The 71,365-nt window shown below is 40.9% G+C and overlaps 3 protein-coding genes across 7 annotated transcripts in view; 1 reads left to right on the top strand and 2 right to left on the bottom strand.

Moving 5' to 3' along the window:
- The window catches only part of TENT4A (terminal nucleotidyltransferase 4A), a 59,954-nt gene extending 55,860 nt beyond the window's left edge, over positions 1-4,094 (bottom strand). For 4 of the 5 annotated variants that reach the window (XM_027643956.1, XM_027643957.1, XM_027643959.1 and 1 more), the window contains exon 1: positions 2,945-4,094. In XM_027643956.1, the coding sequence (XP_027499757.1) occupies positions 2,945-3,765 (821 nt within the window). In that variant the 5' untranslated portion in view covers positions 3,766-4,094. The remainder of the gene's footprint in view (positions 1-2,944) is intronic. The other variant, XM_027643958.1, reaches the window with a different exon arrangement.
- A 22,277-nt stretch (positions 4,095-26,371) lies between these two features.
- Positions 26,372-39,916, bottom strand: SRD5A1 (steroid 5 alpha-reductase 1). Its single transcript, XM_027644010.1, has 5 exons — positions 39,530-39,916; positions 37,313-37,479; positions 31,519-31,620; positions 29,808-29,958; positions 26,372-27,579 (listed from the first exon to the last, which is right to left on the bottom strand). The coding sequence occupies exons 1-5, from the start codon at positions 39,907-39,909 to the stop codon at positions 27,513-27,515; spliced, it is 867 nt and encodes a 288-aa protein (XP_027499811.1). The 5' UTR covers positions 39,910-39,916; the 3' UTR covers positions 26,372-27,512.
- A 284-nt stretch (positions 39,917-40,200) lies between these two features.
- NSUN2 (NOP2/Sun RNA methyltransferase family member 2) lies at positions 40,201-59,326 on the top strand. Its single transcript, XM_027643965.1, has 19 exons — positions 40,201-40,341; positions 40,423-40,580; positions 40,803-40,907; positions 41,011-41,116; positions 41,726-41,797; positions 44,366-44,450; positions 45,197-45,389; positions 45,783-45,857; positions 46,956-47,086; positions 49,544-49,617; positions 52,269-52,399; positions 53,003-53,099; positions 54,215-54,390; positions 54,903-54,995; positions 55,389-55,524; positions 56,806-56,886; positions 57,114-57,252; positions 58,180-58,219; positions 58,769-59,326. Exons 1-19 carry the CDS (start codon positions 40,258-40,260, stop codon positions 59,172-59,174), a joined length of 2,382 nt encoding a protein of 793 aa, XP_027499766.1. The 5' UTR covers positions 40,201-40,257; the 3' UTR covers positions 59,175-59,326.
- Positions 59,327-71,365: the final 12,039 nt, after the last annotated feature.

The following is a 71,365-nucleotide window of genomic DNA, read 5'->3' as shown; positions in this document are numbered from 1 at the left end:
TGCTGAAAGCACGAGTCCACTGGAAGAAAAGGAATGCTGTATAAAAACAGAGCAAAACGCAGACTTTATTGCATACAAAGTTCCTAAACATCACCACACCTACCATCACAAAGCCACTGACTATGAGCAACTTGAGAAAAAACTACAATGACTTGTACTGCTACAGACCATCTCCAGCTCTGAATGCAAAAGCAGAGAGAGCACAGTACTGTTTCAAAGCACGCAAACAATTCATCAAAAGTACTGCTGCAGCCTGGGAGAGGGCAAACAGAGATTATCCTTCTTAGGCTGTTACCAAAAGACAACACAGTAACACCGTGAGCTACTGTATATTACTTGGAAATTCCAGCACGTTGCAGAAAAACATTTCTTTTGATAGCAATATTCACAGCAGAATAAGCTCTACCATTCATGTACAGTGTAAGCATAATAGCATCTATGATCAAGTCTTTCTTCCTATAATTGATGCCCAAATCAGACTGCAACTGAAGATTTTAAGGATCACATTTGTCAAGAGTTGAATACACCAGTCTGGCACTACCGAAGATGCTCTATCAATAGGTCATGAGATATCGAAGTGATACTTCAGGACCAGGCTGACAGTTCCCAGGAACAGCAGGCAGCTAAACAGGAATATAAAGGACCCACAAGAAAGTCCTGCAGGGATCTGTTCCCACTCCAGCCTTTTCACTGTAATTTTTATTTGCATCACCTACACCAGTCAGGCTTTAGGAAAATTATGTTAAACTCAGCAGTAGTTATGACTTACTACAGAAGATAGATACCTAAATCCACCCTATCAGTGACAGTATTCTCATTTAAATCATATAAGTAATTCATAAAAAATTACTAGCACCAAACAGAAAATTATTCTAGAATACACACTTGTCCAAGATTCACCTTGGGTAACAGAACTCTAAGGCAGAAACTGCTTCTCATATTAGGTCTATGGTTTCAGCATTGATGCTCTCTTTCAGCACTACCTCCCTGCTACTTCAAGGAAAGCTCTGGAACTACAGGATCACATATGCTGTAGGTTACTGATACCCCACTCCTACAATCAGGTCCCACTGTAGTAACACAGATCCTTGACAGAAGACCAGGAAACACACCTTCCACTTTCAAAGCTTTTTAGCAAGACTTGTCATTAAAATATCAGCAAAAGAACTACTTGTGTTTACAGAACTGAACAGTGCAACCAGATCTCAGCTAAACAATTTTCTCACGTACGGATTCTCTATAAAGTTATACTTGAAGAGTGGCATAACCAATATTAAAGGAAACCTAACAGAAAACAAAAGGGCAAAAGATTAAATGTAAATCCATGTGATTGGCATAGGTGGTGCTGCCTAACAACTACAGGACAGAACATGTAATGCCTGTATTTGATTCCCAGGTTCGCCATAGATCTGCTGGGTGACCTTAGGCAGCTCCCTCCTCTGCCTGCCTGGAGATCTGCCTCACTGATATCTACTTGTCTTACACAGACAAATTAAAAAGTTAACTCACAGCTCTACTCCATCTCTTTGGAAAAAACCCAAAAAATTCACACTATTTTTAAGATACTGCTGGAATTTTAGACGTACATCTGAATATATAGTATAGGGCCCAGAGCTCCTAGCATAAGAACCCTCTTAAAGATTCCAATTCTAGCTTCCTGTAAGTAATTTGAATTTGCAGTGTCAGTCTGGAATTAAAAAGCAGCAGTCACAAGTCTTGTCCTTCCTAGGAGAGGCCTTGGTTTGCAAAAACAGAACTTTAAAAATATCTTTTAATACTTCAGAATAACTTTAGTGTACTCAACACCTGACAGTAGCACACAAAAGAGAAAAGGAAGACGCTGTTCTTAAGTTAAATCTCTCACTTAAAAATCCCCAGTTCTCAAAGGGCATCCTGTTATCTTTAGCCATTTCCCCTCTACAAATATGCAGTGCCTTTACTCCACAGGTATCCAAGGGTCTTGGATTTTAGGAGTTGCAAGAAACTATTTTTGAAGTGACATAAGAAATCTGCTATGGTCAGTCAAGGCAGCTAGTACTTTTTCCAAGAATAAAATAACCTTAATGTTAGAAAGCAACATTTTGCCTTGACTGAATGAAACTTGACAGGTGAAATACAGCAATCACACTGAGCGTCCCAGAGGGGCTTTGTTCAAGTTTAGTCCCTTCTCCACGCCAATCAGATCAAGCTGAATACTCAGCCTTACTACCCACATATATATATGAGAAAGGTATGGCCACAGGATAGGGTAAACTTCATAAAAGTGTTCTCTTTCGAAAGACAAGATTTCAGTTCAGATACTGGCTGGCTCAACTCATGCTAGCACTAGAACACACTTGAGAGACATGTTTTAAGATCACAACGACTTTCATGCTTATTTCAGACAGAACTCAGCACCTCCCTTTCAAGTGATGTTCCTAACACTCCTTGAGCTAACCAGTTTGCTACAGCCTAAGCAGAGTCATTTAAAAATGAGTACAAAGGTTTTCTTTGACTTCCACTGAACTGAAGCCTTCCACTTTCCCCTTACAATCCGGATTGGCCCCTGGGAGCTTTGACAAGCATCCCTCACCCATCCTTGCTTTATTTATTGCAGGTGACCTCTGATATTGGCCTGGCAATTTCACCTCTCAACCTACTACAAGGTAAGGCCTAACCCCCTGTATCCAGGGTTTCCCTGGTCCTGTCTGAATCGCTACTTCGTCCAGGAGCCACCCGGCCGGCATAGAGCAAGGTGATTTATAAAAGAGCACGGTGATTTACGAAAGAGCATGGGTTTGTGCCCCGCCGCCTCCTACCCTCGGCCTCGCTGCGGCGGTCGGCTCCAGAGGAGTTCATGTGACCCCAACCCAACGCCCCCGAGCTCGGAGGCGCCCCAGTAGAGGCGGCCGAGGCCCCCCTTCCCTCTGGGGCTGCAGCAGCCCCAGGGGCCACGGCTGCTCACCCCTGCACGCCGGGACTGTATTTCCTGGTCTTCCAAGGAGTGCCGGGGCTTTGAAGCGCCGGCTGAGGCGGCTGCCGCTGCTGGTGGGGGGAGTTGTTGACGGCGACGCCGCGGCTGCCCGAGAGCAGGTAATTCATCCCATAGGTGCTGGCTTTATTCTCCCGTTTCCTGCGGCCCGGGTGGTACTGGTGCTGCTGGGGAGACGCCGGCTGCGGGTGGGGGCTGCGCGCCAGGTGCGGCGGCTGGTGGTGCCCGTTCACAGCGTTCACTTTGTTCTCGTGGAAGTTAAAAAACTCCCCGGGTCCGGCCCCGCTGCCCAGCAGCCCGGGAGGAGCCACCGCCACCGCCCGGGGGCCGCAGGAGGAAGAGGAGGAGCCGCCACCTCCGCCGCCGCTGCACGATCCCGAGGAGGAGAAGCCGGGGCTCTCGGTGCCGGACTCCACCGACGAGCAGGAGGACGAGGAAGACACGGACGGCGACTTCTGCAGCCGCCGCCCTCCCTCGCCGCCGCCACCGTTCACCGCCGCGGGGCCGGCGGGGGCAGCGGGCACCAGTCCGGTCAGCAGGGCCGGCGGGGAAGGCGAGGGCGAAGGCGGCGACGACGAGGAGCAGCAGTCGCCGGGCGCTCCGAGCCGCACGCAGCCGTGCCCGCGGGGCGGAGAGGCGGCGGAGTCCAGCGCCGGGGAGTTGAGGCAGAGGTAGTGCGGGAAGCTGGCGCCGCCCCGGCCCCCCACGCCCTGCGAGGTCTCCCAGATCTGCATCCACAGCGCATTCGCGGGTCCTTTCTGCTCGGGCTGGATCCAGGCCACGCGGGGATCCATCCACGCCCGCCCGCCGCCGCCGCCCCTCACCGCCCGGCCAGAGCGCTGCGCCGCCGCCCGCTCCCCGGCTCGCTCGCTCTCTCTCTCGCTCGGCCCGGCAGCGGCGCTAGACGCGGGCCGGCAGCGGCCTCATGTGTCGCGGGGAGGGAGGAGGGAGAGCGGCTGGACGCAGAGCCGGGCGAGGCGAGCGCGGCTCGAGAGGAAGCGGAGGCGGCGAGAACTGTACCCGGCGCTGCCCGGAGCGCTCCTCTCGCCGTTCCAATGTGGCGTGTCCCCCTCGCCCGGGCCAGAACGGGCACTGCGCATGTCCCGCAGATTTTAAACCTTCACCGGAGACGGCCGCCCTGGCAACCGCACATGCGCGGGGAGCGGGAGGGAAAAGGGATTGGGAATGCTTCCCCCGCCCCGGCCGCCCGCCCGCCTGCGCCGGCGCGTCCAGAGCGGCCGTCCTTGTGCGTGGCCCCGGGCCGGGAGAGCAGCTGGGTATCCTGCTGGAAGCGGGAGCGTGCTTGGCATCTCCTCCGTATCTCACAGAATGGGTCGTCTTATCCAACCTCCCTGGTCAAGCAGGGCTGTCCTAGAGCACATTGCACAGGGTTGCGTCCAGACGGTTCTTGAATATCTCCAGTGGGGGAGACTTCACAGCCTCTCCGGGCAGTCTGTTCCAGTGCAGAGTCACTCGGACAGTTAAGAAATTCTTCCTCACGTTCGGGTGGAACTTCGTGTGCGTCAATTGCTACCCGTTGCCTCTTATTCTGTTGGTTGGTGTAGTGGGTTGACCCTGGCCAGATATCAGGTACCCACTAAAGCCACTCTGTCCCTCTCCCTATGCAACTGGACAGAGGAGAGTCAAAAAACCAGCTAAGGATTCATGAGTTGAGATAACAGCTGGGAGAGGTCACTTACTGATTACCTTCACAGGCAAAACAGACTCGAAGTGGGGATATTACTTAAATTTATCACTAACAGGATAAGATCCAAAGAGTGAGAAATAAAACAATTTTAAAAACACCTTCCCCCCACCCCTCCTTCCTTCCATGTTCTCCCTCCTTCCCCCCAGCGGTGCAGGAGGATGGGGAATGGGATTTACAGTCAGTTGTTTCTGCCGCTGCTCAGAGAGAGGAGTTCTTTCCCTGCTCCCGTGGGGTCCCTCCCACGGGAGATAGTCCTTGATGGACCTCTCTGGCACGAATCCATCCCTCGGGCAGCAGTTCTTCCCAAACTGCTGTCCTGTGGGTCACTCCTCCATGGGGTGCAGTCCTTCACAAATGAGCTGTACCGACGTGGGTCCTCAACAGGGGGCCCCAAGTCCTACCTGGGAAAAACTTGCTCCAGTGCGGGCTTCCCTCTCCACAGGCTGCAGGTCTCCAGCAGGACCCTACTCCATCTTGGGCCTCCTACAGAGTCACAGCCTCCTTCATGCATCCACCTGCTCCAGCATGGGCTTTTCCATGGGCTGCAGGTGGATCTCTGCACCCCGATGGTCCTCCATGGGCTGCAGGGGCACAGCTGCTCCACCATGGTCTGCACCACGGGCTGCAGGGGCCTCAGCTCCGGCTCCTGGAGCACCTCCTCCCTCTCCTTCTGCACTGACCTTGTTGTCTACCTTGTTGTTCCATGTTCTCACTCCGCTCTTCCCTGGCTGGAATTCTTTCTGTGCCACAAACTTCTGTTCTTAAATATGTTATCACAGGGGTGTTAATATTACTCCTGATTGACTTGGCCTTGGCCAGCGACAGGGAGTCCATCCTGGAGCCGGCTCCAGGCATTGGCTCCACCGGACAGGGGAAGCTTCTAGCAGCTTCTAATGGAAGTCACCCCTGTAGCCCTCCCCCCCTCTCAAAACCCAGCCACAGAAACCCACTACAGCTGGCATCACCGAGAAGAGCCTGGCTCCATGCTTTTGACACCCTCCCTTCAGATACTGATAGACACATTGATGAGGTGCCCTCTCTGTTGTGCTCTTCATCTCTGCGCCCCGTGGCAGTTTCTCACTAACACCGTATTGTCTGTCCCGCTCTATGCCCCAGCTCATCTGTTTGGAGTAGTGCAGCCGAGTTCCCACAGAAATAAAAGAGTGGATTTTGAGGAGTAATTGAGATAAAAAGGAAGTGTGGGCAGACCTCCTTCTGGAGGGCAGAGTGGCCAGGAGTGTGGGACTGAGCAGGGCTGATCATGCCATAGGGGCAGGGGAGGAACACCTGATGCATTCAGACAGACGGCAACAGGCAGTTCATAACCAAGGGGAGGCTCTCCTTCCTGGCTTGGGAGCACTAAGACAGCACCATGAAGTACTATGTTGACAATGGGCACTTAGATTTTATTGAGCTTGAGACTCAGGGAGACAGTGCCTGTTCCAAGGCGCATCTCTGGTGGATGGGTTGGTTTCACATGCAGTGATCACTGAGTAAAATGCATATGGCTGTTGGAACACAATCAAATGCAGATACATGGTGTGTCTTCTGTGGTCTAAAGATCATCTTTAACAGCCAGCCTCCCAAAATGACGTTTATAACTGTTCTCTTTCTAATCCAGTGATCTGGCCTTTTCCCTGAGCAGCTTCAGCACATGTATGGATAAGGTGTCCTCTCCAGGGAGGGAGGCCTACAGTGTCTCTAGCAGGCCAAGACTCCCCAGTCAGTTGAATACAGCCCTTAACCTGACTGCAGAACAGCAGAGAGAAGGGTTGTATGTGCATAAAGACAAATACCATCAGGGAATCCTAGTTAGAACAGCCCTCCAATGCAGTTGTGTGGTACATCTTGAGTGATCTTGCTGTCGCAGAAGGGGAGAAAAGGAGACGTCCCACTCTGCATAATCTTGCTAATTGCTTTCCCTGCTCCCTTGCACAAGCACTGATATTAATCAGTGAGCCACTTTAACTTGGTAATTCAGAGAAGACAGCACTCAGAAGAGAACTAGTAGTTTTTAGCAGTTCATTTTGAATTAGCTTATTTTATGATCAGAGTTGGCACTAAGGAGGTATGGAGAGAAGATGAGAGAACAAAACTGTCATCTGTAAGAAGGCAGTTGTATTTATATTATATAGTTACATATTCATATTCTAACTATATATAGATGTCAGAGCAAAGGAAACTGATGTGAAGGTGACAGCCTATTGTTTATTATTGAAAGTCATTTAGAAAGAGCAGGTCATTAATTTGTTTTTGTTAAGGAACAGGCCTCTCTTCAGGACTAACAGCCAAAGTACACATAAAAGTACACAATAAACTAACCAAAACCAAACCATGGGAAAGAGCTGTTAAACTTATCTCATATAAAAGCATGTTCACCAGAATTTCCATCTGATGAAACCAAAGCACCCTTCTAGCTAGCATGGTCAATGAGGTATTCAGATCTTCAGCACAGATCTGAGCCTCTTGAGTTACTGATAGCAGTCCTTGGTTTTACGGTTCATCTTCCAAAGGATTTTGGATAGTTTTGTTTTGTTTTTAATTGAACTTGTCTGGAGACAAATAAACAGGCCCCTCAACTCTATTCCTTTTATATAAATGCCATATATTTTTATATAAATAAACCGTAGAGTGACACTGTCTCTTTTTTCTTTTAGCCCTGAATACTTTGCGTTCTTGCCTCTCTGACAGTCCAGGTTCAGCAAGGAGAGATGAGGATTGACAGTATTTCCACAGCTTTAGCTGGTGTGGTATGCTAGGAGTTGGAAGAGTTACTTTGTAGATTGTGAGATCCTGGATCCGAATCTCACTGAATTATCATTATGGGTCGGAACCAAATCACTGTGAGTGTGTGTGTGGGGAAGGGCTGGGCCTGGGTCTGCAGGAACACGGTGAGGTCTGCACACAAGGCCTGTGCTGAAGGCACAGGGCAGAGCTGAAGGCAAGGCCTGCTGCCCGCGCAGAGCACACGGCAGAGCTGAAGGCCCTGCAGCCGGACTGTCAGTCAAGGCAGACCTGCAGCCTGTGACTGGCTGCAGCACAACTCACTCTGGCCTGGAAGGCACTGACTGGCACTCCCTGCCTGGGAGGGAAAACTGAACTCTATAAATACATGAGACTCCATGTGGTCTTCCTCTTCTCTCTTCTCCCTCTCCAGCCTGCACCATGTGAAACATCGGATCTTGTCAGTAACTATTTTCCTTTCTCTCTCTCCTTCTCTCTTTCTTCTCTCTTTCTTTATGCCTTTTAATCTGTTTTCTTTTTTCCTTCTCTTGTGGGTAACTTAAAACCAATGAACCGTCTTTTACTAAAGCTGGTATATGGATTGTTTTAGTGGGTGTTTCCTGTGGAATGGGTCTTTGTGCTGAATGTTTTAGTGAAATGCTTTTTTCTTGGTTGTATTTTACTCCTGTATAAACCTTTTGCCAAAATATATTGTTTTTCTCACTAAATTAAAAAGAATTTCTCTTAGAGAAGAGTGTGTGACTCTTTCTCCAGACACTAATTAGAGGTTATAATGAACCAAAAGGCTTTTAAAAAGTCTTAAATAAAAAAATGTAACCACTCTGGGCAGTTTATAGCTTAATCTGGAGTGCAACATGGATGCACTGTGAAGTACTGAGAAGGATGAGGAAGCTATAGAGCCCAGATCTCAACCTTTTTAGTTCTGTGTTCTGACTTTCCATACATCTGGTGAAGATCACATCTTCAAGCTGCTGAGTTAAAAATCTTAAAATTAAGAAATACTATTCCGTGTTTTCATAGAATCATAGAATCACAGAATGGATGGTATTGGAAGGGACCTTAAAGATCACCACGTTCCAACCTCCCTGCCATGGGCAGGGACGCCTTCCACTAGACCAGGTTGTTCGAAGCAGAGGTACAGGCAGGAAACCAGAAAGACACAATGACCAATCTTATGGAGGCCTTTCCAAGCTCAGGAGTTTTTCATGACCTGTTTTCTTTATTTCCTTCCCTGTCCTGCTGCCATCTTTTAAAGTCAGCCCTTTCAAGAGGGCCCGATTTCCCACTTCGCTAAAATTACTTCCAACTTCATTTTGAGATTTAACTGTCAGAGACCACTGCTTCGTAAGAGGCAATAACTCAAAAGGAGATTTTGATTGATGAGAGATAGTATTCCTGAAACTGTCACCAGTCCCAATGCTGTCCTGGAAGAGGCCAGGCTGTTTCTTGAAGTAGTTGCGGAAGGAGTTGCCTCTCACTGGCTTAAGCTGTGCTCCTGTAGACAGAATTTCTAAAGCTACAATAGTGCTTTGTCAGTTCTTTTTATGGGCTCAAGGCAGCAAATACCACGTGAATGTTATAGAGAACATGGGATGGATGGGATGGGCACAACCTGCTCAGAGGTCCACATTTTAAGAACTTGGAGAGGAAGGAAATCTCTGAGAAATCTGTAAGCAATGGTTTGATAATACAGCAATTCATTCATCTATTTCATGATGGTTTGTCTAAGCTTGTGGCACATCACTAATATATCTCTTCAGAAAAGGAGACATTACATGTTTCCTGCATAAGTGTGTATAATATGAAGAAATAATACCCAATGGCTTGTTGTGGCACAAGAACAAGAAAAATTATCATCTTCTAACATCAGCTTTCACTCTTCTCTCTTTCTAGACTCTCCATTGAGAAATCTAAATAGAGCATGTTTCTAGTCTTGTCTCCTTAAAGTGAGATTTTCCCTCTAAAAGCAGCAAGTGAGAATTTCCTTTGTAAGGATTAATTTTTTTTAAAGTCTAGTTCATTTTAACTCAGTTGTGCTTTACTGAATGAAACTACACACTGAGGCAGAAACTCTCAGAACATTTGAAAGTCAAATATAGTTTGAATCCTCAGAAAAATTTACTTTATTTTCAAAAGATCTTCCTTCCCATTGGTGAACTTGTGAGGATGCAGGTAATGAGAAGTCTCCCCCTGTCCTCAGCACTGGTGAGGTCACACCTCAAGTGCTGTGTCCAGTTTTGGGACCCTCAATTCAGGAAGGACACTGAGGTGCTAGAGTGAGTCCAGAAAGTGGCAACAAAGTTGGTAAAGGGTCTAGAGGGTTAGTCCTATGAGGAGCAGCTGAGGGAGCTGTGGTTGTTTAGCCTGGAGAAGAGGAGGCTCAGGGGTAAGCTCATCACCCTCTACAACTAGCTGAAGGGAGGTTGTAGCCAGGTGGGAGTCAATCTCTTCTCCCAGGCAACAAGTAACAGGACAAGAGGACATAGTCTTAAGCTGCACGAGAGGAGGTTTAGGTTCGACATTAGGAGGAATTTCTTCACAGAAGGGATGATTAAACACTGGAATAGGCTGCCAAGGGAAGTGGTGGAGTCACTGTCCCTGGAGGTTTGTAAGAAGAGACTGGACGTGGCACTTAGTGCCATGGTCTTGTTGACATGATGGTGTTTGGTTGTACGTTGGACCCGATCTCGGAGGTCTTTTCCAGCCCAGTTGATTCTGTGATCCTAACCTCAGGAGACGTAACACCTTGTTTGCCATAGGGAAGTTCAAATGTTTGATTCAAATTATTAATTTCATATTAAAAGGTGTCATTACTAGTATTGCCTATCTAATACCAGTAACACAATGTCCTTTTCCTGACTTCAGTTTCTTTAAGGTAGTATTTAATGTTGAAGTCATAGAACCAATGACTAAAAAATGTAGTCTCATTATTCCTGAAGTCATTTAATTAATCTGTTATAAAGTGTTTTAATCTGTCTGCAGAGAACACAACTACAGCTCCCTCTTGAATGAGGATTATATTTCAGTTTCAGCTTCAGCACGTACATCTTTGATTTGGCAACACTGACAGTGCTGGAGTCTTTGGCAACTTTGTAGTCGATAACTTTGATATCTGGTGGCTGCAATGCCAATTCTGTGAATAGGTCATATGTATTGGTAAATAATGGCAATTAAGTTGAATACATAAGTGGGATATATACATACCAGTGTTGCCCAGTGCTTGCTATTAATATATTTTTATAAGGAACACTCTGAACTCAGTAACACAGATAAAGGCAGATAGTGTCTCATACCTTTATTATGGCTCAGTTCACACCCCTTGAAATTATGAGATGCAAATACAGCATACCTGAGCAATGCAACCTCGGTTCTTTTCTCTGAAGATGGGAATCACCACAGGTGTAATTCCACTGGGGCAACACAGCAAATGAGAGGTGACCAACAAGTTCTTCAACAGTTCTCACTCTCCAGGACATCTCCAGGATTTTGGCCCATATGGCCTTCATTCTGGCCACCCACAATCAGGCTAAAAGTCTCTGATGCATCACCTCCTTCATGCTGACCAGATCTGATCTCCTTCACAGCCTTTGTGGCCCACAGCCATTCACTTAAGAGCTGGACTTGGTGATTCTTGTGGGTCCCTTCCAACTCAGAATATTCTATGATTCTGTGATAGGATGGAGAAGGCACAGAGAGTAAAATTCAGCAGTATATCTCACCAGACTTGTATCTGATGAAGGCAGGAAGAGTGAAAAACTGAACAAACCACGGTCTCAAGCTGGATGAGAGTGTGAGAGAACAGCTGTCCAGCTGAATGAGATGCGTCTCTAACAAGTGACCTTCAGAGTGTGCTAGTCACCAGGAGACAGTGTTGGGGAGAAGATAAAGAGCAGACAGTTTCCTTAGCTGCACTGTTGTCACCCTTTTTTTCAGTAAATACATTCCTGAACAGGAGAGTGGAGATACAGTTTGCACGTCTCAAATGTAGCTGATAGGGAGACAAGTAGAAATTCAGAACAAGAGTTTCTGGTTCTTACAAAGTGGAATTTGGGGCATTCTTGTAATCTGTCCTCTGGAAATATGGGCTTTTATGTTCTTCAAAATGGTTTGTGTTTCCCATTAAAGAAGGCCTTTCGTGAGTAACCCTGAACAGGCTTAAATCATATTGTATTTTCTCCCTTAAATCTTCTACTTGGCTTAGTCCTTCCTCTCTTCAAGGCTCTGTGTCCTCTTCTGATGTACACTAAGCGTCAGCCAAATTTAGGGTGTGAAGACATATTCAGAGCCAATTAAAGTGCAGAGGCTGAAACAGCTGTCAACCACCAGCCACCTCCTCTTCCCACCCCCTCTTCCCTACTCTTACAAGGATTGCCAGCCCTGTGTCAGAGAAGCTGAACACATGATAAATCAACAGCCGAACAGCTGCAGCTTCCAGCCAGGCATGTTCATGTGCATGAAAATACTCTTCTAGCTGCCTACATAAAATAGCTGTGTAGTAAATGGAGAAAGCGTGGGTGGTGGTTCACAAGCTGTTCAATTATATTTGCATTCAGAGTGGCAGCATAGGGACAGAGGGTGCATGGACAGCCGGGTGTGATTCTTGCCTCACACTGCTGGATGTGTGTCAGCACTTCTGGTGGGAACTCTGCCTTTCAGACCTTGCATCACTGTGTGCATTGTGTAGATGTGCAGCACAACAACAGGAGCAAAGTTAATGTGTCACCTTGACATTCCCACGTTCTATTTCCAGTGATATGTTTGGGACTCTGATAGGGATTACTTTCAAAAGGCTGCTTTATTATGAATATTTATCTTAGCTTATTACACAGCAGTTAAATACTTAACACAGCATATTTTTAAAGTATTCTGTGACATTAATTATCTAATTGTTCTGTGTCATCAAGGATAGTCTATGAAAATTTTAAAGTTATTCTTGTGTTCTATTTTGTTTCTCTTCCTCATCTAGAGGTTTGGAAGGATACAGATTTTGGAAGGTTTGTTTTTTAACTCAATGATAAGGAATGCTGCCTTTGAGACTTGTCACTTTTCTTAAGAGAGAATGTTTTGCCAGCAGTAACACCTAATTGAAGACAATTAAATCTTACAGACTTTCTTTCTTCAAAGGCTTATTTAGACATGGAAATTAAATTGTGATAACAAGCACAGAGAGGGTTTTAAGAATAATTTTAGCTGTAGAAATTACTCTGTAAGAAGGATCATAAACAAATGAAGTTTATGCTGAATATCTATAAAGCTTTTAAAAGTATTTTTTAAGTGGGATCTGAAGAGTTATATGAAATCAGATGCTCTGTCTTCCTCTCCTGGGTAATGCAGACTACTGCAGAGAGTTGCTTTTGTCAGAAGGGTTGCTTGCCTTTGAATGACAGGTTTAGAGAATATATTAAGGAGACTCTCATGAAAGTTCCTAGGAATGAACTGGTCAGGATTCCTCCCTGACTTGTGTTTGCAATCTAGGTGATCCTGGGATCACCTTTAAGTTGTCATTTTCCAGGCTGCTGTGTAGAGGATAGCTGGGGGAATGCGGAACCTGTTGTGTGAATCCTGGCAAGGAGAAGGGATCCGAACTCATAGTGTGATTGCATGTGCTCTAAATAAGAAGGAAAAAGTACATCTGACTAGACTGTTTGCTAGGAGAAGAATCTATAAATAATGCATCATTCCTCCTAGGAACAATATTAGAATAAAAATGCTTTCCTTCAGATCTGTTGAAGGTAAGCTTTCTGCCAGGGAGAGCAATATACTATAAAAAAAACCAGTGCTAAGACATATGGGACAAGCTGTGAGAAAGCCGATGTAAAATTTGCTTAGTAAGGATGTGCCCTGGAACCCTCATCTACCATGTTAACATGGCATCAGATAGGGAACGAGCTGCTTCTATACTAAACCTGGAAGAATCATTTATGCATAGCAGAATGACTGTGGGTAGAATTAAAGTTGCACCAGGTGTCATCATGAAAGATGTAGCTCACTTTTATTAGCTTTCATGCCAGATCAAAGCCATATTTGATCTTGTACAGATTTCTAGGAGCTAATATATCTTGTGTGGTCATCTGCCTAAGTATTTTTTATTGTTTTTTCCTGCCCGCTGGTCCTCATCCACAGGCAGCACAGGCACATACCTACATGCATTTGCTCTTCAAATAGAAACTGCTCTGTTGCAGTGCACCTCCTTCTCCTTAAATATATCTATGTCCTGCATCTCCACCTTCAGAGCTATTATTTTTAACTGTTCTTGGACCACAGCTAAATCATTTGGACATCTCAGGAAGGAGATTTCCAGAAAAGAAACAGCTTGATGCCAGTATAAAAGTCCTAACCTGAGCCATATTCACATTGGGCCATTGATAAGTGAGCAGAGGAGTACAGAAGATCAAAGGAGAGCAAGATTTTTTGGCAGGGTTTCTAGCTAACAATGATGTGCAGCAGCTGTAGGATAGATTAGATAGGAACTGATAAGAAAGAATAATATGGTTTAGCAGGTCCTCTAGAGTGATAATAGGAAGAAGGATAGGAAAAGCACACATCGGTAAGAGAGCATGGCTGAAAATTTAATATGCTGTAAAAAGAGACTTGAATTAGGAATAAGGAGAGCAAAGGAGGTAGAGTGGACAGATGCAGGTGTTGGCCAGGGGTCCAGGAAAACTGTCAGAGTGATGACTCATCCATCAGCACACATATCTCCATTTGCTCTTTGAAGGACCTAAAATCAAGGCCAGGAACCAGAAGAGTATCCAGGCACTTCTCCCCCAGACTTTCTACCAGCATTCCAACTTTCTTGCACCAAAGCCTCCTAGCTCAACATTGGAACCATAAAGCACTTTGCAACTTTCTCTACCTTCCTCGATAAATGAAAAATAGCCTCACCATCAGCTCTTCCAGTGCATGCACAAACTGTGGACAGAGATCAGCTGAGGCTTCTCCAGGACTTCTTGAGTTTGTCAGTACCATTTCATCTTGAGATCTTACACACACACAGTGCAACAGACATGTGTTTGGGATCCTGGAGACTGTAGATGAATGGAACATACCTGGACATTACAAAGCCCCCTTGTCATGGCAGTGCCTGTATCTCCTGTCTGTGGCTATCAGCAGTGAATCATAGAATTGCTTAGGTTGGAAAAGACGTCTAAGATCAAGTCCAACCTTTAACGCAGCACTTCCAAGTCCACAACTAAACTATGTCCCTTCATGCCATATCTACACGTCTTTTGAATACCTCCAGAATCTCTGAAGGAGTGGTTACAACCACTTTCCTGAGCAGCCCATGCCAATGCTTGACAACCCTTTCAGTGAAGAAGTTTTTCCTAATAGCCAGTCTAAACCTTCCCTGCTACAGCTTGAGGTCATTTTCTCTTGTCCTGTCTCTAGTTGCCTAGGAGAGGAGACCAACTCCCACCTTGCTACAACTTCCTTTCAGGTAGTTGTAGAGAGCAATAAGATCTCCCCTGAACCTCCTTTTCTCCAGGCTAAACAGCCACAGCTCCCTCAGCCACTTCTCATCAGATTTCTGCTCTAGCCCCTTCACCAGATTTACTGTCCTCTGGACTCGCTCCAGCACCTCAATGTCCTTCTTGTAGTGAGGGGCCCAGAACTAGAAACAGTACTTGAGGTGTAACCTCACCAGTGCCAAGTACAGGGGGACGATCACGGCCTTAATCCTGGTGGCCACATTATTTCTGATACAAGCCTGGATGCTACCTGCCTTCTTGGCCACCTGGGCACATTGCTGGCTTATGTACAGCTACTGTTGACCCAGCACCCAGGGCGTTTTCCGCTGGGCAGTTTTACCGCCATTCTTCCCCCAACTTGTAGTGCTGCATGGAGTTGTTGTGACAGAAGGGCAGAATCCAGCACAGCAAACATGATAGTTACCTGTAATGGCAGTCTCCACTCTACATCCATGCAAACTATATTAAGGAGGCTGTTCATAATACCAGTGTCCAATTGCAGCAAGCATTGGCTTCACAGCAAGTCTATGCCTCTGAGCTCCTGGACTGAAGAGTGCTCTATGGAGATGTAGGTGTCCATGAAGAAACACATTTACTGTGGTGAGAGCAAAAAAGGCATGAGGAAAGAGGAGTGAAATGTCAGCATTGAAACAGATTGGGATTTCTGCTTGCCTGTGGTTACTGTGTTTAGGTTGAGCTAGCAGAATAGCTGCCACTCCTCCAGGCAGGTCATGCACTAGAGCAAGGAGAGGCTGCCATTCCTGCTGCCATGTGCCAAGCTGAAGCACTCATGTAGCTTTGTGATGGGTCAGCTTTACTTTTTGCCAGGCTTCAAATCTACCACTGGCTCAAAGCATTCAGAAGCCTGGAAACAACTCTAGGTTCCTGTGAGGCCACAAGGGAGGCCTTACAGGCTGGTGATCCTCTCCACTGAGTCCTGGTGTCTAGACAGTTTGCTGATGATTCTTGTACTTCCCAGCTGAGTGAGAAGCCTGACAACCCTGCAGCCAGGAGCCTGCCTTTGAACAGGCCTCCAATACTACAGCTCTTAACTGGAAGATCTTTGTCATAGTTGCTTGACGGATGAAGCTTGCAATGGGATACTCTTTTCTTCAAAAGTCTCTGACAAAACTCATGGTGTGGTATTGACTGATGCCATTAAGCAGGTAGACAGAGTATTCATTCTGTTTATAGGAACACAAAACTGTAGCTGTCTTTTTCTTCTGATATGGTAGGAAGGATGCATGGACTCATTGGAAACAAGTTAATTTGGACCCAAGACAGATGTGCTTGTGGCTCTACGCCTGCCTGGTGGGACCTGGGGAGGCTCTTTTCATCACCAAGCTGTAGCTGTTTTCTTATTCAGAGTTTCCTGGTGATAGCTATGAAGTTTATCCCAGGTGGTTCCTCATGAGGTGGTGTCAGACATGGTCCACAATACCTGTTTTTGTTGGATGGAAATGATCTCTTGAGTATGTACTCAGAAAGTGACAGACATCAAAACAATGTAAACGTCAAGCTTTTTAGGATTGTGAAAAATTCTCAGAAGCCAGTTAAGCCATGTGGCTACCAGTGCAGGAAGTTAAGATTGGTACTGCCAATGAGTCTTGCATGGTGGGAGAAACAAAATGTATTGAATGAATAATTCTTGTGCAGTCTCTGCATCTTATTTGCTCAGTTCATCTACCATGAGTTAATCAGACTTGCCATACAGACAACTCTACAGAAGTGATTCTTAGCGTAAAGCCATGCTACTGCCCTTTCCGATTGTACACATATATCACTTAGTGGTTGAAAAGTGCTTCTCTGACAACTTTGCTGCCATTCTATTTCAAATGCTTCTGTTATTCCTTCCCTTGTTGATGGTGTAGGTCATACCAGAGGTCCAGAGGTAATCCTTTCTGATAGTAGTGTTCTCATAGGATGCTGTATCAGGGACTTAGCCAATTCTTACGTGATACAGTCATCTTCCTCCAGCTCCTTGTTTGTATAGATTGACCAGTCCCTCTGCGCTTCTAGTGGGGATCCTCTCTTGATCATTCTCTTCTTTAACTTACCTATGAGAACCCTACATAGTATCAGTCTATACCCCACACTACCCAGTGTTCTAGTCATTCCATAAATCTATGGCTGACTCTTGGCTGTGAGGTGCAGACCCCTTGAGTCTTCCCTTGAACTGGATGTGTTACGAGTGGACAGGAAAACCTACAAAGATCTGTTCTGAGGATGTGGAAGCTGCCTTTCTCACCTTTGCCCCTGTGTTTCTTCCTGCTGTTTTCTACTTTCACTATCCTTCTGACAAGTAAAATCCTTTCCTTGCTCTATGTAATACGTTTCTTATTGAAGAGAGGTTACTGTGCACAATGCGCTACTTGGCCTTGCCATAAGGATCCTGTTGCCTGGTGCTGGCCTGGAAACCATCTGTTATGACTAGCAATGGCTCTGGCATAGGGCTAGGAGACAGGGTCGAAGTAGTTTGACCTTGACTGTGCCATTTATAGGATAGACAGCTCTGCCTCAGCTTTCTCCACAGCTGCTAAGAACAATTTCTCGACATTTTTACTGCATGACATAATTCTTTGCTGGGCCTGATTCAAACTCATTCAGTTTGAACTCTCTCCATTGGGCCACATGGAAGCCAGCAAGAGTTATGGACAAAATGTTTTGATCCCACAGAAATTACATCTGCAGTAACCCACAAGGAAGAAGAAACAGTCTGTGATGTCTCAGGGCAGATCTCATCAATCACCCAGTAAAGTTTCAAATCAGATCTGCTAGAACAAAATATTTACAGTATACATTAGGAAAGATAAAACCTTTTCTAGATCAAGTAGGGCTCTGGCTGAATGCCCAGCCTTGCTGCCAAACAGCTGGCCTTGATGTTGGAGCAGAGAGTAGGCAAAGGCAGTACATTTCTCTGGAGGATCTGTACAGCAGTTAACAAAGATATGGGACCTTGTTCCTGCAGATTGAAATTACCTGTAGACTTCACTAGTATCCATTCCAAATCCTTGCAGGAGAGCATCTAAGAAAAGTGATTTACTTAAAATGAAAGCCCAATCAAAGACTGCTGTTGAAAATGCTCATACTCACCTAGGCTGAAAAATACAGTGTTATGGAGAACAATCTGTATAAACAGTATTTTGTGTTTTCCCCTACATCTTATTCTACAATCATCTACTTTAGAACATATTTAAGTTGCAAATCACTAATAAATGTAGAACGCAACTTTTCCTCTCGTCAGTATCAGCATTTCCGTTTCTGCTCCTCCTTCAGAAAGTGCTTTGCCTAAAATTCACCAGGACAAACAATTCTGTGTTAGAGACCTAATATTATTTTAAAAAAAAATACAACAAAAACCCCAAAACAAAACAAAAGCTAAACCCAATCAACCAAGAAAAATGAACAAACAAAAAACCCCACCAAAACCAAACCAAAACATACAAAAAAACCCCCAACAAAGTAAAAGTCTGCTTTGGTAAGCAATCCTTTCTCCATTGTTTTTTTCCAAGTAAGGACTAATGCTGTCATACTAATGAGACTAGCAATGACATACTACAAGTAAGGACTAATGCTGTCATACTAATGAGACTAGCAATGACATACTAATACGAAGTCATGTGAGTGACTTAAAGAAGCTTGCTTTTCCTAGCTGGCCACAGTCTCACTTACTTTGCTTTCTGCTGAGGCTTGGAAGGCCCCTTTGCTCAGCCTGCACATGTATGGGCCAGCCTGCATCAGAGCTATTTTTACATGTGAGTACTTCACTTGTGGGAAGTAGATAGAGAAGTTAAAATTCCTTCTGTGAACATCAGACAGGAATTCTGTTTTTGCAAATGGTTGTAGAGTAGATTTTGTATTTATGTAGTCATTTCAGATTGCTAAGGGAAATATATTTTGCTAAGAGAAAATTAGTTCAGGGAAAAATATGTTATAAAAGTTAGATCTTGTTAGGCAAGAAACAAGGAACATTAGAGATGACTGAGCACAACAAATGGCTTTCAAGTATCTGGTATCCAGTACCCCCTCTTGTGATCAGTTCATGAAATAGTCCATAAATTCACTATGTGTAAAAATATGTTACACAAATAAATCATTGAATAGTTTTTTTTCCCCTTGGGTGTTGGGTTCTTTTTGTTTGTTTGTTTTAACTGAAGGTGTTTAGAGAAAATCTGAGCAGAGAACCAACCAGATATGCCAGCAGCTGGGATGGAGCTGCAGGTCTCTCAGAGTTGTGCGTTCCCAAGTGCTATCAGCTGTGGAGGGTGAGGATTCAGGGCCTCCTGCTGGATGCCCTCCATGTCTAAGCACAGTTAAGGGTGGATTCATAGCATGATTCCACATGTGTGTGCGTGGCTGTGAGGAAGTGAGGGGCTGTTAACAACAATGGCAGTGGGGCTGCAGACTCAGAGGCTTGTACATCCAGGTGCCAGTGACTTGGGAGACTGGAATCCAGGGGCAGGTACTAGGCAGATGGGGTGCCTGAGCCCAGCTGCTGGAGGGATCCACCTTGTACATTTGTATTGCCATATTTCCCAGTAACAGATGTAAAATTTCCAAACCAAAACAAAACTCGGAAGCCTTTCAAAGGCTGAATTTCAAAATTCTCCATATAGGCATTGTGATACCAGGTGGGGGATCTATGCCCTAGGTGCTGGCAAGGAACTGGTCTAGTTATCAGTAAGTTTACGGAGGATAGAACAGCTTACTGAGAGCTACCACGCTGGGGTGGAGGATAAAGAGGATCATGAGCAGGAAGGTTAGCATCTCTTCTTGTTCTACACGTGCAACACAGACACAGATGGTTGGTGCAGACCTCTGCTGGTAACATACCCGTGTGTGTTTGGGGCTGTGTTCTTGTCTGCTTCCAGCATCCCTGAACTAGAGGAGGGGACTGTCCTTGAAATTGATAGTATGACTAGCAATTTCTGCGCTAGGCAGTGCTTAGCGGGGACTGGAAACTATGATGCAATAGGTACCCAGTAAGGCCACATCTGTGCAGTGCCACAGTAAGACAATGGGGAACAGTGTTTGACTGGATTTTATATGTAAGAAAACGTTAGATAATCAGTTCATGTTTCTAATTAGCCTAGTGATAATGCAGACACCAAGTGGTAGAAGATGACATTATTACTCGATGAAAAATAAGGCATGGTTTATTATCTACAGTGTTACTTGCAATTTAGCCTTTTTTGATCTGATTCAGAAATGTGAATATTCAAGAAAATCTCTGAGGCTTAGTCACAGTAGCAGATGGGGTTGCATCTGTAAAGGAGTCACCTGTTTTGTCTACTTTGAATTGCAATTAAAAGCTGTTGCAATGACAATTAATCTGGTATGAAGAATTAGGTAACAAAGTACTCTTACTTTGTTTTTATGGACTTTTAGTAGTAATCCTTTTAAAAGGAGCAATTATAGCATATTACATTGAAGTCTGAAATGTCTACCTTCCAAGACATTGGATAATAGTTTCAGTTTAGGAAAACTGCTTGAGGCAATTGACAAAAGACTTTTCCTACAAGTGCCATGTAATTGTTTTATTTTTAAATTTTATAAATTCAGCCTTTGTATTGGGTTTACGTGGCAAGGTAATGGGGAGGGCTACAGGGGTAGCTTCTGTGGGAAGCTGCCAGAAGGTTCCCCCTTGCTCAGCAAAGCCAGTGCCTGCGAACCCATGGAGAGAAGAGCCCATGTGGGAGCAAATTTGCTGACAGGACTTGTGACCCCACAGGTGACCCACACTGGAGCAGCCTGTTCCTGAAGGACTGCAATTCGTGGGTGGGACCCACATTGAAGCAATTCATGAAGAACTGCAGCTGATGAGAGGGATCCACACCGGAGAAGTTCATGGAGGACTTTCCCGTGGGAGGGACCTCATGCTAGAGTAGGGGAGGAGTGTGAGGAGTCCCCCCTCGAGGAGGAAGGAGCAGCAGAGACATTGTCCTGAACTGACCACAGCTCCCATTCCCCATCTCTCTGTGCTGCTGAAAGGGAAGAAGGAGGGAAAATTGGGAGAGAATTAAGCCCAGGAAGAAGGGAGGAGTAAGGGGAAGATGTTTTTAAGTTTTGGGTTTTATTCTTATAATCCGACTCTGATTTGATTGGTGATAAATTAATTAATTTGCCAAGTTGAGTCTGTTTTGCCTATGACAGTAACAGGTAATTGATCTCTCCCTGCCCCTATCTCAACCCATGAGCCTGTCGTTACTGATCTCTTCACTCTTGTAAGCAGTGACAGGACCTGAGGGAATGGCATGAAGCTGTGTCAGGGGAGGTTTAGGGTGGATATCAGGGAAAGGTTCTTCACCCAGAGGGTAGTCAGGCACTGGAATGGGCTCCTCAGGGAAGTGGTCACAGCACCAAGCCTGACAGAGCTCAAGAAGTGTTTGGATGATACTCTCAGGCACATGGTGTGACTCTTGGGGATGGTCCTGTGCAGGGCCAGGAGTTGGACTTGGAGATCCCAATGGGTCTCTTTCAACCTAAAATTCTATGTTTTCTCTCTCCTGCCCAGCTGATGAGGGGAGTGACAGAGTTACTTTGGTGGCCACCTGGCATCAAGACAAAAGTAGATACTTTAACCAAGATTTTAAAGGACAACAAATCAACAAAGCAGTGAGTTGTAAAGACTAACTTACAAAAGGAAGAAACTCTTCTACCAGCAAAAGCCACATGGTATCTAGTGAGGACACCAGACCTCAGTGAGCACAGGAAGTAACAAATTGAGAACTGAGAGAATCACATATCATAGGTATGGCAATTTTGAATGGAACCTGACTTTTTTAGATCTAGTTTTATTAGAAAATGGATGGATTATTAAAAAAAAAAAAAAAAGAAAAATATATAAAAGTTATGTCAAGGAATAATGCTACAGAAATACTTCTCTAAGAACACTTAGTGTGAATTAAACTATTATGGCAAAACCCAAACCCCACCCCTTAACTAATTTATCTGCTCCTGGAGATTGTATTTCAAGGAGGGGTTTGAGTGTCTTCAGATGGCAATCTGGGTGAAAGCAGGTTCAATGTGTAGCACCAGATTTCTCTTCTACCGTTTAAATGACAAGTATGAAATTATCATTAAGCTGTCAAATCTATTACCTTATCTCAATGTAATATTAATAAAAATTATATTGTTCATCACCAAACAAGTTTTCTTTTTGCTCATGAAAATAGCTCATTTTGTCTTGGTCATTTAGCTTTCTATTCATAAGACTACACTGCTGTATGCTATCTGTATAGCTATTCATATTTTCTAAACTAATTTTCCTAGTATTACTTTATTCTATCAGTAATGATCATATACTGCACTGTTTTAGGCTAAATATTACACTTAATCTATTCCTCTTTAGTTCTGAGTACTAGTAAAATCTGCAAGGATTATTTGAAGCATAATAAGCACTATTTCCATCTTTGGTTACTGATGTTAGTATATACTGATCACTCTCCTTTAATGCTTGAACACTTCCACAATACTATTTGGGACTTTCAAGTCAGTTCTCCTGTTCCAATACCCCCACCATTTTCAAGAGACAGGCAGGGAATGAAAGAGGAAACATATTTGCTCTCACGAAACATTAAAATTCTGCAAATCTGTGCTATTGCAATGGGCTGCTTTGTCACAGGGTTTCCTTGCACATTGGCAGAACCCTGGCTTTGCACAGCATCTGGTTGGTCTCCTCCAGCAAACACAACACATGGAGCAAGGGGCATAGCTGGAAGCCTCTTGGACTGTTCACCAATACACTGACATAGATTAAAAAGATTTAATCCCTAACCAATGCAGCAAACAGTAGGACACAATAATAGCAGGTACGTGGGGTAGGTTTTCCTAGCTAACGTTTGACTGGCCTTTAGTCTTGACAGTACTGATCAATGTTTGAACCCTGGTTCACAGATCACACAGCTCTTTTTTTTCTGGCAGAAGTTTATAACTAAGTTTGCAGTGGTTTCCCCTTTCAATAGCTCAAGAGAAATGGAGTGCACCCTCCCAGACCAGCTGGAACATGTGGCTTTGCTAGTGCTCTCTCTTCAGATCCAGCCACTTGTATTCTCTCAGAAACTGGACAGGTATTTCCAAAACAAGAGGCTGCAAATATTAGGGAGCAGGGACAAACAACACCACTGAGAAGCTCTTGCTAGCACGTTGGTAATGCATCATCTTCAGAGAAACATTACACCAAATGTTGTATCAATTGTTACATAGGTTTTCCTTCATCTCTGCAAACAAATAACCTACTGCTTCCACTATCCACTTGTACACAACAAAGCATCATGTATCGGCTTTGAGTTTTAAGCAAACATGGTAAACCAAGCAAGGGATGTACAAAACATGTTATTTTAAGAAGTATAAGAGCAAGCTTCAGTTGTGCAACTCTCAGATGCAAACTTTGTTTTAGGCTTTACCCCTTAGTTGTCTTGCAACACTAATTTCCACAATTTTTGCAGGGGCACAGAGATGATGATAAATGTTGCATCACTGCAAAAAGGGGTGCAATTTTACCCAGCAGTCTGCTGTCTTTATAAGACTGATGTACATCTGAAAGGCTTCCTCAACAACTGCAACTATTATTGGTAAAACTTAATAGCACAGAACAGGCTGGGACAGTCTTATATCAAAATTACTAATATATTTCAATCACAAACAGGTGCCTATTGGAGCTGTTTCACAAACAGGCTATAAAAACTCTGTGGTAGGCACTCAGGATTTTGTGACTGGTGGTAGAATACAGGTTTATATGGACAAGTCATTCATACATTATCTTCACTCCACAGAAAGATAATATTGTGCTGAACCACAATTAAATAGTTAAAACAGCAGGCGCTACAGCTCTTCTAAGAGTGACCTAGAAGCAGGAGAAGAACCCAAACAAGTATCCTCCGCTTCTCTTAATCTTTGCTCTAACTTCAAGTGTAGAACATCTCAGCTACATACTCTGCTTTAGGTAATAAAGGATGTATGACTAGACAAATTTATTTTGTAACATTTAATAATTGCTTTGAGTGCATCATGTATAGTTCACATACGCATATAGGGAATTCTAATCCAACCTTATTATTACAGTCCCCAAGATCTCAACTGGGATAATGAAACTGCTGGTACAAAAGCCTTGATCAACCCCCACAAGTTAACATAAGGATTACTAACAAGAGAAAGAAAAGTATTCAAGCAAGACACCACAAATCATTTTTTATTAGTAGGGAATTTTAGGGAAAGATGTAGGCAATCTGACTAGAAGTATCTCTACAAAAAAAAATTAAAAAGTCACTACAGATATTATAACCCAATAGCAAGCGTGCGTGTTTTCTCCCTCTGGAATGGGCTGAACAGAGTTTATTTTCACACTACATATTCTTAAGAAAAGTTTTTCAGTATTAGATATTTTCCAACAGAAAAATTCTGTCAAAGCTGCTAAAAAGGGAAGGGATCACAAGTGAAGTATGACAAATAAGTGGGATATTGTTTAAACAAAAGGCAGTTCTAGCATTTGACCAAGTTGATCATTTGCCAATGTACCTTGGTCTTGAAATGCAAGAATCACAGAGTCATTTCAGTTGGAAAAGAACCCTAAGATCACTCAGTCCAGCCTCTAACCCAGCACTGCCAAGTCCACTACTAAATCATATCCCTAAATTGCCACAACTGCATATATTTTAAATATCTCCAGAGATGGTGACTCTACCACTTCCCTGAATAACCTGTTCCAACGCTTCCATTTGAGTGAGGAAATTTTTCCTAATATCCAATCTAAACCTCCCCAGCACAGTATGAGGCCATTTCATCTCATTCTGTTACTTTTTATCTGGGAGAAGACCCCAACATCCCCACCTTGCTACAACCTCCTTTCACATAGTTGCAGAGAGCATTAAGATTCCCCCGAACCTCCTTTTCTCCAGGCTAAACAATACCAGCTTCCTCAGCTGCTCCTCATAAGATTGTGCTCTAATAAACTGCCTCAAATAAAATCTGCACTTTACTTATGGAAGGTTCTAGAAGTATGGTGATAATAATAAATATAATCACACAAAGAATGAAACATTCTGGTTTGATTTTGTTGTTGTTAATCCAATTGGTTAGAATTTCTAAACACACAGACATTCACATCCCACAGACCTTAGCTTTCCTTTTCTATAAGAAGAGAGGGAACCAGGAGAAGCTGTCTGACCACATTTCAGAACCCCATCCCACTATAGGCAAATCATAAATTAACATTATGTGAGCAAAGGAGCTGAACTTTTAGCCAAGAGAAGTATTTAGCAGCATAGTAGCAGAACAAAACTGAGGCATTAGTACAAATTTTCTGTGAACTATGATAAAAGACTACTGACCATAGAGAACTAGAGAGTTTGAATAGGAGGAGACATACTGAACACAGAGACCTTTCTCTTGCTGTTTACTACTAAAAGAAGCTTTGCTTTTTCATAAAAGGAAAAAAAAATAAATATATTAGAGACTAAAGTGCTGCAGCCAGATTGTTCGAGGTTGGTTGGTTGTCCCATTAGTGGTTTTTTAACAAATATCCCTGAAGGTACAAGATACTAATTCACTATAAACTATGGAAGTAATTAAACACTTTGAGTAGATAGTGCTCTTTGTCTTTTTTTCAACTAAAACAGATTTTGATAGCTAGATGATTTAGACAGCAAAATTTAAAAAACTGCTACAGCGATGTGACAGTGTTTAGAAATATGCTGATATATAAGACTAGGTTTCTAAAATTCTCTTAAGAATATGCTTTAAGTGATCCTATTGAATTTTTATTGTCCCCTAACTCCATTTTAGCATTGAGGAGTAAATCATCCTCCTCACTATCCCTTCTCTGTCCAGGGAACATCATGACTGAGAGTTCATCAAAACAGCTATGATCAAAGTGTTAAATTATAGTGTGATAACAAAAACAACAGGGAAAGCCTCAAACGTCCTGTAAAACAGTGAAGAAATATGTAAACACTAAAAGAATTATTAAACAATTTGAGAATCAAGCAATGACACTGACACCAAGGCATTCCTGTGTTCTCCCAAAGATGGACTTTTTGCATACTGGCTGAGAGCAGGACAATCATCCTCCCAGTCAACATTACAAGGAGCAACTGGCAGTCTGAGGGCTCAGCTCTAGGTAAGTTAGAAAACTAACCTCTAAAATTTTAAAGGTAAATTTCATCTGATCCATTACCTTGATTACTACAGCAGTGTAATTCAACAGCAAAGAAAGAATTTTGAGCTTTAGACAAATCTTACTGCAATACCATACTGGAAAACTCAGTATCTGGCAAAATTCTATTACCAACTTGCTTTGAAGAACATAATCCAACATAAAGAGCAAATAGATCAGAAGACACATGTCAAAAGTCTGATTTTCATTTATTTCCACATTACATTAGCAACAGAATTTTTTGATTTTGTGGAAGTTTTTTTTGTGTTGTTCATTTGTTTGTTTTGTTAGGGTTTTTTTGGGTGGTTTTTTTTTTTAATTGCTATAATTTGGTTGTTGTTTTGTTTTCTTTTTTGTTGGATTTTTTTTTTTAAATTAGTTTCTGTTGAGTTTTTTTTTCTTAAGAATTCTAAAAAATTCTTTATTATGACAATCATGCAAAGCACACAGATGTGCCTGAAACTTGAAAGTCGGTAGGCTTGGAATCGCATCATGTTCTTGAAAGCATTCTGGAGTCCTTCATGAGTAAAATGTTGGAGTATGAGCACTGACATTAACATGACATGCAACACAAAATATTCCAGAATATAAAATCATCTAGAATGTTATCAACAGAAGAAGAAAAACACTTGAATTTTTAAAACAACATAATAAGAAAATTTTGTAAAAATCTCAAGTTTTTTTTTTATAAAGTGGGTTAGAAAATATTACACATTTTTTAATAGTGCTAGACTGGCCTAAGTTTCCTAAGTAAAGAATGCCTTCCAAAAACAGTTTAGAGTGAGAAGACACATATTGCATATTGAGATAGCTATCAATTTTAAGAGGTAGATGACAATATTAATCTATTATTTGGGGAAGATAGCCCTACAACTTTTATGTAAATAGCATTAAATATTATCTATACAGTATCCTGTATAGAATTATCTATACAATATCCATATGAAAGAGTGCAAAGAGAAGGAACATTGCCTCTCACCTAACAGCAACTATATTAATTTAATTCCTTGGTCTGCATCATCAGCTCTCCTGAAAATGCAGGTGGAGGGAAGAAAGGATTAGAAAGGCAAGGAAGAAAAAGTAAAATCAACCCTATTTGCATATGCTGGCAAACAATAGGGAGAACACACCGTCCAGACTGCAGTGAGAGTCACTGGGCTCACAGCACAATCCTCATGACAGCGTGACTAGATTGAGTGGAAACAGCAGAAGCTTGCACAGGCAGTCAGACTCACTGCCTAAGGTGTTCATGGAGGTGCTTCACTGCTGGAAAAGCATTTCTGTTCCTATTCACCATGTCCATCAGAATCTTGGTTACCATTAAGAGGAAAAAGAAGTAAGTAATAGCAGCACCGATGGAAAGGCTTTGTCACAGTGAGGATGAGAGTATGTTTTTAACTTGCCACCACCTGTAAAATGTTAGCTGTTACTAAAAGCATCCATCTCAGACAGTGTTAAAAGCACAGCTCAGTACAAAAATGGTATCACAATTTTTCTGTCCTTTGGGTAGTCTTCAAATTTCTCAAGGTACCATCTGTAAAACAAAGACAGAAATCTGATGAGTATAGAGTCTTCCAAATGCTGTTGAGGACATTAAGTGATTGTACAATGTGTTCAATTTAATCCATATATTTTCTGTCTACAAACAAAAAATATGCCTTTAGAACTACTCTGGATACAAAAATGGCATTTACTACACTCATCCTAACAACATCTAATAATCAACTACAACAAAACTAAGTTGTTCTGCCAGCAATGGGAAATCAAACCAACAGATGTGGTAAGAGCAGTCAGGGAAGGAATAACCTGTTCTTTAAAGATGTATGTTGTTACGCATCCTGAGTATTTGCATTTCAGAACTAGAGGGGGAAGAAATTAAACTAAAACCATGTAATTGCCTAATGACTTCACACAGAAGCACGGGTTACTTCACATAGTAATGATTCTGCATAGAAACATCTTCAGTTCCAAAGGATTTGGATAATCAAACAGAACATGAAAAACACTACACTAGCCTTACTGCTAATACCTTTCAAAGACATCAGTATTTTCAAATCCAGACAATTAACAAAGAAGAAATACATAGCACTATTAAATGTTATTATTTGTCTTTTCACCTTGGATAACAAACACATTTACTCCCATTTTCTTCTGCTCCTCTGAAATAAAAGAATTAACTTCACCTGGGCTTCTCAAAGGTGCAGATATTCATATTATCAATAGCTAACTCCAAGATCAAAGCTGGAATAAGCAATGCACAATAACCTGCAGCTGTGCAATACCATCATTACACTATTTTCCCGTTTCAGTAATTTATTCTAAGTTTTTTAAACTAAACAGACTGCACTAAAATGTTTCTTCACTTACATGATTTGTTATTTTTATTTGTTTGGGGTTTTCTTCTTGTATCCCTCTTTTGTTTTTATGCATCTTTCCATTACTGCAAATTACTTCCTTTAACAACATTTAGCTTTTCCTAATGGTCTGAAAGAGTGCCATCAAGGCTTAGGATTGATGCAAACGAACAATGGCATTTGAACCTGAAGAGCATAATATATAAAGACACACCGAGGAACCTGGCATTGCTTAGCCTGGCAAGGAGGAGACTAAGGGGCCCTGTTACTGCTACCTACAGGTGCTGCCTACAGATCAATAAGGAAAATCCTGTTTCGGCACTTTGCCAGAGATGTGCTGAAGCCTCCACCCTTGAAGACACTCAGAACTCAACTGGATGAGGCCCTAGGCAAAAGGGCAGTTGTAGGTCACACCAGCTGACTGGACAACCTTCAGATACTCCTCCTAACCCAAGATACTCTGCAACTCTACTCACTAACAGCAGGTGATAAAATAAGAAAAGATGTTCAATAGGTGACAGGTCAGGAAGGTTCAGGTTGGACAGTACAAAAAACTTTGTTAATTGGGAGGGTAATACAGACCTAGAACACCCTACAGACAAGGTGCAGGAAAACCCGTTTGTGGAAATTTTCAGGACTCCACTAGACATACCCATGGCTGCCCCCACAGATAGTCAGCAATGGCATTTTTTTCAACCTATTTCTCTTCATATATTCAGGCTTATTTCCTGTTATGCCACTAAGTTTCAGCATGAGAACCAAAGCAGGAAGCTGAGAATAACCAAAATAAGATTAACATGTTCAAATTCCTTTAAACATGCTATTCCTTAAAGAGAATCAAGAGACTACTGTCCACAAACTATGGTCCTTTAACAAGAAAGCTACATTATGAATACAGTACATTAGCAGTCAAATTCTTTAAATAGAGCAGAGACTTTACTACTGTGTACTAGAACTGTTTTCATATTGTCCATTCACTTGATTATAGACAATATGATAGAGACTTGGCTATAAAGCACGCCTACTAAAGACTACTTTAGAGTGATTTTCAAAATTTTAATATTGTAGAAACCAGTTCAAGCAGCAAGGGAAAATAGAGTATATGATTATTTAAGGCAATACTGCCAAACTTGTCCATAATTTTTACAGATTCAGGATGAACTACCTTCATTTAAACATTATTTTGACCACCTCCTTGTACATTGCGTGTGTTTATGCTCAGTACTATTCTGCTGAAATTCTGTAGTGCTTATTCTTCTCAGAGTATTCTCTATCATATTCTCCCCTACAGCAGCAGTCTCTTTCACAAGACTTGCTCTGCAACATTGCTATGGGATGAGGCATAATTTGTGAAATGTAAATGCAGTGTGGCAGAGACAACAGAAATTATAAGACAAAAACCACTTACTGATGGTGTTGCCTTGCCCTTGAACCCAAGATGAAAAGAGTACACAATGCAAATGCAAGGCTTTCAGTGGTGCCACAGGCAAGGGCAAACCCAAACCACTCCAGGATCTCTCCAAAAAAGTTGGCTCCACTGACATACTCAAACATTCCTCCTGAAAGAAGGAAAGAGTTATTTCAAAAGCACCTTAATCAATATGTCCAGTGCTATCTTTTACTGTACATCAAATAAGAGCTACATCACCAATGTCTCTATATAATTTTAAAGGCGGTGGAAGCAGTGTTTTTCAGTTCAAGCTGTGCTATGAAGGATCACTTCAGGCCTCTTTCTAAGACAGACCTTCTCCAGGTCCATTTTTCCTCTTTAAATAATGAAAGAAAAGCAGATTTACTAGTATCAGAAGCAAGTACATGCCTTTGTAAATAGTTACTTAACAATGACATCAAACTGTCTCTTTGATAGTACACTTTTTTTTAATATGTAAATATAGAGGACATGCTCCCCTTGAGTCTCAGAAAATACTCACAGGGTTAGTTAGCCTACAATGTTTCATTTCTTTAAGTACTTCAGAAATTAAATTAATTATGAACAATATTATTATTATTATGAAGTAAAGTCCAAATTTATTCTCTAGCTTAAAATGTGTTGCCCTTTTGTTCCCATTCCTCATGAGGTCTACTGCTTCAGCCCTGATACTCAGTGAAAAAAGTAATTAGCAGTCTGCATTAAATCTGTTGTACAGACAATTATGGATAAACAATTGGTACTCACCTATCAGGAATTTTATAAAATAAGAACTTTCACCCCAATTCCAAAGTCAGCATACAAATCGATAACATCTCAGTATGCATTTTACCAGAGGAACTAAACAAACAAGTATTTGGCAACTGTAATAAAGGACATGTTTTGACCTTGCTTTAATTGCTCTACCCTCTTAACAAAAGAGAGGTGAATTTTTAGCACTTAAACTGGATAAGCAACATCAAAAAGACCAGCTCCTCCTGATCTCACAGCAAATGACATCTTATTTACTTCAGAACTTTGTGCGCTGAACACAGTACAGTATGTTCATATTCATTTTTTACATGAGCACTTGGATAAACCCAGAGAAACAGAATTCAGAGATAGTATTATTTTTCTTCTCTCAGTGACTGTAATGTATCTGAAAGAGTCTAATGTTTCCAAAAGCATCAATAAACTTTAACACTTCAATAGGTTCCATAAGAAAAATCTTTCATATTCTCCATTTTCCCATGAAGGCCAGAATTCATAGTGCCCTACTTTGTTTGGATTTCTGTCCTCCTTTTACTGTGTCTCCCTTTCCACAGTAGTTGCTGCTCTCTGATTACCTAAGGTACCTCTCTGTTCACACATGGGACATTAGATGGGCCAGCCATTGAATACTTTCTGCATTTCGCTCCTGCCCCAACACTGGGTTGATAATTTAGGTCTTCTTTCTCCACCCTCCTGCTGATTCTCAGAAAAGTTGTGGAATGCTGCGAAATTTTCACCCCTTTTTAAAAATACAGCCAAAGTTAGTTAGTCCAAAGAGTTTCACAAGCCAAGTGATATCATGAAACAGACTCCTTACAATATTTGGCTTAAGAGGAAAAAAATAAAATGAGCCTCTTCTCCAGTCCCAGCTTTCTTTACCACTTTTCATATGAGAGATACTACTTTTGCCCTTTTAATCTCTGTACCATTTTTCACTTACCTCTTGGTATCTTGTAACCAGATTCCCCTGGTTTTCTCAGATTTCTGAGAATATGATCAGAATGAATATTAATTGCCATGCCGAGCAACCACCCTATAAAACCTGAAAAGAAATATTAAAAGTATATCTTTAGTACACTAAGTGAAAGCACCCTTTCAAAAAAACTACCATCATGTATCACGTTAGGCATATCAGCTTAAAGCAGTAGTAATGTAAGCAGTATAAACAACTCTGGTGACAGACTGAGCTTTTCAGTCAGCAGAGCTCACAGTAATCAAGAGCTCCCTAGACAGGAAATAGTACCACAAGTATGAAGCTTATCCTTATGTTTCTAGACTTATATAAATGTATGCACAGGCACATATGCAGATGTAATGTGTGTAATTCCCTAACTTCCACATAGAAAAACAAATACACTAAAATTTTAAACACTGAAAGAAACAGCCATTCTCATTCTTCTGAAAGGGACACATTTTAGCCCCACTCTCCTTTTCTATTTTTGCTGATAACATACCAGAATTTCCACAACAGAATTTTGTGCAACAAAAGGAATAAAATCATGAAGGAGTTAATGTACTATTTACTTGTGTCATTCAGCAAAATGGTTTAGCCATTTACACCAGGCTTTCATAGAAACAGAGACTGTTGTCACATTCTGCATCCTTATGTCTTGTTGCCGTAACTATGGGATAAATAAAAAGGAATTTAGGATTGAAATTCCTTATTTTCACCCTTTGGCAACATGTTAACTAGGGTATCTTCCTTTGAAGGCAGCCTTCCTTCCTAGTAGGAGCAGATTTGGGTTTTGAAGATAGATCCAGTGTTGTTTTGAAGCCATCTCCAAAGTTACCAGTTTTACTTAAATTACCAAGAATACACCAGTATTTTCTAGGACAAAGTCACTTCATGTGCCAGATAAAGAAACCTTTGCCTTTTTGCACCCATAACTTCAGTCTTTCAGGTGGCTCTTTTTCAATATAGAGAAATTCAGGAGCGTGATCATCTCAGCGAAAGCACTAACTGTATGTCCAAGTGTATAAGGCCACATTGCAAGACTGGTAGGTTGTCAGAGCACACTCCACCAAGACTTAAGCTACCTTTCTCAGTGAAGCTACAGCTGTCTGAGAAGCAAGGTCCACTTACAAGCTGTTAGGCAGTTTTCTTCTCTCAAGCCCTTGTGAGCTTAAAGGGCCTAGCTGTCTGCTTCCACATGTATTGGGAGGAAATGTCTGGTCTGTAAAAAAACTGAGGTGTCTGTGTGAAAGCTCTCTCCATTATTTACCCATGTAAATAAAAAAAGTTGTTTGATTAACTTGTTACTATCTGCTTACATTGTAAAACTAATAGCAGAGTTTAGTCCTGTGAATAAGCATGTTTGTTAACCTTTTCTTTATACAGCACAGCAAGTTTCTATTAGCAATCAAGGTGTGCAGATGCTATATGTAAAGTGCCTTTTGAACTAAAATTTTACTTATCAACTATATAATCAATGTAAATACATCATGACATAGATTAGATATACTATATTTTATTATCAGATATATTATAGTTTATACTATATATCTACAATACTATGATTTATTATATATTAGATATACTATAATTTTAGTGAATGTTTCCTGTGCATCTGCTTGTAAATTAGTATATGAACTCTTCTGATAATGCAGAAAGGCTGGAGTTTGCTTTAAAAATGTCAAATTACTAGAGAAGATGAGTTTGATCCTGCACATTTTTACCTCTCTGACTTGAAAACTGCAAAATGGCAGAAGGAAACAATCACATCTCTTTGTGGACAACAAACCGACAAATGTAGGCTATTTTCACAAAACACCTCTTCAATTTCAAGACCCCCTTTCCCCTAAGGCACTGCATAACCATGTTCTCTGCACCCATACTCTGTGGACAATCACTGAACATGCCAAGTTGGAAGGGACCCACAAGGATCATCAAGCTCAAATCTCAGCCCTGCACAGGACCATCCCCATGTGCCTGAGAGCATTGTCCAAATGCTTCTTGAGCTGTCAGGCTTGGCACTCCTCCCCTGTCCTAATCCTCAGATTCCCAGCACAGCAGAGTCCTAGGACTCTACAAAACCAAGAGCTGGTTCTGCCCCACAATTTGCATGACTTGGCTACCAGCACAGGGAAACATGGACACGTAAACAGGAAGGGAGCCACTGCACATTACATCAGATTTTCAGATCCACAGGATACACCACACAACACGGATGACCTCAAGAGACTATTAAGAGGCTTTTTCCTTCATAAGGATAAACCTGGAGATGAAGACTTGCGCACGTACTAGGTGAACACTTGCGTAAGGAGGACAGTAACTAGGTCTACACTAGCAGACAACCTGGTGCAACAGAAGAGCATTATGTGCTTGCTCACGTAGAATTTCACACAAAAAGACCTACTGTTGTGCTGCAGGCTATTCCAGAGTGACAGGAGGGTAACTGCTATCTGGCTCACCTTCCCTCTCCAAGTTTCAAGAATATGCAGTGGAAGATGCTGTGCAGACACATCAGGAGGCCAGTTTCTACAGCTGCACTGAGAACATCAAATAAACATTTCAGGTGAACCAGTGCCTCATCTCAGACTCTGTGGTTACTTTCCAACAGTGCACATGATCATCTAGAATATGCAAATGTCTGCAGATACTAGGAGAGATACAGGCTAATCTACATCCCCAGGCTATGAGATAATATCTAGACATCCCTCAACTACGTGATCATACCCAGATATGGACAATGCTCATGCGTTCTTCATGTCTGTTCTGTGAAAAGAGCAGAGGTGTGCAACCAAGCAACATGTGCTTGGTTGCCTGACTGCCAGACAAAAAGCTTCATGCAACAGGTGAGGTTCAGTCACCTGAACCTTCTGAGTTACAGGTGCTGCTCTGCTTTGTAGAGCAGCACTGAGGAAAGTTTTTGATGCACAGAAGGGTTAGCCATCAACATTCGACGTAGGTAGCTGAATGAGGTTTAAAGGAGTAAGAAAAGACACATGGCACATTGCGAAGAGTTTGAAGAAGCTAAAGCAAGTGAAGGAAGGAAGGAGTTTCCAACCAGAAGCACAGGCAGATTAGGAAAGAACATCAGGGTGAAGCACACAGGTGTATGTGTCCCTTTTTGCAGCATTCACTGCTTCAGGGTATCATGGGCTCTCTTGGTAAGTTCACAAGCTGTTTGTTGGCACACATGTGTAAGGTACATGCTGAAAGATTATGAAGTTGTTCCCACATAGGTTTGCAAACTCATGGTGCTGCATTTGAAGCAGAACATTCCCATTTCCTCTGAAAACAGCTGTGTTCACTGCTCTGAACCAAACCAAGACACAGTCCAGAGAAACCATGAGGGAATCACATCAAAATTACATTTCTGATCCAAATCAATTGCTGGTGTAGATATAAGCTATTGCATTTCCAGAGTTAACTCCTAAATGCCTGAAAACAGTCAAACTGTAATAAGGCTCCAGACAGAACACAACAGTTGTTTGAAACCCCTCACCATGATGGTTAATCAGCCTGACTTTTCCAAATTTCTGTCTTCACTGCAAATTTATCTCATTTCAGCTTCTGGCTGTTGAACCATGGTTGGCTGCTACTTTTAGACACTCTCATTTATCTTCCACATGTAACTCCATACAGCTTAAGAAATATCTTGCTAGCCCTCAGCAAATATGCTTTCTTGCTGTTGTTGTTTGCTAATATTCTAGTAACTTTTTCTAGTAATTTTAAACAGAGGCTTAAAACACTGCCAGATGTTTTTGAAAAACTAGAACATAATAGTCCGGTTGTTCAGGGAGTACAGCCACTTTGGCATTTGAGTTGACCAAAGCCACAAGCATAAACTGCAGATATTTGGAGGTACCCAGCTGGGATGAATACCAAATAGCAATTATAAATTGCTAAGATCCAATTATGTTGATGTGTACTACAAAACAACATTAAAAAAAATCCCAAAAGGTACTCTAGTTACAGGAATAAAATAAAAAACAAGTCTGCAGTTTGGCTGTTTCACAGCCATGCCAAATTGTATATAAAGATTTGTTGTACTAACACTCTCAAAAAAGTCAGCAGTAGTCATACCGTGAAAATGGTTGCTATGTATACCAGGAATCTTGGCTTTCTTAGCTTTTAGGATAACTTAGGGTTAGGATTGCTTTTTAAAGCAATAGTTTGAATTATAATAATCACAAAAGCAACACTTCATTTATGTTTAGCAGTACTAGGAATATATATAAGCATATATTCCAGACTAGTATTACCTGCACAAAAAGCAAACCACCAAAATAAAACCATAATAAAAAAACCCACAAATACAAATCAAACTAACTCATACACCGAAGTATATTCATAACTGAAGTCAGAGGAACCTAACTATTATCATTTATACATTTGCATCTTTCAGAAATCCTTGATAAACTAAAAAAAAAATAAACCAAGAAAACCTGAATAACAGTCTTATTAACTAGATTTTTTTTAAAAGATCTTTCAGTAAAGAAGAATTGATTTATGGCTTCTTAATCATAATTTGTTCCCAGTACTGTATTGAGATATCTTTTAATTAATGTACTAAACTAGGCATCAGAGCCTTCAACAGTTTTGATGAACAGATCTTTTAACCATTTTTTTTTCTGGATCCCAGTTTAAGGAGACTGGAAATTTGAAACTACCAAGAAAATTTCAAGTATATCCAAGTGCCTAGCACCCACTGAAGTCATTCCCTTGTACCTCAATTTCTCCATTTTTAGTGCACAAGCAGTACTGCCTCCTAATCTTGGCAAGAGAACCTCCTTTGATTTAAGTTTCTTCAATCTTATGATAGCATTTAGCACAGTGGTCCTCTACTGTTATCCACAATAACACTGTAATAAGGACAAAATCTTCTTTTTCTTGTTATGAAAGGCTTGAGAAATCCTGGAGAAACACTAACTTGCTCTGGCTACAGAATAAAAGCAAGAAGGGTACTTCTTCAGATCAAGGATCTACACAGCCCAGTTCTCCACCTTTGACTGATGAGGCAAAATATTCTGATCTATCTTCAGATGAAAGAGATCTTTTGGTAAAGATTTCATTAGAAAATGATACTATGATTTCGATGGTCAACAAAAGTAGATGCTTAGGAAACAAAAAAATACAGTGACAGTACTTTGTCACTAGGCATCTTAGCCCTTTCATCATATCCATGACTTCAACTATAAATAAATGTAACCTCCCTTCCGGATCAGGAGTGAATGATCAATCCCTCCACCCGGTTCCTTGTAAGCCAGTTTCATCCTTTGGCAAAGTTCACCCCTATTACAAGGGCGGGCGTGCCGATGCATGTGTATGTGTATCACTTGTAAATATCCTGACACCAAGGTCTTGTGGCGTTAGTGGTATCTCGGTAGTTAGCAATCACCCTCACTAGATTTTTACTCCATGAGTTTGTTTACTTCAGTTTGATCTACATGTTACATAGAAAACCTACTTTGTTTGTTCTAAACATGCATGCTGCTGGTTCCATGTGAGGCTTCAAGTTTCTACATTGAAAAAAATACATAACAATATTTATTTTGGTGTTAAAGAGTAAAGATGACAGTCAGCTCACCTAGCACTGATATTGTGGAAAGAAATGTCAGTTCATAGTTCTAAAGTAAAAAAAAGTTAAAGGCTTCCAGATACACCAATAAGAGAAATACCTATGAGAATACTTACAAAATGGCATTGAAGATACAATAAAATTACAATTAAAAGCTGCGAAGACAAAAGAAAATTACACCTTAAGTTTTCATAACATTATGTGACTCACCTGTAATGAAGCATGGATCTTTCAACCAGCCCGGAGGGTAAGTTGCATAGTTGCTTAAGCTTCGGCCCTGCAAGTATCCATTGAAAACGCAGAACAGAAGTGCTAACACAAAAGTGACAAATGGTGTTGGTTTTCCTTCACGGATAAGAAGAGGAAATATGAGTGCCCTATAGCAAATAAGGAACAAAAATTTATTATATTAACAAACCAAAGAGAGAGTTTTGAAGTCCAAAAACTGTAATCCATAGACCACGCTATCCTACTTTTCAAATTCTCAGCATTAGAGGCTTTGGTCCCTGTTCTAAAGGACAGTTGCACTTGCTTTACCACCTAAACATTCATTTTGTTGCCTAACTGGAATTACAAGATGAGACTTCTCTCTCTGTATGACAGAAATTTTGAACTTTGTATCCAAGGCAATTACTTTGATGAGAGGAGTAAAGGTAACTGATGTTAAGCGCAGCCTATTTTTATCCTCCTTTGTTCCTAAATCCTTAGTAGTATCATCAAGCTTTCTGAAATGAGCCAAGTCTCACAATCCCTACACCAAATCCCCCAGCACTTCTAGGGGGGGAAAAGGCAATGCCCTTAAAATTAATCTAATTGAGCTCAGTTTCCTCCCTACCTTAAAAGTCACTTTAAAACCCTAATTGCTTCACCTCTTCGATTTTGGTCTACCCTATGATGCCTGCTAAACACATGACGAACCCACAATTGCCATCCCATCTGGGAAAGGAATCTTGACTGCTTTTCCTGGGGGATTATGGGAATAAACCAACAAGCTCTAAACAAGATCAGGTGAACGTGAATGTTCTTGTGATCTTTCTGGTGCAACTAGCCAACTCCCAATTGCCTATTGATTTAATTACAATCTGTAGTGAAACAGGATGAGGATTGCTGAAGCCTGAGTATTTTTCACGTGTTTTCCATCTACCTAAGGACTAGTGCTTCAAAGTAGTCTTTCCCAAGGAAGCACAACCATAACAGCTTTCAAGAAAAAGTAACAAATTCATTAATAGGATTATTTAAAGCATGCTACATTACAAGAAAAGGAACTGGATAATAGAGGTCTCTTCCAGTCTACATTCACTTACAGAAGAGTCCCTTATTCTGTCAATCGCAACAAGCAACTGGAAAAAACAAACTGCAGCACAGCACAGCTTGCTCTACAAACCTTTGTCTCATGTTCCTAGCTATTTCCAGACATCGAGGATGAGTTAAGACCCCATGCGAAAGCTATTATCTTTACTCTTAACAGAAAAAGGAGCAAAGACACAGTCCTGGGTTTTCAAAACCAGCCACCAGGCCAACCACATTGCATCCTTATCCATTGGGAGGATGTGGAATACTTTCAGTCAAAAGCACCAGCCTCTCTCATTCAGCACAGGAAAACAACAGTGTATCAGCCACATATGGAGCTTAACATGACCTGACAAATCTATTGCTCCTGTATTAGTGATGTTGCAAAATTGCTCGTGGAGTATGACCAGTAGACACTATCCGTAACTTGAAGAAAACAGCAAAATCTTACCTGAGCTCCAGCTAAGCTGCCTTCTCCAAGAAGTTTTACTAAATACCCAAGTTGACTACAGGGCAATATGGAGCACTCGGCCTCAGATTTGCTAGTATTTTAATGAATCATTGAATATACTGAGCTGGAGATAACCCTCATCCAGTCCAACTCCTTCAACGAACACTATGTTGAAAGACCGTGTTAAGAAACATAACTGAAAATAGCCACTGTTCCACAGCATTAGAATTATATTAGTACAGAGTGCTGAACTTCCCTTGTTTTCAACACTAGGCCCCTTCAGGCAGCCTGATCAAGCCCTTGCTGACACGGGGGTCGCCACCCGAGGTACAGCTGCAGCGCAGGGATGGAGCAGCAGCCGAGGGAGCATCGAACACCGCGTTTGCACGCCCGAGCACCGCCCCGCACAGCGCAGCGACACACGGCAGCCGGCACCGCTCCGCCACGGCTCCGCGCCCAGCTCCCGCAACGACGCACAACATCCTAACGCGGCGAAGCCCGAAAGACTTGAGCGATTATGATATTAAATAACAAGAGCTAATTAACTGGAGCACCTCAACCCCTTCGGTCTGGAGGCAGCAGCCAGGCGTTTCTATGAAGACTGACCCCTTCTCCCGCCCCGGCAGCACTGCCAAGGAGCCCCCCCCACCCCAGACGCCCCGGCAATGCCCCCGCCCCGCCCGCACCTGTGCGCGTAGTGCAGGACGAAGCAGCCCAGCAGGACACGGTTAGCCAGGGCGGCGATGGCCTCCCCACCGCAGGCGGCGAGCCCGATCGGAACGAGGAGGGAGGGCAGCTCCTGCAGCGCCCAGGCAGCGCGGGCGGGCAGCAGCGAGCCGAAGCGCCGCGTGGAGTACCGGCCGTAGGGCATAGGGATGAAGCAGAGCAGCAGGGCGGAGCCGGCACCCAGCGCCATCAGCCCGTAGGAGAAGAGCTCCAGCAGCCGCCGCTCCTCGGGGCCCTCCACCCTTTTCCAGAAGCCGCAAACACCATGGCAGCCCGCGCACTCCGCCATCACCAACTCCAGCGACACCGAGCCCCATCGCCCCCCGCCGCCCCTACTCATCACCCGCCCGGCGTCCCGCCCACCGGCCACCACGGACCAATCGGCGCGGGGGGGGGCGTGGCCAGAGTCACCCGCCCGTTGGTGGGCGGGGCGGGGGTGGGGCGCGCGCTCGGGTTCTCGGGAAGTTCCGCCGGGAAGGGGCTCCGGGAAAGAGTGGGCGTGTCCGCGCCTGCGCCCCGGTGGCGGGAGCACGCGGCGCGCGGCAGCTGCGCGGTCCCTCCGGCCCAACGGGAGCGGAGCGGGAGCGGCCGTGGCCGTGGCCGTGGCCGTGGCCGTGGCCGTGGCCGTGGACACCCTTCCTTTCCCACGGCAGGGCTGGTGTTGCGGCTCGGCCGCCGCCTGGCCGCCATGGGCCGGCGAGCGCGGGACCGCCGGCGGCAGCAGCAGCAGCAGCGGCAGGAGCGGGGCGGCGGCGGCACCGGGGACCAGGCGGTGAGAGCCGGGCCGAGGCGGGGCGGGGTGAACGGGGAGCGGCGGGACCGGCGGGGTAACGGCGGCGGCGTGTTCCTTCAGGGCTGGACCGGCGGCTACCCCGAGATCGTGAAGGAGAACGAGCTGTTCGAGCGGTACTACCAGGAGCTGGGCATCGTGCCCGCCGGCGAGTGGGACGCGTTCATGGCGGCGCTGCGGGAGCCGCTGCCCGCCACGCTGCGCATCACGGGCTACCGCAGGTAGGGCTGGGGCTGCTGCCCTGGGGACCTGCCCCGGGCACCGCGGGGGCGGGATGCTGTCCGGGAGAAGGGGTGCCTGAGCCAGCTGCTCCGCTGGGACGCGTCCCTGCCCGCCGCAGGGGGGCTGGAACTAGGTGATCCTTAGGGTCCCTTCCAATGTAAACCATCCCGTGGTTCTGTGGTTCTCCATCCGGTGTCCCTCTGCACGTCTGTCGCACGCAGCCATGCCAAAGAGATTCTCCACTGCTTGAAGGAAAAATACTTCAGGGAGCTGCAGAACCTGGAGGTGGATGGTCAAAAAGTCGAGATGCCACAGTCACTGAGCTGGTGAGTGGTCTGGAGGCGAGTTAAGGCACCCTTCCTGACATCCAGCCTGGTGTGTTGCTCTTTTTATTCTGTTTCTGCCCTTTTCCCGTCTGTTCTCCATCAGGTATCCAGAAGAGTTAGCCTGGCACACTAACTTGAGTAGAAAAATCTTACGCAAGTCCCCACAACTGGAAAAGTTTCATCAATTTCTGGTTAGCGAGACAGAGTGTGTAAGTTTCGGATAGATCTTGATTTTTTTCTTTCATTCCTGAGCAGTGCTTTATTGAAATACATTATGAGAGAGTGAGACTTTACCTTTTCTCTCAAAAGTTGAGTAACTCAGAAGAATCTGGATTTTATGTTGCTGTTGACTGTGATTCATCCCACAACTCTGGTGCATAACCGCAGCTACACATACTTTTCCTAAACTAATTGCAGTTTTTTTGTGGTTGTTTGATGATGCTAAAACGAGTCCCTGTAAAATAATTAGTTACTGTTAGAAACCAGATGTTTAAATCTGGTAAAAAGTGCATATGTGTGCATGACGAGACTTAGCTTAAGCGATGGGAGTTTGTCACTTGGTTGAAGCCAGTTTCTCATCTGAGCAGAAACTACATCTGTAGAATTAATACAATTAATGCAATTATCAGAAAATACACTTGTGTGAGTACTGTGATTGCTTTTTTTGTTAAATTCTAACAAAATTTAAACCTAGATTTATAGTAGTGTGTTTCTGACTGCTTTCTTATTTTGCTACATAGTGATTTAAAAATTTTATTGCAAAAGAAATGCATTGTTTTGTGAATAAAACCAAATTTAATTTCTTTTTTCCTTTCAAGGGAAATATCAGTCGTCAGGAGGCTGTTAGTATGATCCCACCTCTGCTGCTTAACGTTAGCCCTCATCATAAGGTAACTAGAATATAATGTGTACTAAAGCTTTTTCCCTGAAGTTAGTTTGATTAAACTACACATCACAACAGCAGTATCAGTGCTGATACACAGTTCTGTTTTGTGTTGGTGTGTTTTAGGCTTTCTGCACATCAACAGCAACACTCAACTAGTGTTCATATCACAAACACAGAGAACATCTACTTTTTCAGCTGTATGTACTACCCTGTAAGAAACACTTAGGTTTTAAGTAGTTACATAGTCTTTTATTTTCAAAGTGTAAATGTGTTCAGCTGCATTTGAGTTACATATTCATGTTTCAACGTGCTTTTAAAGTTAGACGACTGTTTTTAGCTTCCTGCTCTCCATCACACTGTGAACCAGGTGTAATTTTCCAGATTCAAATGATAATGTTCTCTACCAGATAGATTTCACTCCTCTGTGCCTTTTGAAGAAGTTGCAAATTTCTGCTCTATAAATGTGTTAGGCAAAATAATTTGGGTGAATTGAAACAGTACTGGTGATGACTGAACACTATAGGGTGCTAACTTTAACGGAGGTGTATGAGGAATACCCGTGATATTTTCCGATAGCAGACTGTAGGAACGGGGATATCCGATAGCAAACTTTCTATTCTAACTTCTGTGATGTTTTCATACTTTATGCTTGCTTGCAGACTAAATGTGTCAGGTGGCCTTATTCTCTTGATCTCTTAAATTAGTGAGCTAGTTGCCTTGTTACCTTAAGAAGTCATGTTGTGTTCTTTCTTAAATTTTCATGACGTATCTTAAAATTTTAGGTTTTTCAAACTTCTGACATGTTTTAAAGCCTAGTTTGTAACTACTTGGTTTTATATTAACATTACCTAGCATACGTAATGTTTCATCTTATCTTCTCCTGCTTTCACCCCAACCTAATGTATGTCACAGGACTGATATGAGTCAAAATCTTCTCATCTCTCTTAAGTGAATAATGAATTGAAAGACTCAGTCCTGTTGTGTCACAGCTACATTTTCAGTTTTTTCTGGAGTTGAACAGGTAGTGAACATGTTCAACTTAATGTAAAACACAAACTGTGGGAGTATTTTTGCACACACATTGTGTATGCTAAGCTAGCAGTATATGGGTTTTACATTGAATATTTAACTTGGGTGACTCTATTTCAGCAGGCATTTTCTAGAAGTGAGTGTAAGATTTCACAGATTCGCTCATAAATCAGACTTAGAATAGATTCTTTATCCTGTCTTGTCCCAAGACAGCAAATAACTGCTGTAACAATGAGAGCAACTCTTGTCATTTAGGACTTTTTCTGGTCCTTTGTGTCTTAACTTCTGAGCTGCTTATTATGACCAGAACTGCAGGTTACTTTTCATGCTTAACCAATAAGTTCTGTACATCATGTCTTACGTGCTGATTCCATGTTGTACAAGGATCAACTTAGTGACTGTCAAACCTCTCCGTATCTGTGTTCATTTTAAATCTGTTTTTCACAATTTACTTTTCCTCACCATCATTTTGGTGGCAAGTTTTAGAGCACATTTATCCTTGTATGTTCTTCATTATCTTTTCATATTACCTGCAAAACTAGAAAACAATAGCATCACAACTGTTACTTTAAAGAGCACGTATGATGTCGTTGTACTGAGTGTGTTTCATGATGTGTTAGCACTTTACCATGTGCTCTCTGGAGCTCTCTTTGCTTTTCTCTGGGGGCTGTCTTCTAGTTTAGTCTTGTTCATGCCAGGGTCTTGCATGAGGATCTGAGCAGATCCCATCCTTTATCCTGTTGCATGATTTCATCTAACTTTTAACAGAGCCAAAGATCCAGGAGATAGACATGTGCTTCTGAAAATCTATAACTAGGCAAGAGGAAAGACTCTAAGCTTCCTTACTTAAGAGAACAGTATTAAATATCAATTGATTTGCTGTGAAAGCGACTACAAATGACTTGATCACAAGCCAAGTTCCTGATGAACCAGGAAGGAGAAATACACTAGAATTTAGGTGTTCATGTCTGTTGATGTTGGTGGTGTTCTGTTCAGCTGCCTCAGGGCAGTTAAAAAACTTCCCAAACACTTCTTCAAGAAAGAGAAACAAGAGATTTATGCTGCCTTGATTTTTTGCATTAAAATGCAAATGTGTGGGGAGGGATAGCAACTAATTTTTATAAAATCTATATAATCAACTATCTCTGATTGATTTACTAATAGTTTAAAAAAGAGTACTACTTGCTCTTGATTGTGACTTTGCTCTTAATATGTGTGTGTATATGTAAAGTGCCAGTTAACTTCAATTGGAATTGCTAGTAAAAGGACCATACCCCTATATCTGTGTTCAGGTACCTCTTTCAAATTCTATTTCATCTGATGTATTTGTTCCCTACAATGTAATGTCCTTTTTATATTTTAGACTCTCAAAGGTAAAGCATACAAAGATCAGGACTGTACTTAGTTTTTTTTCAAATTGGTGTTCAGAACAGTCAATTCTCTATGTGCAAAAATACTTAGTTTAAACAAGAACACATAGTAAATTTCTTGAGTACTTGAAAAATACAAAACAGGACTTTTTTTAACTTTCTGGTGTTTGTAGATTCTAGATATGTGTGCTGCACCTGGATCTAAGACGGCACAACTCATTGAAATGTTGCATGCAGACATGAATGTTCCTTTTCCCAGTAAGTCTGGAAAACTACTAAAAACTTCTGTGACGTGGAATTTCTGCTTTTTCTTGTAGAAGATAAAGGTTCCCCACCTTTGCTTTGAAACTTCATGGGCTTCCTTGACGTGAAGGAGAGAGATGAGTTATATATGTGTATATATATATATATATCTTTGGAGTTCAGAGTACAGCACCTGTGATTAGAGCTTAATTCTTGTATATAAATGAGATCTTCCTAGTAGATGATGGCCCATGAGCCCCTGTGGTTTAGCGATATTCTGCAAACACTGGATTAAGCTGTTTTAGACTTAAAAGTAGTTGTGATATTTATCTTCTTTGTAAGTTTCAGAATCTTTACTCTTGGTTAGATACTCACAGAAAATACTGTCCACTCAAATGTAAAGTTGTGGGAGTGTGTGGATTCTTTCTGCATTCTACTGAAACTTTACTGCTGTAGAGATTGGTGTTAGTGGGGGTTTTCTCTGTTACAGGGGTTTTACTTTGAAAAGTTGAAAAGCCGTTGACTGTGTCTTAGTGCCACTAGATGGAAACTAGAACTCTTGAGACTATGGCACGTCAGTTAAACTTCAACACACCTTTAAGTTACTTTATGCTCAGTAAGGGCTCCCCTATTCATGAGCAGCCTTTTAAGTAAAAATCTCTACTGAAAGGTTTATACAACTTTGAACATAAGGCAGTAAACTATGTAAAATTACTTAGATGTTGAATAGTAAAGCATCTTCCCACTGTTTTATGTTCCAGAGGGTTTCGTAATTGCTAATGATGTCGATAACAAGCGCTGCTATTTGCTGGTTCATCAGGCTAAGAGATTAAACAGTCCGTGCATCATGGTGGTAAATCATGATGCCTCCAGCATTCCTAACCTACAAATAGATGTTGATGGAAGAAAAGAGATCCTCTTCTATGACAGGATTTTATGTGACGTCCCCTGCAGGTATCTGGCATGTAAACTTGAATACATGAATGTTACTGCACTAAGTGCAGCGCTAAGTTTTTTTGTGTTACCAAATCATGCTTTTTGAGTTATGATTTATAGTAACTTCCAAAACAAGTTAATGCCTTAAGTTGTCTTAGATGTGGGGATACTGAATCAAGGTGAACTTTTTTCATTCCAAATGGTCCTTAAATATGGTCAGTTAAAGGGCGTAAATTTTGAACTTACACTCAGGATACTGAAATATGAAGACAGTGAAATATGAAGAAAGAATACAGTGTTAGAAAACTAGTTAACATGAGAGGACTGTAAAAATTATTCTGATATAAATGACTTGGATATGAAAAGTATTTTACACACAAATAATACAAATCTACTCAACCTCTGTTGCAGCGGAGATGGAACCATGAGGAAAAACATTGATGTATGGAAGAAGTGGACAACACAAAACAGTTTGCAGCTCCACGGGTAAAAATGCTTATTACACATCTGCATGTCTTTCATTTCTCTCTCTTCCTTTCCCTATATTGTCAACATCTGCATGCATTCACATGTTAATATATGACAAAGCAGAAACAAAGAAGACTCACTTTTCTCTCAAATGAAGAGCTTATGTGCTATTCAGAGGAAGTGTAGGGTTTCGGATGTGAGTGGAGCGTGTGAATCCAAATTGCTTGTATTCTTATGAATATCTGACATATTAATGTTCATTGAATTGATTTAGACAGGGTAGCTAATAAAACAGAAGAAATCATTTGGCTGGGATTCTTAGTGTTCCAAATACTCTTGGAAAATACGGTAACTTGTAAAATTTGCTAGTAATATTTTAAAGTCTTTAGGATAATAGAGATCACACATAAACAATTTCAGTTACCTGAAATTGATTTATGTTAACTGATGGTGAATGAATACTTAGGCTAGTGCAGGCACATGATAAAATGCAGATTGAAACACAGATGACAAAACTTAGAACGTTTCACTGTGTATTTTTAACACACTGGGGGTGCCATTGATTACTGTGACTCAGCTGACCTATGACTGCTTGGTAACTCATTCATAGTTGCAGATTTTCTTTTAGTTGTAAGTGTTGGAGGTAGGGGTCTAAGCTGTCGTCCAGCTCAATGATACCTTTCTCAGAAGGCCATTGCTACCTAAGCTGTGTTGTTCATAACATTTGTAGTAGTCAGATTACTGCTCATTTTAACTCTGAATTTCTGAGAAGAGTCGTGTTTTGGAGTGTTATTTTTCTAGTGTTGAGTACTTGATAATAAACTTGATGGGGCACTAGAAAGAACAAAATACAGAATGTTATGTTAAAAGCCACCCTGGATCATTGTTTATGTTTGACCTAACTGCTGTTCTAATTTAATAGGTGTAATTGTGAGTGTGTCTGCAGTATAGACTGCACTAAGCTGATATAGTTTGAAACTGACTTTAATTTGTGTACTGGTGACAGCTGTGGAACTCTCTAAGTACTGGCTTAGTCCATGGAGAGTTGTATGTCTGCAGTATAGCTTCTTTTGGGTTCCTGAATGACAGCTGGCTAGACCAAAAGTGTTCTGTTAGATTGCAGCTGAGAATTGCAACCCGTGGTGTTGAACAGCTTGCAGAAGGTGGGAGAATGGTGTATTCCACGTGTTCATTGAATCCTATCGAAAATGAAGCTGTGATCGCATCTCTGCTGGAAAAAAGTCAAGGTGAGAATGTGAGTTTGGATAGAGTACGGAACTGGTTTTTTCCCTCAACCCAAAAAAAGATATTGTGCTATGGTACTAGTGATAAGCTTAGCGTGGGTAATACTCTTCTAGTTTGCAAAACTACTGAAATTTTTTGTTAGCAGTAGGATTTCGTTAATGTTGCTACGAGCAGTCTTCTTAAATGGGCCTAAATTGGCTGCAAATATAAAACCTGAAGAGTTGTGTGAATCAATGGAATTCAGTCTCTGTTACCTGGCTTCTGCTAATTGATTCCACTGGTTGGAGCCCATATCTGACATTCCTAATTCCTTTGGAAAACCCAGCATGGAACATTGCTGCTGAATGCTATTGGAGTAAAAAGCCCAGAATGTAGTTAAGCAGTTAGCGGGTGGTTATTGTGCACCAGTAGGTGAGAGTCACTGTTAGCTTTAGCATCCTTTGACCCACATTTTGACAGGATTGAAATTTTAATGTCTTTAAACTCGTGGGTTTTTTTACATTTTTGACTTGCACATGATGGCCAAGGTAACAAAAGGTGGAAAAATTGAGACTGACTGAGAAGCTACACTGCATTACTTTGTGATAATAGAGTTTAATAGCCCATTTAGTAGGTAGTGGATCCTGTTTTTTCTGAATCAGTAGCCTGAAATTTGGAGATATCTAATGAAATTTGGCATGAAAATTTCCACCGACTTTGTGTTAAATTGAGCCTTTTACAGAGCAGAAGCAGCTGTATTGCTCCTGGACCTGAGCTTATTCTGGAAGTTGGTAACCTATTTTGTGTAATGTCAGTATTCTGGCCCCAAATTGTGCATGGAATTTCATTGTCTCAGAAACAGCAGTTTAGCTAAAGTGCTTGCAGATTAATTAGGAACTGACTATTTAATTTCCACTCAAATGACATTTTTATTTAGAGGTTGTTTCTTTGGTAGGCACGGATGTGTTTCCAGTATATTATATTAGGCTTGGCTTATTGAAGGTTGTAGTAAGCCAGTGTTAAATTTAGCGACTAGTTTGGATAGGGGCACGAAGCAGTATGGATATTAACAGAGGGCAGCAATTGCAGTATCTGGGGCAAATTCAGTACTTGGAAGGAAGGATCTTGACTGGCTGTTCCATTAAGATCTAGTCTTGGCCCAGTGGAGGTATTTTGAAGTGTACCTGGAGGCTATGATGTGTCCCAACAAGTGAATGTTACCCTTGGAACTTGAACATAGGTGTAGCTAAAGAAGGGTGAGGTAGTGCAGTGGTCTCAAGGGGCACTGGACCTCAAGAATTCACTCAGGTTAGTCCAGAAGATTGTTGGTGCTTTCTAACACAGTGTTAACTGCTACCTGTAGAGCAGATGAGATTGCTTTCCCCTTACGGCTGAAGGAGTAAGGAAAGGGCACTTTTGTACCATTTAGAAACTGATGGAAATTGTGCTACTTCTAATGGACTCTTTAGTGCCTTATCAATCTAATGTAGTCTTGAGGCATCAGCTGAAGTCATGCTGTAGAAGGACAGGACTACTCAAAAGGACAGATGCAAATATCAAGCTTAATCACATTTGAAATGTCATCTTTGAATTTGTCTATGAATTCACGTATCACTTTTTTATTTATTTAAAAGACTTGCTTAAATGTCAGTGTAAGAGTCAATGGTTAGTCATGTAGAAGCGGTTGATAAATTGTGTTCGGCGCGAGGAAAAAGCCTACCTGACTGTTAAAAACTTAAGTATTCAGAATCACAAAAAAGAAATGTTAAAGTTATTCATCTCTTGAGAGATCACCTTTTTAAACAGTGAATTTTTATATTGTTCTTTCTGGACTTGGGGCAGTTTAAACCTTTAATTCAGTAGATTAAGTTATACTCTAATATCTCTTGTAGTAATTTGACATATTTTAGACACATAGTCTTTTGTCCTGTTAGTTTGATAGTACTTACCTTACTGTTAAACAGTTTTTGGAATTTTCATTTCAATTTAAAAAATAATAAATTCTCTTTCCTCTCACACTGTAATATATTGAGATGTTAAGTCCATAAAATGAGAATATAGCAGACCTTTTAGAAGGCTTTGTTATCCCAAGAGTTATTCCCTGAAAAATACTTAAACAGTATGATAAATTGAAATACTAAGTAAATGAGAATAAAAACTTAAATGATCGCTTTGCCTAGAATAGTTATTTAATGATAGAAGTCATAGAGCACTACTCTGTGCAGTTGCTACAAAAATATTGAACTGTTATATTTTGGTTAATTTATAAGCTGCAAACTTATGTAGTTATTATTAACGGTTAGTATCATCTTTGTTAATTTACATGGTAGCTATATATCATTTTGTTTCTTGAAAGTTTTAAAAAGCAGTGTTCTTAAAATGGTCTTAAAACTTGAAGAAAAACTATTTTTATAAAAGTTAATTAACAACACAACTCTTCAATTCTATTTTCAAGACCATTTATATTCTTGGGATTTCAGGTGCCTTAGAACTTGCTGATGTCTCTTCTGAGTTACCAGGTTTGAAGAGGATGCCAGGAATTACAAAATGGAAGGTACTTAAACTGATAGTTTTTTGAAGTTCTTGGTCTGTGGTAGAGTGCTAAATTAGGAAAATTTTGAAGTGTAACATTTTACAATGTTAGGTTGAGCTGGATTCATGCCAGTGATTTGATGTTTAGGGGAGAGAGCGAAAAGTCTTTCTGATAGTAAGTTCTTGTCTCTTCGTCTGCTATTCTCTTACCTCTACCCTTCTTTGATCTCTCTCCTATACTTTAGTGTTATAATTCCCTTTCCTGTTGTGTGTATGTGGCCTGTAGATGGCAGTATAATTTCAGCCGCTTTTAAAGTTATTCATCCTCCTCGGTCTTAAGAGTCTGTGAATGTTAGATTTTGCAGTTCTTCAGCTGGTCCATTTGAATCATTTGGAAGTAAAACCTGTGAAACCCTTTTTGGAAATTAGCTATAAAGCCTGCAGTGATGTGACTAATCCTAGAGTATTGAATCCTGTGTTTTGTTCCATGTCTTGTGTGACTTCAGGTCTGGAAACAGACTAGTAGGGAAGGGCAAAAAAACCCGAAGCTGCTTCAGCTTCCTGTTAAGAGTATACTGAAGAAGAGTAGAAGGCCATCCTGGTAGTAGGGAAAGAAACTGATTAAATTTTAGTTATGAGTGTGTGCCTTTGCAGTACCATTGGTTGTTCTGTCTTACCATCTCACTAGTCTCTTGCAATGGCAGGCTGCAAGTTTATGGCTGTGTGCAGACTAATGAACAAGATACGTGGAATAAAGATTTGCTTATGTTCTGCCATTGGAAAACCAGCTGAGAAACTAGCTGATTTCCTTCTTCTTACAATTCCAAAAGTTTACACTATGCTTATACCTGAAGAATAAATGTAAAATGCATAACTGTGGCTCTGTAATCTTAATTTTACCTTTTTTTTGGTTCTGTGTAAAGCTACTATATATATGTATTTATATATATAATGATCACTAAGAGTATATTGTATTCTCTGTTGCATTTATTTCTCTGCAGTTGAAATATAAATCTCCTAACAGGTATTTTAGAAACTAGACTAATAAAATCTGTTGAAAGTCCTTATTTGCTTCTACTGTATTTTTGCAGGCCTTATTGGCTAGCTTGTCATTGAATGTAAATTCTTGCTTTGGTACTGTTTTTACTTTTATTGCTACTGTTCTTTTATTCCCTGGTGAAACATCTGTTCACTTGAGAGCTCTGTGACTGATTACATGGAATATTCTTGAGCATCAGTTGACTGTAAATCTCTGGAAACAGCAACACAGAAATAAGGTTTTGTTCGAGGGACACTTAGTTGCTTAGATGTAGCAATCAGTACTTTATCCTGAAGCCTGATGATGAGTGAACTCCAGTGAATTATTTCAGTCCTGAAAGAAGAGACCTTTTTAACTCCAGATCTGATAATCTACAGCACTTTCACTCCTTGTTCTGCCCTAGCACATGGCTAGTAAAACGTCCAGTAGAGTTCAGTGTGTTCTTTGGTGCTTACTTATTCTACCAGTCACACCAGTCTATCAGTTAGGCTGATAAACCAAAAGTGAACAGTGCAGGGCTGTTGGGCAGTTATTCTGGTAAATCCAAAATAGTTCTAGACTTGTTTGGACTACACTTATTTATCAGTCCCATTGTTTCTTTTTTCTCAAGCTTCAGTTGTGACTTCTAAAGAAGTACAGTCTGTCTTGTCTCCATCTAGGACTATGACATGTAGCATATTTTGACGTGAAATAATAATTCTGGAAGTGCAGTAATTTCTATTTCAAGAATGTGCAAGTGCACAATATTTTATGATCAGGTGTGATCTAATCAGTGGCTGAGAAATGCCACACTTCATGATGCTGAAATCTGTGTTCTAAAGTTCTTAGGAGATGGTAATCTAGATAAATATTTCATTTCTGCTTCCAGTAGAACACTAATTTAAACTTTCTTAAACTTTCAAGACAATCACAGTGGGATGTGTGAAACCACTTCATCATACTTGCCAGTCCTGAAGTCACCATCTCTGCAACTTCTTTATTTTATTTTGTTACCTTAATGACAAAAATGGGCCTTCATTTCAGATATTAACTTTATGTATTTGCCTCACATGTACCCAGAGGTGACCTTCCTTACAACCAGTACAAAACCAGGCATCTAGAGCTCTAAAGTGAGATTTTCCCTGACTTATTTTTTCACTTTGGTTTTCTTTCTTAAAGAGCATTCAGAATGCCTTCCTACAAGATTTATGACTCTAACCTTCTGCTTGTATCTCAACAGTCCATCAAAAGCTTTGACTTCTAGCCAGAATGAGGTGATGTTAGGCCTACACAGTGTAAAAGTGGATTTATAGATGTGTTCTGAGTTCTGGGTAAAGTTACAGACACTAGAAAATTCATGGGAGACATGGTTCTTCAGCAGATTTCCTTGAAAACATGTCTGTCAATGACCTATGCACACCTGTGTCATGGGGCTCTATGATTACCAAACTGTTGCGTTGCACTCTTGCATCTTTCTTACATAATGAAATTGGAATTCCTCAGTTCTAATCTCTACTGGACAGCAGTAGTCCTTTTCTATACCAGAAAATAATTTCTCTTTTTGGCATTGAAACCTTGGTTTGGAAGTATTATAATTAAAATTTATAAAATGGTGACCTATGTTCTTTACAGTATTTATACTTCTTCCTTTGAAGGTAATGCTGAAAGATGGACAGTGGTTTGAAGAGTGGAAAGATGTGCCTTCAAATAGACAAACACAAATACGTCCCACTATGTTTCCAGTAAAAGATGAAGAGAAGCTAAAGGCAATGAATCTAGAGCGTTGGTAAGTTTTCCCAGAGTAGATCTTATGAGGATTTGATGATAAACATGTATGATGGTGGGCAAATTATAATTAGGTTGGATTAGGAATGTATTACAGTATAGACCTGTTTGAATAGGTCTGAGTATATTTTGATTGCTTCCTATGTAATGGCAGTAGACTGTTTGAAGTCCAGTGAATTCAGAGAAATTATTGCATGTTGCTTCTGAGGAATAACTACTCACACAAAAAGGTCTAATTCTTTCCATCCAGTAGAGATGCATAGCCAAAATTACTAGAAATGTATGTAAAACTTCAGCATTTTAACAGTGTGACTTACTTGCTATGGAAGGCTTTCCGTAGCTATTCTAAAAATATTGTTTAGAAATGAATCATTAAAGCTCGGATGTGAACTGTGAAATGAATGTGTTGCACTGATGCAAGTAATTTTGCCAGAATGCTCTACTTTAGATCCTGTTTCTAGTTTGATAAATTAAATCTGCACAATCCTACTAGGAATACTTAGCCTATCCTGAAAATGATTATAAATGTGACACTTCTAGTATTTTGTGAGAACCTGAATGCAGATATGAGTACACTGCAACATTTTTTTTCTTTTCTCTCTAGTCTTAGGATATTGCCACATCACCAGAACACAGGCGGTTTCTTTGTGGCTGTGTTAATAAAAAAGTCTCCCATGCCGTGGAATAAACGTCAGCCTAAGGTAACTTTTTCTAAAACATCTAAAATGTTAATTATTAATAATGTTTCAGGATTTTTTTAAAATATTACACGTAATAGAAAACATACTATAACTGTTTTCTATCTGCCTTTCAGTTATAGCTTTGTGTCAGTTAAAAATAAATTCATAAATCCCTTAAGTACTTTAAAAAAATGACAACTTCTAAAATAGAAAAGAAAGAGAGGGGATTTTGAAATTATAGTAAAATAGTAAGATAAAGCTTGAACCTAAAATTAAGACTTTGAAAGAATTACAGAAGCAGATTATATTGGGTTGCTAAAGCTGTCAGTTCCTTCAGTTGTGTGTGGTCCCCCCGCTGAAGGCTTTTTTCTGCTGTGTTGTAAGCTAATTCTGATTTCAGTTTATCTTACTCTGTGGCTGGTTGCTCAGGGGTGATTCACTAACAGATTAGTCTAGCAGATCAGCAGCAGGGGGAGTGGATGTAAAACTGTTAGGAGCAGCAGCTTCAGCCATCTGACTTTAATCCATTTGTTGTCAATTGTCTTTAAAATCCTGTCAACAGGATTTTAAGTTGGTGTGATTTATTTGATCTCTTAGATTGTCACGTCTATGAGAAAAACGTCTTGTGTGAATAAGCTCCCTTAGATGTTTTTGTTCATTCGATTTGCTTAATTAGAACAGCTTACGAGTAAAATGTATGTGGCAATAGGGAAGAAGCATTTATTCAGAAGCAAGTGTCATCTAAGTAGTTTATTCTGTTCTAAGTTGAACGTTGTAGCACTCTCCTGGAAGGTGCGGAGCAGCAGGATGCATGTGTCACTTTGAGTGCTAGAAGGAAAACAGCAGAGCCTGTCTTAAAGTAGTCTTCTCTGAGTGCTTGAACATGATTTTGTAAATGGTACAAAAATAGCTTTCTTGGACAGTTGGTATGAAACTGTCCAGATCAGTACTAGAGGTAAATGCAATTTATAGTGGTATCTTGATCTAGTAATCAGATTAACTCTCTAAATGGATCTGTTTAAGCACTTGCATGCAAATTGACAAGAATTAAGCACATGCAAAGAGAGAACATGGGTGCCTTCTGTTACAAGTTAGATTCTACTTTGCTTTGTTGAAAATAATTTAATCTGAAATAGGTTCATCAGAAGTTACCACAAAGAACAGGAGATACTGAAGTGACAACAACTAATACAGATAATGGTTCTGACTGTATTACTGAAGAACCAATACTTGCTGAAAATGAAGAGTCTAAGAAAATGCAAGGATTGCAGAATTCGGACACTGAGCAAAGCAAAAAGGAAGGAGTATGTGGGTAAGTATTTGTCCTGTGACAACTTTGTGATTGCTGAGTATTCTGTAGTTCTTTTGTTACTGGACTCATTTAGAAGTCGATCAAGAATTAATGAATTCATTCAGTTGTCTTTCATTTCCATGTTTTCTGTCTTGTATTTCAGCAAGTTTGGAAACTAACCAGTTTTCTTATTAACATTTGCAAAATCTGTTAGTACTTTCCTCTCTGTTAAGGAAAAAAAAACTTTCAGAACTTAACATTTGGAAGATCTTTATTGTCTTCACAATCACTGTCAGAAATCTCTGTTTACTTGTTTTTGTGGTTTCTGTTTTAAAGCACTACTTTCACATCTTAAATTTTAAAAAGTTATATTGTGGGTAGTGTTGTTCTAGTGAAGCGTGGGAAAATGCCCATATTCTGTTTGGCATACTGTTGTTACCATAAAGCAGGTGTTGACTAAATGAACTGAATATACTGATTTGAAGCTGAGTACTTTTACTAAAATTGACAGTCCAATGTTATTTTCTTTTTAGACCACCACCATCTAAAAAAATGAAGTTGTTTGGTTTTAAAGAAGACCCTTTTGTCTTTCTCCCTGAAGATGATCCATTGTTCCTTCCTATCCAGTAAGAAAAAAATGTTTCTGGTTTGGCAGTAAGATTCCTAGTAATTTGGGAATATTAGTAGTTCAGTTCATCACAAAAGATGGGTCTGGTCTGGTTGATCATGTGTGAAGATTTTTGCCTAATTTTACATCAGAGGCTCCTCTCCTCAACATTTAAACACTTCTTAAATGAAAATAACCAACTGGAGTTTGCATTGGAAATTTTCAAGTATATATTGGTGTCTATGACAGCTTGTCTTTTCTGATATCATACAGCTTAGAAAGTCTAATCTTTGTGTTCTGGAGCCAAAGTGCTAAGTGTTTGCAGAGATAGCCAGAGGAAGTGGGCTAACCCATGCATTTTGAGTATGTGATTTCATTGCTCAGTTAATCAAAGCAAGCATTATGGTCACAGGAGGTTTTATGCATTGGACCCATCATTTCCCAAGATGAATTTACTGACTCGAACTCAAGAAGGAAAGAAGAGACAGCTGTACATGGTTTCTAAGGAGCTAAGGAATGTGCTTCTGAACAACAGTGAGAAGATGAAGGTATGATTCGTCTCCAGGTTTTCACAAGGGAGATTATAAGCATTAGTGGGTATCTCCTTGAACTTTATCACCAAGCTTGCTGTTTTTATAGAGCATTAGCCCTCTTGACAGGCTTTTTTTTAGTCTGAATTAGTGTTTTCCTCTCCATCCCTCCTCTATTAGAGGTGAAGAGTTGACTCTGAGAGGTAAATAACAGCCTTCAGGATTAAAATCGGTAAATTTTTGGTGGATGAAAGGGAACTTAAAAGTAAAGAGAGGGAATATATATAACTGCTCTGTGTGTACCATTGTGTACTGCATTTTTATGCAGTCTTCAGGTAACTTCACAAGTTTACATTGATGCTGTTGTATTTATGAGCCCCTTAATTATAAAATTAAGAACTCTGAAAACCTACCAAAAATAAGATACTTTCAGCTGAATTATTAGCTGGCTGCATTATATGAGGACACTGTTTTAAAGTACTTTCAACAACTGAATATTTTGAAAGGTTGTTAAGCTGAATGATTATGGAATAATAAGTTTTTGTGAATTAGAGGGGAAAAAATGTTTTTATAGGATTCCCTATGGTAAATGTCTTGCAAATGCTAAAGACTTGTCTTTCAAGTCATTGAGTGATTTAAGTTGGAATGAGGTCATCTAGTCCAGCTTCCTTCTTGCATCAAAGAGAGCTGACTTCAAAGCTAGATCAGATACAGTCTGGGTCCAGTCAGATCTTGAAAATTGCTGAGGATATTCAGTACATCTTTACAACAGATCGTTAAGATGGATAAATAATTATTCTTTTATCCCCCATGCAGGAAATGGCTACATAATTGACAAAATTTTAAGAAATTGGTGCACTGCATCAGGTAGTGAGACTTTGAGTACCACAAAGGATATAATGTCCTAATATTAATGCCATGTACATGTTTTATTGTCCTTGCTTGACTTTCCGAAAATCACAGAGAAAATTCTTACTCAAACTAAAATAAAAATTAGATATTAATAGTTCATTGCCCTAATTTTAAAACTGCCACTTCCTCGCACTGTTCGGTTTTCAATATGGAAAGGAGTAAAAGGTGTTTTATGTTGATAGGGCACTACATTTTTATAGTGGGAGATCCTTTTTCCGTTGGATGAATTTTCACATTAATTCAGTGTCCAATGCGAATGAACAAACGTTACAGCAGAATTATCCCTTCTTCCTCCTTTTAGTCAAACAGTTGATGAAAAACAAAGTTCAGAGTGGTAATTTAGAATTTATGCCCCTTACTGACACTTATTGGCTTTGCCACTTGCAGGTTATTAACACAGGGATAAAAGTCTGGTCTCGCAACAGTGATGGTGAACAGTTTGGATGTGCATTCCGATTAGCACAAGAGGTAATTACGTAGCATTGTATTTTCCGAGGAGATATCTTGGTTTCCTCTAGAGCCTATAACACAACTGGCATTAACTTTGTCAGATTAGTGACAATTTGCATTTTTAGTATGGTTTAAAATGTGAAAATTGTTTTCTAATATTAGGTAAAGGGCATACTACTTTTAACACTTTTCCTTCACAAAGTAAAAGTTGCATTTTGAAATAATTGTGTTTATTTATTAAACAGGGAATTTATACTCTGTACCCATTCATTCATGCGAGGATTATAAATGTCTGCATAGAAGATGTTAAAATTCTGCTAACCCAGGAAAATCCATTCTTGACTAAATTTAGCAGTGAAACACAGAAGAAAGTCAAAGACATGGGTAAGTCTTCTAATTTGTTTTGTGACAAAATTATTTTTATACATGACACAGAGGACTATGAAAATCCTGTGACGTAAACTGTGTTTACTAAAAATTTTGACTAAATTTATCTTGAATATACTTGTTAGGTAAGTAAGCATTGCTGAAACCTAGTGCACTACTAGAAATTTCAGTCCTTTTTGGTTACAGCCTTTAAGGTTTATGAGCTTCAGAGAACAGAAGAGTTGCCAGACTTGTGACTTCTGTGAAGCAGTACCATGAGGCCGCATTTAAAATATATGATGAACAAAGATTTTATATATGCTTCTGATCTTTATGCCTGTTAATGCTCCAGCTGAAACTGTTTGTCATCTGCAGTTGCATGTCACAATCTTATGTATCAAATATAGTTATTCAGATTCTGTTTTGTTAAATATGAGCAACAATATCTACTCGTATTAAATTTTTATTTCCTCTTCACTAGATGCTTGAAGAAATGAAGATGAGTTTTCAACCTTTTATTTATGTTGTTTTATTTTCAGCTCATTACTGATCCTTGTTCTTCAGTGTTTGATGAGACAAAATGGGATGAAAAATTTTTCTAAAGTTTGAGCTGGCATACTCTTATGTTCATTTTAATTAAGTAGAAGTTCCTTGCTAGGTTCACTGAGTAAATTAATCCATTATGTGGGTTTTGTATTTTAATTTGTTTGTTTGGCATTTGGAGGAGACAGGGTTGGCAGTTGCTTCTGTAACTATAGAAATACTTTGGTCTGAAAAAAAAGGGAATAAAACCTGGTATTGTCTATAGTTCAGTGTATTGATGTAGATAACTGCTAACCATCTCATGCTGTGTGACTGTCTGAAAACTTGTTTTCTTGAACATTTTCAGATAACAAGCACTTAACATGTTTTGTTTTTGCTTTCCCCATCCCCCCTTCCCTGCAGCAATGGGAAGTGTGGTTCTGAAGTATGACCCAAACCCTGAGTAAGTAAATGTGTTGCTTTCCACTTATGCACTTTAAAGACTTGCACAAGAATTTATTCTCACTCAACAAAAACAGAAGTAGAGGCATAGAGATGCAATGAGGTCAACAGTAAAGCCAGATAGGATACAGAGACTGACAAAGAAGCTGTCTTGCCTGTGTATTCTTAAAACAAGTGTACCATGTAGCTTTATAAAGGAGACCTGATAGTTCTGCCAGACATCCGCAGTTCACTGCATGTGATTTATTTGTTTGATTCCCTGTAAAGTCCAGGACTGGAATGGAAAACATTACTTTTCATTGTTTCTTTGTGTGGACAAAGTACCTTTTGTGGACAAAACTCTTGAGAACTTCTTAAATGTAAACTTTCATCTTTCTTGTATTAGTTCTGAAACCAGAGCCAGAAAATTATTTTGTTTGAGAAATTTAATAGCATTGAGCTATTTTTTTTTTTTTTGTCTTGTGCACTTATTTATTGGAGTATGGCTATAAAATGAAGTTTTGAAGATTAACTTTCTCATAATTGACTGAAGGTAACTGCTTGTTTGTAGAAAACCTGATGATCTTCAGTGTCCAATAGTGCTGTGTGGTTGGCAAGGAAAGACGTCACTCCGTGCCTTTGTGCCCAAGAATGAGAGACTTCATTACCTGAGGATGATGGGAGTTGAAGTGTTTAAAGCAAAGAAGAAAGAGGAGGAATTGGAAAACAAAACTGAGGAAGAAGTTCAGCATAAGCTGGCGCAAACAGAGGACGGAATGGATGTGGAAGATAAAGAACATGATTTAGTCACAAAAATGGAAGCAGAAATAGGTGAAGAATCTTCCCAGAGTCCTGTGGAAAGCAGTGCTATGGAAATAGAAAATAAAACTGAGGATTTAGATCAATCCAGTAAAAATGCCACCACTCACATAAGCAAGGAAAGCAAAGACACAGATACAAGTAATGTGAAAGATTAGATTTCTTTTGTATTGCTTGGCAGCTTCCATGAGGCTCATATCCGACTTTTGCTTTTAGCATGAAACTGTATTTTAAAATTTCGGTTGGAATGGGATGTTCCTCTTTTGAAGTTTCACCTATTTTATATTTTAAATGAAAGCTGTAAAGAGATTTCGAGTGTGTCTTCTTTTTACCATTTTAAACTCCCTGTTAGTGGTGGGTTTGCATGTCTGTTGCTGGCAAAGCACCAGCACCAGTAAAATCTAAAGCCCATATTTTAAATGGAACAAATGGACTGCCTGTGTAACTGGTCAAGAATTCCTTCAGAAGAAAAGCCTGGAATTTCATTCAAAGTACGTAAATTCCAAAAAAAATTATTACCCCACCTACACCCAATCTGATTACTACTTCTGCAGGCTCTTTAATGGATAAGAGAATCAGCATGAGTATGCATACAAATGTGCATGTAGCATATCTGGCTACTAGCCTGGTTAACAGTTGTTCAAAACAAAATCATATACAGCATCCCGGAAGAAAAAAAGCAGAATGCATTTTGCTGGAGATTGATGTCTGAGATTCTTCTTCAGAGTGATTAATTGCTTGACAGACACAACTAGTAAATGTCATTAACTAGATCTTCAGGTGTGCTGAGCATGCCTTGGACTCCTCTCTTGAAATGTGCCTGGTAAGAATCTGTGACCACTCTCTGGATCTGCTGGGGGTCATCTGTTTCTCTGTCAGTTTTTCAAGGGGGAGTCATATCTACTTTTTCCAAGATACTTGTTTATAGCTGAAGTAATAGTTAAAAAAAAGTGTGGTGGTATATATGTTGTATAGTAGATGTTTACAAGAGGTTATGTAGGTTCAAAAGTTAATTACTTAATCTGACTTGGAAAAAAAAAAGGTTGGCTACCTCAGAATCTTCAAATATAAATTCCATCCTTTGTGGATTAGTTTCAGCAGTAATCTCTGCTTGTATCAAGTTGACCTGAAAGGAAAGTGACCAGTGGTACAAAGTACTATCCTCCTCTAGAGCCATCGATGCAAATATTTGTTTTACTTGTCAAAATGAATTTTACCATGTGTAGTTTTACTGATGGAGTCCTAATGTGGCTTAGATGCATTTGCTGTACCTCGCTACAACAGACTTTCTGATGCTTGCCCTTGAACTACTTCATCAAAGGGAGTATTCTTGAGGGACAGACATAAAAGTGAAATAATGCTGTGTCCTCTGATGAGATATTAGTCTCATGCAGTGAAGAACCATTGGCAGGACTCATTTTCCTCATGAGAGTCCATAAAATAGGTTAATAAAAAATGAGTTCTTGCCCTTGTATTTTGCTAAGGTTTGAGTTTGTTCTTTGAATTGGGAACTGTGGTGGGCCAGGTTCTTTTTGGGCAGCTCCTTAGGCTGAAGAGCAGCATAGCAGAATTTTCTTTTGAATGGATGTGTGCGAAGTATAATTTTTAATTCTTAAAGTATATGAGAAAAAAAATTCTAGCAACTTTTAACTTCAAGCATGAAACATCTTTGTATCTTTGCATTTATTCTGACATACTGGGCATTTGAAATGGAAGACGGGTGGAAGACCAGTGTCATTTTTTTAAGTCCTCATTGTAGTCTGCAGTGCTCAGCCCTGAGGATATTTTGAATCCATCTAATCTTTATGCTCTGATGATCTGTATAAATTATCAAAAGGTCAAGTATTGAAACTTATGTGAAGAAACTGAAATTTCTTTTTAATTATGCCTGCTGTTACTGTATCAACTGATGTTCCTGAGCAGCAGTTTAAGCTTCCTTTCAGTCAGTGATTCTGCTAATACGAGTTTATTACAAGTTAAGCTGATAAGAATACTTGTTGATACAGACAATCCGAACAATTAAATCAGCAGAAAGCAAACTAGAAAATAAACAGTCCTGATCATTATTTTTGACTGATCTTACCACTGGCAGACTAAAATGAGAGTAGGAAGCTTTTATCTGGATGCTAAAGAAAAGTAGGTTCTTCGATCATAAACTGACTGAAATTGGGTACAACTTAGACTTGTAATAGACTAAGAGCCCACATCTGCATCATTTTAAATCTTCTGAGTAGTCCCATTTTTCTTCATTATCTATGAAATTTTGCTTTGCTCTTGGCTTCTTGGAGGGTTTTTTTTCCTGTCAAGTGCAGGAGGGAGATTTCAGCCAAGAAACTCAGGGTCTAATTTTCTTGTACTATTCAGCGGTTTTACTCTATATCTCCAACCAAATCCAGGGACTGCAGATTTATTGGGTTGGGGGTTTTTTAATAGTGTGAGTTTGCTTGCACCAGTTGCCCTGTCCCAGTTACTCTTACCTTGATAGCCAGAAAGGAAGATGCCCAGAACTGTCTGGGTAGTGGCTGAAAACACTGTCCTAGCTTCACAGGTTGGGAGCCTGATGAAATGGAGTGTGTTTTGTTTGTCTGTCTCTGCTGAGCTCTGTACTACTGCGAGTCTGATGCTCAGGTGGCCGAATTTCTGCTCTGGTGATTTTGAATGTGGATTGCTGAAAATAATTTAAAAGGAAGACAGAAGTGATGTGTAGTCGTGGTAAGTCTGAAAATGCAAAAGTCTTAAGTTTAATGTTATTATGCAGTCCATCCTTGTAAGTAGTCCCTGTTAAATGTTGTGAGATTTCTCTAGGTAACATCACTGGTTTTTAGAAACACAGGATGTTTCTAAACTGGTGCACTGATGGCAGGGGGGTTTATCTGTGATAGAGGGGAAAATTGAAAAAAACTCTTGCTTCTAAATGAATAGTCTGATGATGTTCTGCTCAGAGATGTCCTCAGGAACAGCTAGAAACTCTGTTGACTGAAAAACCTAGAAAGATAAAGAGGGAATGCACATGGAATGCTTTTCTTCAACGTTTACCTAATGTTAGTAATTTGTTACTTTTGGAAATTTGTTAGAATTTTCTTACTTTAGTTTACTGCAAAGTTAAATCATCCCAGTGGCACTAGGCTATGGTATTTTTTTTTTTTTCTTAAATGTCTAATCCTTTTAAATGTCAGTGAGGCTTCTCAAAGTATACAGACACCTTGAAAAATTCCTGCCTATGAATTTCAAATTTAGATTTAACATTAAAAGAAAGCAATGTAGCGCATGTAACAACCCCTTTTCGAAGCTGCAGCCAAGGGAAATCAGTGCATTTCTTTCTTCCAGTGGGAAAACTCCAGCCCAAAAAACAATCAGTGGCGTGCTCGTGCTGCATTGCTGCCAGAGCTGAACTCTGCACACTGTCTCTCCCCACTCTCTCCCTCCAGGACAAGTCTTGTAAACAACCCCCAGCAAAGCGGCGCGGATACAACAGCAGTTCTGTTATCCTCAACAAATGTCCCAATAAAGTTGGCTGGCATGCTCGCGCCACTGCATGTTCTTGCCAGTCAGCATCACAGCTGGTGCTCAGGAAGGTTTGTTGGCACGTGTTGCAGGGTGATCTGCAGCTGGCACAGGGGTGGGAGGCACCACGCTACCCATGCCCAGCACAGGTCCCTTTTGGAGGGACCCACACTGCATGTACCTTGCTGCATCAAATGCTCACCTAGGTATGTACCCTGCACCTTTTCCCCTCCAGGTGGATTTTGCACATCTGCCACTCATCCATGTACCAAATACATGGTTGTATTTAATTATTATTTAATTTGTTGCTCTGTGTTTCTTAAATCTTAATACTGTTTTTGACCAAAATCTGGTTTTCTTTTTAGGGTGTGGCTACTCAAGTTACAATTTTAAGTGTCTTGCTTGGTATTTCTATTTAGTTACAATTTAAGCAAACGGTTGGCTACATAAGTGTTTGCCTGTGTAGCCAAATTTTTTCTTTGAAAGAGTTATCTGTGTGTGGCTTTGGCAGGATGGGTAATTCCAGGCACTTTGTCACTGAACCATCACTTGGGAATGTGCCTGTACACTCCTACCTCACCTTAGTACCTCCTTATATTTCTGTTGTTTTGCCTCTTCCCATTTTCTGTTTGTCATCCTTTGAAATTACTCTTTTTGTGTAGCTCTAAGGCTTTCAGGTATGTTAGCAATGGACTCTTGCCTGTTCTCACAGGGAGAACAGATATGAACAGTGGCCAAAACAATGGGCCACTTTATGTAAGAATGGGGTAAATGTACAACAGTCCTTGCCCAGAATATTCTTCCAGACCTCAGGGACTTGTTGGACCAGAGATGAAGGTTTTGGGTTTAATGGTCGCTTGTGTATTTCTCCTCTATTAATTTGCTCCTCGAGACCAAGTGAACTTTAAGAACTCATAACGTCCTATCACGGGGATCCTGAAAATCCTACCTGTCGTATGAAGTATTATTTTAGCTCCTGATAGTTTTGTTCAGTGATCCCCATTTCTTGCATTGAAACTGACAACAAGCAACTGATTGCTGACTAGCTTGGTCAGGACACTCGTGGTTTTATTATCTTCTGCCATATCCCTTACCAGTCATCTTTTTTCCAGGCTGGAGGGTCCTAGCTTACCTTTTTGTTCCCTCTATGGAGATTACTTCAAACTTTTCATGATCTTTACCACGTGTTTCTGAGCTTTCTCAGTTTTTATGTCCTCTTCCAGGGAGAGGAACCAGAACTGCACATGATGCTTAGGATGTGGCATTTGTGGAAGTGTGTGCTCGCTGTTCTGTCCTCCAAGTCCTCTGGTTGATGTTTTTTAATGCTACTAAATATCAAGCTGATGTTTCAGTGGAATTGCCTGTCATAAACTCATTATTATGTTCCGAGTGGCAATTGAGAACCTGTTGTTTTACATATGATGCTAACATTATTTTTCCCCACATTAATCACTTTTATCTGCATTGAGTTTCATTTGTTTCATTTGCTGTTTTATCATCCAGTTGCTCAGTCTTGTAAGGTCCTTCTGCAGTTCTTTTTTTTAGTTGGACCTAAACCAGTAGCTACCAGATTGAATTGTATCCCACCTCAGTTAGTTTTCTGGAAGTCTGCAAGTCCTTGGCCAGTCTGAAGGGACCCTGAGCTAGTTGTGTCATTATGACTAGGTCATGGGAGAGGGATTTCATGTCAAAATGCTGATGAGCAGGATGACTGAGCACCAAAGAGCATTTTATTTCTAATATTTAAATAATTAAATATCTGTCCACAAAATGCTCTTACAGAATGCCTGTTGACTGGAAAATACCAGCTTATGGGAGGGGAAAAAAGTGTCCTTAGGAACACAAAAATCAGACTTCTGGCAGCCTCCCCTGAATCTTTTCCAGGACTCATGAACCTACAAAACTATCTATCTGAGAACCACCCCCTAAACTCCTATTTTCTGTGGCTTTTTAGGCTTCAAATTCACCAACTAACTTGTGCAACAAGGTGATACCCTGAACATTGTGTTACCGGGATTTCCTGGCCTTGTAGATCTGAATGTCTCCTTGACCAGCTGTTGTTCTGGTACACTGTCCAGCTGTGTGTCCATATTTTCAACTGGATACTTTAGGGCAGTGAAGAGGGAGTTGGAAACAGCCTGAAATTGTAAAAACATCTGTTTCAGTTGTTCCAAGAGATTTTTAAAGCCATTTTACCCCTGCAGGAAACTTTGCATTTTCTCTTCATTCTCCACCATCTGAATTTTTACAAAGGCAAAATCTCCTGGGGAACGAAATTCCAGGTCCTGCATGGTAGCGAACAGCACTGTGAACTTAACACTGTTGTAACATGGTAAATAAGAAATACAAATGTAATGACAACTAGCATAATTAAAGTTTCCTAAAATTCTTTTAAAACCCACTTGCTAATATATCAGCATTTGGTTAGTTTCTTCACCAAAGAAACCCAAAGAAAAAGAAGTAAGGGAGGACAGGGCAGAAGCTGTTCAGTAACACCCCTGGTGCTGGATGCAGAGGCATGGCATGTAAAGCCAGGTGGTGGGTAACTCAAATGACTCAAGGTGAGCTAACTGAAGGATGGTTCTCAGCAGCTGTTTTTGAAATGTTGCAGGAATGTATGTTTAATTAGGCAGTTTTGTAGGTTCCAGACACTTGCCACTGAGAAGTGATGCAGTCTGAGCTTGTAGATGAAGACCTACAAGACAGAGCAGCTGAGGACAGAGAGCGCATCAGGAGACAGTCACTGAGAGTTTTTCTGATTATAAAAGCACAGAAACCAGAAGGATTTAGGTTGGAAGGGGCCTTTGGAGGTCACCTAATCCAAACTCCTCAAAGCAGGGCTAAGTTCAAGGCTAGGCCAGTTTGTTCCTAGTTTTGTCCAGATCAGCCTTAAAAGTCTTTTGAGGATGGCACTTCAACCACTGCTCTGGACAAGCTTATCCTTAACCGTTCTCCTGGGGAAGAAATTCTTCCATATGTCCAGATGGAGTATTCCCTGCTGCAACTGCTGCCAGTTGCCTCTTGCCCTACCACTATGTACCCTTGAGAACAGTTTGGCTCCATCTTCTCTGCAACCAGTGCTGAGTGCTGAGGAGAGCAGATGAAACCCCCCTAACAGTCTTCTCTCTCAGCTACCCAAACCCAGCTGTCTCTTGCCCTCCTCACTGGTCATACACTGGGCTTCCTAAGCATCTTGGTGGGCCTCTCCAGTTTGTTGGCAGATCTTCTAATGGGGAACCCAGACTGGACTCAATACTGCAGATACAGTCTCACAAGCAACAAATGGAGGGAAATAACTACCACCCTTAACTCCCTGGCTGCTTCATGATAGTTTTGAATTTCAAGAAGTTTATGCCACTGTATTTAGTCTAGAATAATCTTGGTGGGTTTCTCTGCCTTGTAACTTAATTTTCATACCCTAATTTTTCAAATTGCCTTTCCCTTGATGTTTAAAAAAAAAATAAAATATGTGCAGCTGTGCAAAATGTGCAGATTTACCAAACAAGAAGACACAACTAGCTCTGTGCAAAGATCCCATGAATTAAGAAAAAAAGAAAACGCTAAGATTTTTCAGTAATCATTGCTTAAGGGCTTTTTATATGGTGACACACTCGTGATGGTAATGTGAAGTACTTTGAATGGTGATTTTAAAAATATCATGTTTAATATGGGATGGTCTTTAATGCAAAAATATGTACCTTCTTTTTGGACCAAAAATACAAACTGCTTCATGTGGAAGAGGACTGCAGCTTATAGGAATGCCTCAGTGAACCAATACTTATGTTTTTCTAGGAATTCGGGCTATGGAGGCAGACAACATGTTTCTTAACTCTGCTGGCAGTACAGAAGGGACTCAAAGGGCAGAAACTGCATCATGGTACAAAAAGAAACAGCCTGAAGCACCAAGCTTTGTCCACTGCCTACGCACATATGTCCTGCAGGGAAGGAGTGCTGAAGTGCATTGAATCCTGCTGTCTGGGTTGGTGTATAATGGATCCACTCCTGGGGACACTATCAGAGTACTGGTGACGCAGCAGTGCAAACTGCTGCTCATCCCCACCTCTGAGGTCTTGTCTAGGTTTCCCATGGGAAGTTCTTTACCATAGCTTGAAATCCTCTTAAACCTGCAGGTTAGGATTTCAGGTAATGGAGTTTCTGATCCAAAGGAGGGTTGAATCCAACGTAGAAAAAAAATTACTAATTGAAAGGATAACTATGATAGAGGGATGGGTGAAGATATGTTTTCTTAGGTTTGGTCTGTTGCTGAGGCCTCTGGATGGCCATTGTGGCCAGAGTTTGAGCACCATTCGGTGTAAGGCCCTTGTAATTCTAACAGGTGTCTGTTTGCAACAGGGTACCTATCACTGATGAAAAACCTCTCTAAAAAAGGAGAGGAGAAAGAGGAGATATTTGAACTTTCACCTTCTCCCAGAACTGCATGTTACTGGCCCGCAATCAGATCTCCACCTTTTCTGAAGAAACCTTCTTCTGTCTTTAATGTGACCAGCGGGTCGAGGGAGGTGATTCTCCCCCGCTACTCTGCTCTTGTGAGACCCCACCTGGAGTTCTGCATCCAGCTCTGGGGCCCCCAACACAAGAAGGACGTGAACTTGTTGGAGTGAGTCCAGAGGAGGGCCATGAAAATGATCAGAGGGCTGGAGCACCTCTCCTATGAACAGAGGCAGAGAGAGCTGGGGTTGTTCAACCTGGGGAAGAGAAAGCTTCATGGAGACCTTAGAGCACCTTCCAGTACCTAAAGAGGGCTTGAAGAGGGACTTTTTATAAGGGCATGTAGTAATAGGACAAGCAGGAATGGCTTCAAATTGAGAGATGGTGGGTTTAGATTGGATATTAGAAAAAAATTCCTCACTGTGAGGGTGGTGAGGCACAGGAACAGGTTTCCCAGAGAAGTTGTGGATTCCCGTCCCTGGAAGTGTTCAAGGCCAGGTTGGACAGGGCTTTGATCAACCTGGTCTACTGGAAGGTACCCCTGCCCTTGGAAGGGGCATTTGAAGTAGATGATCTTTAAGGTCCCTTCCAACCCAAACCATTCTGTGATTCTTAGTGCTTATAGGATTTAAGCAAGAATCCACTTAAACAGTGAGCTGACAACTTCTTGAATGACTGTGTACAAGAACAAAGAGAAACCAACCCCCCATTTTTGAAAAGGGTTGGACATTCCTACTTCTCTTCTGTAGCTTTAATTGCTCCTATGGATGTTTTAATTCCATCTAGAGTTTTGCAGTTTCAGTCAGTCTGTTCTGGTTTTTAAACTTGTCATTTGCATAGGGGAGTTTATAGTATGCTTATTTTTTATATGTTTCTATATCTTATTTCATAGCTCTGAATCTGAGTGTAGAGAGGCAAGTGCACTCAGCTGATCTGAAATGGTCTTCACCTTAGAAATATTGTTCTTTTAAACCTTAGTGATATATTTCATGGTGGGGTACAGCAGAATTTAAGTTGGTTGCTGCAAAATCAGCTTAGGTTATCTGGATTTATATTTTTTATTGGTGAAAATAATTTAGAGCTTGTGAAAGGTGGCAGATTGACAACATTGAAGTTAATCTGATTGTCCCATTATTTCCGAGCATCTCAGCCTTTTAAAGACATCTGCTCTTTTCTAATCTCCTGTAACTCAGTTTCTCAGATGACTGCTTCTGGGACAGTGAAAGCCAGTTCTCTGGGTATCCTTAGATGATGTTTATCAGGCTTGTCTAATTTGAAGATGTCTAATTTATTTTGTTAGGTGCAACTTACTTCATTACTCTGTTCTTGCTCTTGTCCCTGAGACCTTTTTTTCATTGATATTATGTGCATGAACAGTCTCTTTTTCTTTTTAAAGGGCCGGGTCATCGGTTTAGATACATTAATTACTGTATAGAGAACACATATTCAAAAGAAATAACAAGTAATTCAGCTTAAAATCATCTGCCGAAACTTTTTTCTTTAATGTATTTATCAGTGTTTTCTTTGGGCCATTCAACAAGGTGCAGAGAATGATATCTTGTTATCCTGAGATTCTCTTGCGAAGTTGAATTTCATTTTGCACGTATTTCTTCCTTATATCTATGTATTCTTTTATACTTACTTTAGCAAACAGAAAAAGTTTACAGTATTTTTTATGAGTCCTTTTATTGTTTAAAAGTCCACAGTGAAGGATCACTGATGTGGCTAGGAGGCTGGATCACATGGCCTGCGAGAAGGGGTTGGGAGAAATGGGTTAGTTGAGCCTGGAGAAGAAGTGGTAGGTGACATCTAATTACTCTCTTCCACTAAATAACAGGTGGCTTAGAAAAGGCAAAGCTACTTTTCAGGGCAAAGTGATGGGACTCACAGCAAAGGATACAAAGATGCGGCAAGGGAGACTCCAGTGGGACATAAGGAAAAAACTATTCCCCACAAAAAGAGCTGAGCACTGTGGCCAGTGGCCCAGAGAGATCTTCAAAACTTGTCTGAGTGAGGCGCTGAGCAAGCTGATCTAGGCGGGAAGCAGGCTCTGCTTTGAAGAGGGAGTTGGACTAACTCACCTCCATAGCGGATTAAAACCTTAGTCTTTTTCTGATTCTAGGATAACTTCCTGGGTGATTTCAGTGATGTACAGACAACCACAGACCCCCAAGAGTCTTTTGCTTAGTACACCTTCTGGCTACCCAGACATGGAAGTATTGCATTTAGCTAATATGGAAGCACACGTACATGTCTGACTCGAGTTAAACCAGCCTGTAATGGTCTAACAACACAGTTACTGGATCCCCTGCTGACTATGTTCAGCAGATTATTATTGCTAGTGCTTTTCATTTTCTGTAATTCTAGTTAGTTCAGTGGAATCTACCCAAATGAGGTAGGAATAACTTCATTGTTAATTCAGCTGTATCATAGATAAGAGCATAAAAGAGTTGAAACTGCTGATGAAGTTGTTAATGTTAGATTGCTGTAGCAGAAACAAGCCTCCCTCCACCTTGGCATTTTGTACCACTATGCCACACTGTTACTTAATGAACACTACAGAAGGTACAAGGCTGCTGAATTGTGTCCTGTGTTTCAAAATACTGTATTCCTGGCTGAAAACCACTGCAGTACATGAGTAATGTGAGGTATCTACAGATCTGAGTTGTTCCCATTTCCATTAAGTCATATGTTCAGCTGTAAATGTTACATTGTCTCTGGAGGCAGAGGATGAGTTGTACATAATGACTGTGAATTTCAGATAGAAAAGGGCATATCTGAGCAGTTTTAGAACATTTTCATTTCCTAAAAGAAAAATAAAAAAATTATATTAGGGCAGGATTATCTGGTTACTGGACAGCACAGGAAAACCCACGCTCCCTTTACCTTTGGCCAAGAGATGGCCACCCACCCAAATAGGCCCCAGCCTAGTACTGTGCCCAGGCCTGAACTTTGACCAGGAGGGTATGTTAAGACAGTGCTAATTGGTATGTGGCAAAATCAGGGGGTGCAGGAGATTCAGTTTCTCTGTTGTCTCAAAAAGGAAGTGACAATATGAATGGAATGATACCTGTGAGACACTCGTCCTGGTGGGACTACAGTATGTTCCAAGGAAGTTGGGAAGTTCCTCACTAGGGAAGAAATACTAGGGGGAGGTGTTGATAGCAGGCAAGTGGTTTGCTTTGTTCTAAATGGCTTATGAGACCATCTCAAAAAGAAATGTTCTGTGAAGAGAAGTAATGCGTGCATGTGCTGATGGGCTCCCAGTATGTCCCACAGAAGGTCATCCTATCCCATGGAGATATTTCTGATGCTCTAGAACGTCTTAAAGTCAGTTGGAGACAACATTAAGCCAACTGAACCTTAATTCCCTCTGGATGTTACTTCAGTGTTTAACTGAATGGCTTCTGGTATTAGCCAATCTTTTCTTTCTGATAAAAAAGTTGTTTGATGTTTTTTTTTTTTTAAGCAAAGCCTTTTCAAGCAACACTGGAAAAAAAAAAGTGAGATAAAGAAAAACCTAGGAAAAGTGTGTCAAATAACAAAAGCAGATATCACAACTGATGAACAATTTATTTGCTTCCTATGGAGAATCCAGTTATTCTGCTTTTCACGTCCAAATAGGATTTGGATCTACATCCAGTGTTTGAGAAAACTCACGTAATACTTCACTCAAAACCCTCAAGTAAGAACTAACTCTTTAATGTTTTCCTATGACAAATTGCAACAGATCATGGAAGTGACATGCTTTGTTAAGAACTGATGTCATACAAAAGTATTTGCCAGGTTAAAATAATACGAGACCTCTGATCATGCTATTACAGAGACTGTGCTGTTCCCTTGGAGAAGAAATACGAGGGATAATGTAATACAAATGGTGAGTCTGAGCACAGGGAATAACATTAACATTTTGTACTCCAGGTTGCCTTGGTACAATGCTGCGATAACAGGGTAATGCTGTTGACCTCTGTGAACTACATTGAAAGGAGACCTGAACTCAGCCCAATTCTTTCCTGAAGTTTATAGAAAAGCACATTAAATCAGATTTAATCTGAAAAGGTAAACATAATGAAACAGGGTATTTTCTTGATATATTCTTTGTAGCATGCAAGTGTTCTACAAAAAATGATGTCATTTTCCATCTCTCTAGATTAATTTCCGGGCTGTGCTCTGAGGCAAGAAAGGCTGTGTTTCAAATCAACTCTGTCCTCTAAACCAAGTGTGTGGGACCATGGAAAGAGTAGAACTGATTGGGTTGGAAGGGACTTGGGGAGGTTGTGCAGTGAGTCCCCTGCACCATGAAGTGCCAACTTCCCTGTTTCTTCACAGTCCAGGTGCATCTTGTGAATGTCCCAGGGCAGACAGTCCACTGTCTTGCTGGGCAGCTGCTCCAGTG

This window comes from Corapipo altera, unplaced genomic scaffold (assembly GCF_003945725.1).
Source record: "Corapipo altera isolate COAL_440 unplaced genomic scaffold, ASM394572v1 24b, whole genome shotgun sequence".
NCBI classification, from domain to species: domain Eukaryota; kingdom Metazoa; phylum Chordata; class Aves; order Passeriformes; family Pipridae; genus Corapipo; species Corapipo altera.
The sequence above is the reverse complement of the archived record's forward strand: the minus strand, read 5'-3'. Positions and strand labels throughout refer to the sequence as shown.

What these genes read in the sequence shown, in the direction of transcription:
- SRD5A1 (XM_027644010.1), bottom strand. Translation starts at nt 39,909, where the DNA reads ATGAGTAGGGGCGGCGGGGGGCGATGGGGCTCGGTGTCGCTGGAGTTG. An exon ending in GTCCTGCACTACGCGCACAG is followed by an intron (nt 37,480 to 39,529) that starts GTGCGGGCGGGG and finishes TATTTGCTATAG; the next exon opens with GGCACTCATATTTCCTCTTC. An exon ending in TGGTTACAAGATACCAAGAG is followed by an intron (nt 29,959 to 31,518) that starts GTAAGTGAAAAA and finishes TCCTTCTTTCAG; the next exon opens with GAGGAATGTTTGAGTATGTC.
- NSUN2 (XM_027643965.1), top strand. Translation starts at nt 40,258, where the DNA reads ATGGGCCGGCGAGCGCGGGACCGCCGGCGGCAGCAGCAGCAGCAGCGG. An exon ending in TGGTTAGCGAGACAGAGTGT is followed by an intron (nt 41,117 to 41,725) that starts GTAAGTTTCGGA and finishes TTTCCTTTCAAG; the next exon opens with GGAAATATCAGTCGTCAGGA. An exon ending in AAAAAGGAAGGAGTATGTGG is followed by an intron (nt 54,391 to 54,902) that starts GTAAGTATTTGT and finishes TTTTCTTTTTAG; the next exon opens with ACCACCACCATCTAAAAAAA.